The sequence below is a fragment of the Apium graveolens genome, chromosome 6 (genome assembly GCF_009905375.1).
Source record: "Apium graveolens cultivar Ventura chromosome 6, ASM990537v1, whole genome shotgun sequence".
Classification (NCBI taxonomy): Eukaryota; Viridiplantae; Streptophyta; class Magnoliopsida; order Apiales; family Apiaceae; genus Apium; species Apium graveolens.
In genome coordinates, this window is record NC_133652.1 from 8,481,852 (window position 1) to 8,553,940 (window position 72,089).

General features: G+C 33.6%; 5 protein-coding genes and 1 long non-coding RNA gene across 6 annotated transcripts in view; 3 read left to right on the forward strand and 3 right to left on the reverse strand.

Moving 5' to 3' along the window:
- The first annotated feature begins 5,524 nt into the window (after positions 1-5,524).
- LOC141664522 (uncharacterized) lies at positions 5,525-6,529 on the forward strand. Its single transcript, XM_074470479.1, has 2 exons — positions 5,525-5,821; positions 5,879-6,529. Exons 1-2 carry the CDS (start codon positions 5,525-5,527, stop codon positions 6,527-6,529), a joined length of 948 nt encoding a protein of 315 aa, XP_074326580.1.
- Positions 6,530-8,212: 1,683 nt separating this feature from the next.
- On the forward strand, positions 8,213-10,767 carry LOC141664523 (uncharacterized). Its single transcript, XM_074470480.1, has 5 exons — positions 8,213-8,506; positions 8,719-8,802; positions 8,902-9,161; positions 9,274-9,522; positions 10,557-10,767. Exons 1-5 carry the CDS (start codon positions 8,213-8,215, stop codon positions 10,765-10,767), a joined length of 1,098 nt encoding a protein of 365 aa, XP_074326581.1.
- Positions 10,768-23,088: 12,321 nt separating this feature from the next.
- LOC141664525 (uncharacterized) lies at positions 23,089-24,375 on the reverse strand. Its single transcript, XM_074470481.1, has one exon. The coding sequence runs from the start codon at positions 24,373-24,375 to the stop codon at positions 23,089-23,091; it is 1,287 nt and encodes a 428-aa protein (XP_074326582.1).
- A 2,295-nt stretch (positions 24,376-26,670) lies between these two features.
- On the reverse strand, positions 26,671-27,462 carry LOC141664161 (uncharacterized). Its single transcript, XR_012551862.1, has 3 exons — positions 27,337-27,462; positions 27,045-27,135; positions 26,671-26,805 (listed from the first exon to the last, which is right to left on the reverse strand). It is a non-coding gene; the product is annotated as an uncharacterized LOC141664161 (long non-coding RNA).
- Positions 27,463-27,634: 172 nt separating this feature from the next.
- Positions 27,635-29,593, reverse strand: LOC141664526 (aconitate hydratase, cytoplasmic-like). The gene is made up of 4 exons (XM_074470482.1): positions 29,422-29,593; positions 28,547-28,665; positions 27,927-28,048; positions 27,635-27,673 (listed from the first exon to the last, which is right to left on the reverse strand). Exons 1-4 carry the CDS (start codon positions 29,478-29,480, stop codon positions 27,635-27,637), a joined length of 339 nt encoding a protein of 112 aa, XP_074326583.1. The 5' UTR covers positions 29,481-29,593.
- Positions 29,594-71,886: 42,293 nt separating this feature from the next.
- LOC141664527 (uncharacterized) overlaps positions 71,887-72,089 on the forward strand; it is a 1,545-nt gene continuing 1,342 nt past the window's right edge. Inside the window, exon 1 of the mRNA XM_074470484.1 lies at positions 71,887-72,089. This exon is cut by the window's right edge and continues 193 nt beyond it. Within this exon, the coding sequence (XP_074326585.1) occupies positions 71,887-72,089 (203 nt within the window).

Genomic DNA, 72,089 nt, shown 5'->3' on the forward strand with positions numbered 1-72,089 from the left:
GACATTGTTGTGTATCTAATTAGGGGTTTATTAGTTCTCGTAAGAAATATTTTATACTATATTTTGGAAGATGTATTACACGTGTGACACTAGATGGATATAGTAAAAACTCACATTTAGCACCAAAAAGTTGTTCAAATTTTGAAGGTATTTGTTACCTGTTACTCTAACTAGACCCGAAATTCATGAAAGCGAGACCGATCCGAGATCCGAATTAGGAAATCCGATAATTATCTGAAAACCGATTTAAACCAATTCAAAAAATACCCGAATCAAAAATTTTACCGATCGAAATGATCCGAGATATAAGATCCGATTATAAATTGGAATCGATTAAAACCAAATAATATATTACCTGAACCAAATATGACCCTAAATAAGCAAAATTTATACTTTAAAACGATTTTATATTTATGATAACATACTTATTTAATCTTATTCTTTTGTAAAAGTATATTATATTATATTAAAAATATTAAATTAAATAAAAAAGATAATTTTTAAATCTCAAAAATTGAAAAATAAATAAGTTATGATCCGAAAATATCCGAACCGAATTTAATCCGAAGAGAATTTTGTTCGATCTTAATCCAAATTTTATCCGATTTTAATCCGAATTAGACCCTAACCAAATCACATCCGATCCGATCCAAATGGTCTTCAAATATATCATAATCCGAAAGTAGATTCGATCCGAAATTGATCCGGTCTGAAACCAAAACAGTTATTCGAATTGCCAGGTCTAACTGTAACCGATAGTTTTAAATATTGAGCTACAAATCACACTTATGTAAATGTCAATAGTGATTATTTCACATGTGGTGGTTCTGAATGGCTATGGATGATATGAAGGTCAATTGTGATGTTACTAATTTCACAGTCGGGTTGCATTATATGTCATTTTAATACTTTTTAGATTAAAAAATTTAGATATTCTACGTGTTAAGCATCTGAACCTATTTGTTTAGATTATTTTATATTTCACAATCAGATTTTAGTTGACATTTCAGAGTTTTTTCGGCTCGATTTCAATATTTTAATGACTTTTTTGCTTGTTCGCCCAAATTTTTTTAAAACTCTAAACTTTCTTTCATAAATTAAATTACATATACTAAAATTATAAAGATATAATTATTTAAGAAAGATATAAACCTACTTTTATCACATTAAATTTATTTTGTAAACAATAAGTTCACACCTTTTTATGCTAAAAGGTATTATTAAAAATTAAACTATTTTTTCTCAAAAAATTATAAATTTATCTCTTATCATGTCATGTCATTTTTTTTAATATTTAGATTGTTGTATTTCTGTATTACAAACAATTAATAATATCAAAAACAAGTATTTTTATTTTTGAATTCAAATTCATAGCTATTCAATTTTGCCAAGATATATATTTTAACATTTTTAAATCATGAGATGATTCTAGATCCAATAATTGAAGTTTAAATTATAAATATAAATAAAAACAATAGATCTAAACCTTTTTTTTACGACCCCTATGCCATTGCAACTTTCTAAATATAAATTTTATTTCTTTTTATGTTCCACATTATAGTATACACTTATTTCTCTTTCAATTTAAATTTATTGAATTTAATCTACGGACAATAAAAAGGTTTTAATTTCATAGTTTTAGTTTAGTTCTGAATTGAAGTATCATAATATATAAAGGTTTTCTCTTTTGATTTTAGCTTTATTACTTATGAGATAATTTTATTTTTCTTATTTCAATTTATTTATATTTAATTTATTATCAATCAACTACATCCTATTTTAAAGTATTTTTTTAGAATTTAGTGTGTTATATATAAATTAGAAATATTATATGACATAATAAAATTATAATTATGCAAAATAAATTTATTTTTAAGTTCACAAAAAATATACAAAAAAAATTACTCATACACCATACTTACTTATCTTATAAGTGTGACCAGTGACTCTACAATACTGATCAAAAGACTCAAATATTATTTGTTGGCCGTCTTAAATTTAAAATGATTTATTAAAACTAAAAATTATACCAATATGGTTTTATTAGAATATATTTATTTATATTTAAATATAATATTTAACTTTTTACTTAAATATTGTTGTAGATTGTGTTGGATCAGTTTCCTTTTCTGTAGCACTACTTGGCCTTTTTGCTTTGGCCTTAACTCTGTTCCCTTTAGCCCACTCTGGCTTGGGTTCTTCTTCATTCAATTTCTTCTCACTTTCTGTTGTGATAACAGGCTTCTCAATTTTCTGTTGAGCTTTTTTGGTTGCCTGTTTTTTCTTAGATTTTAACCTCAGCTTCTCTTCCTTTTTGGCTTCACCAAAGTGAGGGTGACCATTAATCACACAGATCTGTTTTTCATGTCTAAAAATTCTTGCCATCCTTCTCTTCAGTATAAAGTCCTTGATAGTCTTGAAGCTATCAATTGATCTACCCAACAACTTCATTTCATCAAGTCTAGGAGGTGAATAGGCTTGGTCCATTGGGTTTTTGCTTGAGAATTTGGAGGAATGATTTTTAGGCTTCAAAACCACAATGGACTTTTGTTGTTTTTTCATAGAAGATTGACCTATTTTACAATTTCCTAGCTTCATCTCTTCTAAAGTAATTGAATTCAACTATGTAGAATGCCTCACAGATTTTGCTTGATTAGCAGTTGAACCAAATACTTGAGCAATCATGTCATCAATCTATTTTCTCTGTTCTTTTATCTTGAGCTCAGCTGCTTGCAAGATTTATAAGATCAATGCTATCAAAGGAAGGTGTCTTTGAGATAGTAATAGCTGGCACTATCACTTTGTTGACTTGAATGTGCACATCCTTCTCCCCCTTTTTGTTAGCATCAAGTAAAGCAGGGTTTGAAGTTTTAGCAGCCACTAACTGTTGTAGGAATTGAACCTGTGTTTCTTGTCCTTCCAATATCTTGGCCACAAAATGTTCAACTTTTGAGAGTCTATCAGTGAGGGCCTCAAATTTTCTTGCCAAATCGTTTTCTTTCCTGAGCTTGAGCTGCACTTGTCTCATAGTTGACTATGGAAGCTTCTGTTCAATCTTCTCATTCAACTCTTTCTGAACTGCCTCAATTGAATTCTTCATGCCATCCACAACTTGAGTCTGTTTGAGATTTTGAATTTTGTGTAATTGGAGAGACTCATGATGGGCTTTTAGCTGAACTTTGGTGCTGGCATCTGTAGTGGCTTGAATGGCTGACTGAGTTTGTCTGATTAGTTTGAACATGTTTAATGTGAAGTAATGATAGCTGTAATACTTACTGAGCATCCATTCTGGAGTTTATGTAGAAGAACTAGGGCCTTCATCTCCCCCTAAGTTGGTGCCAGCTTCATCATCAAAATCATCTGGAAACTCAGAATCACCATAAGATCCAAAGTTTGAGTCCACATAATCAGCTGTAGGAAGTAGAGTGAACAAAGCATCCTTAGCCCTTTGCATAGATACTGTTGTGTGTAATTGATTGAGTGTCCTTTCAGTCTCCTCATTGCCCTGAACATCCAATGTTTGGTAGGCTGTAACAGGGTGAGTAAATGTCTCAGCATCTAGGAAAATAGAATCTATAACAACTTTGTATTCTTGTTAATATAGACTTTTCCTTGCAACCTCATTGACATTCATTGACTCACTTGCAATGGCTTTTAACCTTATCTCTCCTGAACCTGTCTTTCTCTCATAATCTCTTTTTTTTTATATACAGGGCTCTCCATGACTCACCACCCTCACACACTCACCTTCACTATCTAAGGCGGGACTCCGTTCATTCTCTTTAGCCATGCTGGAAGAAATAACATGCATAGGTTCACTCTTTTCCTCTCCTTTTGGTTGGGAGCAACCGAGGCTCTCACTCAATTCACTCCATTCCCTCAAGCCTAAGAGTGATTGAACAACTACTAAATCATCTGCAGTTGTAAAATATCAGTTGAAAGTGTAGTTAGAATTATCAACGGATGATTGCTGTGAAGTACATCCGTTGAAAGACAATCACTTCTCAACGGCTGATGAATATCCGTTGAGGAAGAAGAAATAATGAAAATAGGAGTTGAAACTATTGTTGAGTCTGTGGAGATTGATTTTAAGTTTTGTTGCATAGACACTTGAATAGTTTGAGAAAGAAATGGCATGTGATCCAACAAATCATCTATAAGATGATGATAACTTGCTTGCGATTTTGGCTCCTCGATGAATTTGAGAGATGGAGAATCAGGAATTAATGTTTTGATCATATCCCCAGTGGAGCCACATCAATCTGACTTTGAGAAGGTGTATTAACTGAGTCTTTGACTGCAATTGGCACTGTGTGTGCACCTTGTGACTCCCCCATTGGTTTAGCCTTATTCTTTTTAATGTAGGTTTATGTTCGATCAGTGTCCCTACCCGAGTGTCCCTACCCCTTTTGTTCTATATTCTTGGAGAAGAGCCTGTTTTAATAGTTGCACCTTTTGGGAGGATGCATAAATGAGGTTATTTCCTTTTGAACAACTACGGAGACTATAGTGTGGTTGGTTTGGGTGACACTTGCCTCACACACCTTATCCAGGAGCTTCTTTAATTTTTACCCTTGCGTCACCAAGCTCACTACCCTGTACACTCCCTTTAAGGGTTGTGGTAGTTTTAGAACTGGTGTCTTTTGAGAGACACTAGAGGTTGGTTTCTTTGTTTTGGCATGTAATCTTCTACTACTTTTTATGTTTTAGAAAGGGTGATTACTTGACATATATCTATATCATTTATTTTGTTGTACAAGTTTTGTTGTCATTTTACTTGAGTTGTTTGTGTAAAGATTGTATCTTAATTATACATATAATTTGATATATTATTTTTGTTGAATAAGTTGTGTATATGAATTTTACCTGTTGCATGAACTCATATTAAAAACTATTTAATTTTGCCAAGATATTTAAACATTTTTAAATCATGAGATGATTTTATATTCAATAATTGAAGTTCAAACTATAAATATAACAATGGGCAGGTTTAGTCACCAAAACAATTTCTGCACCTGGAGGGTTGGAATAGAGATGAAATTTACGAAAACCTATACAAGCCAACAAATTTTCAAAACATAGTAACATCAATTATTAATGGTTAACAACTTAACATCAGATTCATACATGGATATACACATATAGCACAATAAGGAAACATTACCATGTACGTCATAACCTCGAAAGTGAGGATAATGCATTGAAGGTAATAAATTATCAATGGGGCAAACACTAAAATTAGTTATTTATAAGAAAATACTCCGACAAAAACACAAAGTTTATAATGTATTTAAAAAAATATTTTGAGAGATAGTGTAGGACGTGCACCTGGGTTTTAGGTAGTAGTACGTTAGTCAGACTCTTTTAATAATTTCTGGTATGCACTGATTTCACTTTAATCCCAATAGAAGTTTTTATTCAGAAATCTCTACAGTTGTGTTCTATAATCAGTTTAGTCTCTACATTTGGTATCAGAGCACTCTATTCTTTCTTCTACCTGACTCACATCTCATTGGCATACAAGATGGCTCAGTCGAGCAAGCACAAGGAAGGACATATTGGGTTGAGTTTTCCCATGCTAACAAAGACAAATTATACTGCTAGGGCAATGAAGATGCGGATATTTATGCAAGCACATAGCGTGTGGGAAGCAATCGATCCCAAGGATCCAAAGGCTGCTGTGGAAGACAAGATCGACAAGCGAGCTTTGGCTATGATCTATCCGAGTATTCCAGATGAATTGATGTTGACGCTTGTAGAACGGAAAACCGCAAAGGACGCCTGGGAGGCAATAAAAACGGTGTCACTAGGGGCTACAAAGGTCAAATAAGCAAAGGCTCAAACACTTAAATCTGAATTTGAATCTTTAAATATGAAGGACACATATCAATTAGATGATTTCTGCATGAAATTAAATGGCCTGGTTGCGAGAATCAGGGCACTTGGAAACACTATTGGAGAAGAATATGTTGTGAAAAAATTGCTAAGGGCGGTGCCTGCCAAATTTCTGCAAATAGCGTCAACTATCGAGCAATTTGGAAATATTGAAACTATGTCGGTTGAAGAAGTAATAGGCTCGCTAAAAGCTCACGAGGAACGACTATCTAGTCAAGGTGATAGCAAAGAAGAACAACAACTCCTTTTGACCGAGGAGGAATGGTCACGGCGTGAGAACAACACTGGAAAGCTCCTGCTTACACGCGAGGAATGGTTGAGAAGGTCGAATAGAGGTGGGTCTCAGGTTGGAAATGACCACCGTGACAGAGATAATCAGGATGGTCGAAGAAGAATTGATAGAGGAAAACTAAAATATTTCAACTGTGGAGCCTATGGTCATTTTGCCATTGAATGTAGAAAACCAAGGAGGGACAAAATACAACGTGGAGAAGCCAATCTAACACAAACATATGACGAAGAACCTGCACTCTTAATGGCCATGAATAATGAAGGTGCAGACGACATGATTCTCTTGTCTGAAGGTGCAGACGACATGATTCTCTTGTCTGATGATAGCTGCAATACTTATTGAGCATCCATTCTGGAGTTTATGTAGAAGAACTAGGGCCTTCATCTCCCCCTAAGTTGGTGCCAGCTTCATCATCAAAATCATTTGCAAACTCAGAATCACCATGAGATCCAAAGTTTGAGTCCACATCATCGGCTGTAGGAAGTAGAGAGAACAAAACATCCTTAGCCCTTTGTATAGATGTTGTTGTGTGTAATTGATTGAGTGTCCTTTCAGTCTCTTCATTGCCCTGAACATCCAATATTTGGTAGGCTGTAAAGGGTGAGTAAATGTCTCAGCATCTAGGAAAATAGAATCTATAACAACTTTGTATTCTTGTTAATATAGTCTTTTCCTTTCAACCTCATTGACATTCATTGACTCACTTGCAATGGCTTTTAACCTTATCTCTCCTGAACCTGTCTTTCTCTCATAATCTCTCTTTTTTTGTATACAGGGCTCTCCATGACTCACCACCCTCACACACTCACCTTCACTATCTAAGGTGGGACTCCGTTCACTCTCTTTAGCCATGCTGGAAGAAATAACATGTATAGGTTCACTCTTTTCCTCTCCTTTTGCTTGGGAGCAACCGAGGCTCTCACTCAATTCACTCCATTCCCTCAAGCCTAAGAGTGATTGGACAACTACTAAATCATCTACACTTGTAATAGATTTAGATATACCAAGTTGTACAGTGACATTCAATGGATGTGAAATATCAGTTGAAAGTGTAGTTAGAATTATCAACGGATGACTGCTGTGAAGCACATCCGTTGAAAGAAAATCACTTCTCAACGGCTGATGAATATCCGTTAAGGAAGAAGAAATAATGAAAATAGGAGTTGAAACTATTGTTGAGTCTGTGGAGATTGATTTTAAGTTTTGTTGCACAGACACTTCAATAGTTTGAGAAAGAAATGGCATGTGATCCAACAAATCATCTATAAGATGATGATCACTTGCTTGCGATTTTGGCTCCTCCATGAATTTGAGAGATGGAGAATCAGGAATTAATATGTTGATCATATCCCCATCTAGAGAATTTGTGGGAGAATTTTGTGTGTGTGGTGTTTCAATTGTGAGAGAATTTGGTTGTGGCTCCACATTTATTGGAGCCACATCAATCTGACTTTGAGAAGGTGTATTAACTGAGTCTTTGACTGTAATTGGACTTGTGTGTGCACCTTGTGACTCCCCCATTAGTTTAGCCTTATTCTTTTTAATGTAGGTTTATGTTCGGTCAGTGTCCCTACCCTAGTGTCCCTATCCCTTTTGTTCTATACTCTTGGAGAAGAGCCTGTTTCAAGAGTTGCACCCTTTTGGGAGGATGCAAAAATTGTTGAAACTATATTTAATCTAAGCTTGTCTTTTTGTTTTATCAGGAAAATAAACAGCTGGCTAAGATGTTTGTAGCGGGCTGAACTAGTCTCTGTTTAGTTGGAGAGTTTGTAGGAGAGTCCTTTCTTATCTGGAGTAGTAGAGCATTATTAGGAAATGGTAGATTATCTATATTTCTTTTTATCGTCTGTAGCTTGGAGTCTATCTGTTTAGTTTCTAATACAGTGAGTTTATTTTTGGTCTGCACTCTCTCTAATTTCATTCACATATATCTATACATATAAGTGTCTGGTTTACATTTGGATACCACATTTGGTATCAGAGCTTCAATTTTGTATGCCAAAGTACATGCCAAAAACAAGCACGATGGAGACAGTAAAGAGAAAATATGGTTTAGTAGGATTAATCTATCCTATGTTAACCAAGAGCAACTACACGGCCTGGGCACTCAAGATGAAGGTATATATGCAGGCGCATGGCATATGGGCAGCGGTTGAACCCATCAACACAAAAGAACCGATTGAGGATAAGACGGACAAGATGGTGTTAGTTGCAATATACCAGGGTATCCCCGAGGATGTACTGTTATCTTTAGCAGACAAGAAAACTGCTAAAGAAGCTTGGGACGCAGTGAAGATGATGTGCCTAGGAGCAGACAGGGTTAAGAAAACAAGGATTCAACGTTAAAAGATGAATTCGAGTTCTTAAACATGAAAGACTCGGAGCTGATTGATGATTTCTGCATGAAGTTGAATGGTTTGGTCACTAATATAAGGGCGTTGGAAGAAACTATTGATGAAGCATATGTTGTGAAGAAACTGCTATGATCCGTTCCGTCCAGATTCTTACATATTACGGCTACTGTCGAACAGTTTGGAGATCTCGAGACAATGACAATAGAAGAAGCAGTGGGTTCTCTTAAGGCGCATGAAGAATGTCTACGGGGAAAATCCGAAGTTGGTGGAGAATAACTTTTGTTAACCAAGGAGTAGTGGAGAAAATGGGAAAAAAATGAATGATATTTTCTGTTTACACGGGAAGAATGGCTGAAAAAGACCAGCAAAGGCGATGTTGTTTCAGGTATTAAAAACTCAGGTGCTGGTGCTTCTCATGATGGAGGACGTTCAGTACAAGATAGGAGCGAGATAAAAAGTTTCAATTACAATATCTATGGCCACTATGCTGCTGAATTCCGTAGGCCAAAACGAGAGAGAAGGAGGGATGTTAAAGCTGAAGCACATCTAACACAAGCTCAGGGTGACGATGAGCCAGCATTGCTATTGGTTGAACACAAGGTTAAAGAAAGGAACCAGCTGTTGCTGAATGAACAGGATACGGTGCCAAGACTGTCACAATTCTGAGAAAAGAATTGACTCAAATGTTTGGTATTTGGATAACGGGGCATCTAACCATATGTCTGGTTTTAGATCGAAATTTAAAACATTAGATGACGGAGTAACTGGCCTGGTTCGTTTTGGTGATGGTTCGACTGTAAGTATAAAAGGAAAGGGAACAGTTGGGTTTCAGTGTAAAAATGGTGAACAACTAACGTTTCATGACGTGTATTTCATTCTGGATTTGTGTAACAATATAATCTCACTTGGTCAACTTTCAGAGAATGGGAACAAAGTAATCCAGAAGGAAGACTACTTGTGGATATACGATGGTCAAGAAAGGTTGGTCATGAAGGTACAATGATCAATAAACAGACTATACAAGATTACTCTTGAGACCGTACAAGATCCTATGTGTTTAATGAGTAAACGGGAGGAATTACCAAGGCTTTGGCACGCACGTCTTGGCCATGTAAACTACAAAGCAATGAATATGATGTCTGAAAGGGGAATGGTACGTGGTTTTCTTGAATTTACTCAACTAAAGGAGATCTGTGAGGGATGTTTAATGTCAAAACACCCAAGAAAATCTTTTCCCAAACAATCAGAGTTTCGAGAAACAAAACCTCCAGAATTGATTCACGGCAATTTGTGCGGTCCTATCACACCAGCGACTAAAGGAGGAAACATATATTTTTTCCTCTTCGTAGATGATTACACTCGCATGATATGGATATACATGTTAAAAACTAAGGATGAGGCATTATGTGTTTTCGAGAAATTTAAAGTCATGGTTGAAAATGAGTCAGAAGAAAAGATTAAAATTTTCCGGACAGATAAAGGAGTGGAATTCACCTCGAAAGTGTTTATAGAATTTTGTGAAAATGAAGGCATTATACGACACTTCACTACGCCCTACACTCCATAATTAAATGGAGTTGTAGAGCGTAGAAACAGAACTGTTGTTGAAATGTCTCGTAGTATGTTGAGAACAATGCAGGTGCCATCAGAATTTTGGGGTGAAGCTGCTCGTCATGCAGTGTATGTACTAAATCGATTACCAACTAGAGCTCTTTCAAAAAAACTCCCTATGAGGCGTGGACCAAAACAAAACCAGATATAGGACATATCAAGATATTTTGTTGTGTAGCATATATGAAGCTACTATAGGTGCACATAACAAACTTAAGTGATCGAACTAAGCCAGTAATCTATTTGGGTAAAGAACCTGGAACGAAGGGCTATCGCCTATACAATCCTGTCTCTGGAAGTATGCACGTAAGCAGGGATGTGGTTTTTGCAGAATCAAAGGCTTGGGAATGGAATAGGCAACAAGAAAATTGAGGGACAAATGCTACATTCATTCTGATAAACAGTGGCTCGAGTTGGTCAAGTCCGGAAGATTTTGAGAGCCATGAGGCACCAGATACGACACAGGCCTCAAATGTGAGTACAAGGTCTAGCCATGGGATACCTGGTATGCCACAGGTTTCAAGTGCGAGTACAGGTTCTAACACCATAGATTTTCAGCCGAGTGTAGGGTCTGGTAGTACTCAGTCTGCTACGAGGGAGAGCAACACACAATAGAGTGATGTTAGTAGTCAGTCAAGGCATTTTGGATTACTAGGTGATATATACAATGAAACAGAGGAAGTTGAAGCTGAAAGCGAGTTGTTTTTCATGGGAATTGATGAACAAAGTAGTTAAGAGATGATGGGTTCTGAGGCATAAAATGCAGTGGATAAACCTAAATAAAATAAAAAAAAATTCGAAACCCAAAAACATGATTCATGTATAATTATGGGCAGATTATGGAGATAACGAATCATACCTTTCAAGAGCTTAACTTTCACGAACTCAGCGGAGATCCTAGCTATCACTCTTTGTGTCTACCTTTCGGAGAAACACCTCTATGATATCCACACGAGCACCTCCAAGAACGTCTCACGAAGTTGGATACGGAATGGATGTACTAGGAATTATGGAGATAACGAATCATACCTTTCAAGAGCTTAACTTTCACGAACTCAACGAAGATCCTAGCTATCACGCTTTATGTCTACCTCTCGGAAAAACACATCTATGGTATCCACACGAGCACCTCCAAGAACGTCTCACGAACTTGGCTACAGAATGGATGTACTAGCCTCCTTCTTGACGATCCGAATTGCCTCTGCCTCTCTTTGCTGCTACGGTTTTCTCCAAAACGTACCCCCTCTTTCACCTATCATTATCTATTTATAATGGCTGATTAAAAAGGCCCATAAAAGCAAAGCCTAACCCTAGTAGGTATTGGATTAAATAATAAAAACGAATTTCTATTATTTAATTAATAATTAAGTCATACTTAATTATTATGGGCAAAAACATTCCTTTTAATTCGAATTTATATTATCTCAATTAAGTCTTACTTAATTATAATAAAATTCGAATAATCATCAATTAATTTAAATCCATAATTTAAATTAACTATTCCATTAAGTGCTCTATTTGTACGACCCTATAGGCTATTATTTAATTGGCAATAATTTTATTCTCTAATAAAATTATAAACAATGAGCGATATCTAGTAATACATCATTGTTACCCAATTAAACAATAATTAAATCATGATTAGATAAAACCTTTCGTGATTAATGTTTTTCGTGTAATATAATCCCTTTAACCATACATATTATAGATTAAACTCGAGGCATGTATTTAGTCATCCTCTTGAACATTTAATCCGGGTTTACTTGATCCATGAGTAGACTATCAAGACAAATCATTATTTGAGCATGACCATGCTTTTATAATCTCACTCAATCAAGAGACCAATAATATCTCTCCTAATTATAGGAGGGTTAAATCCCTTATCTATCATTCAAATTTCTCATACGACTCATGATATACCCGATGTCCACTTTTATCATCACCCGATCAAAAGTAACTTTTAATGTAGTCAAAGTATATTAATCCTCGTATAGAAATATAATGATTTCAAGTCAAAGGATCATTACACCATTATCACTGTGAGTCTTTCTTATGACTTTATTAAACATGAAGAATCTCACTGTGGGTCTGTCCAGTACCATGTACTCTCACATGTACCTATGTATTGACTTTAGTATCCCCATACTTATAACCAATAAGATGTGGTTATCTTGTCAAACAATATACTAGTCTATCTATGTATTATTATTGTCCTATATAATAATACTCGACCAGGGACCTTTAAGAATATGATATATTATATAATCTCAAGTTCAAGTCATGTACTTAAACTATACAATGTGTATCATGATTCTAAGGACATTTATTATGCTAACAAAATATCGCAGTAATTAAGGTCATAATAAATACATTTATTGAATGATCAACTGACATAAAGATTTAAAAGAATAACGTATTGCCTCTGGGGCACCTACACTAACAACAGCCACTGAACAGGGTTGGAAGAGAGCAATGTAAGACGAAATTGACTCGATAGAATGGAACAAAACATGGGAGTTGGTTGAATTGCCAACAGGATATAAGACAGTGGGACTTAAATGGGTTTTCAAGTTGAAAAGGGACACAGAAGGGAATATCATTAAGCATAAGAGCAGACATTCTTACAAAGCCAATGTCCACGGTTAAATTTGAAAGGATGTGAACGTTGGTTGGCCTGAAGGATCTGTAGTAACCAGCTTAGATTACGGGGGAGTGTTGAAACTATATTTAATCTAAGCTTGTATTTTTGTTTTATCAGGATAATAAACAGCTGGCTAACATGTTTGTAGCGGGGTGAACTAGTCTCTGTTTAGGTGGAGAGTTTGTAGGAGAGTCGTTTCTTATCTGGAGTAGTAGAGCATTATTAGGAAGTGGTAGTTTATCTCTATTTCTTTTTATCGTCTGTAGCTTGGAGTCTATGTGTTTAGTTGCTAATATAGTGAGTTTGTTTTTGCTCTGCACTCTCTCTAATTTCATTCACGTATATCTATACATAGTGTCTAGTTTACATTTGGATACTACAAAAATGAGGTTATTTCCTTTTGAACAAGTACGCAGACTATAGTGTGCTTGGTTTGGGTGACACTTGCCTCACACACCTTATCCAGCAGCTTCTTTGATTTTCACCCCTTCCGTCACCAAGCTCACTACCCTGAACTCCCCTTAAGGGTTGTGGTAGTTTTTAGAATTGGTGTCTTTTGAGAGACACTACAGGTTGGTTTTTATGTTTTAGAACGAGTGGTTATTTGACATATATCTATATCATTTATTTTGTTGTACATGTTTTTGTTGTCATTTTACTTGAATTGTTTGTGTAAAGATTGTATCTTAATTATACATATAATTTGATATATTATTTTTATTGAATAAGTTGTGTATATGAATTTTACGCATGAACTCATATTAAAAACTACTTATTTTTTTCAAGATATTTAAACATTTTTAAATCAGGCGATGATTTTATATCCAATAATTGAAGTTCAAACTGTAAATATATAAACAAAAATAATAGATCTATACATTTTTTTCCACAATTTATGACCTTTATTCGAGCTTGGTAAATATAAATTTCATTTGTTTGTCTGTTGTACATTATACATTTATTTCTCTTTCAATTTAAATTTATCGAATTTAATCTACCGACAATAACAAGGTTCTAATTTTATAGTTTTAATTCAGTTTTGAATTGAAGTATCATAATATATAAAAATTTTGTCCTTTGATTTTAGCTTTATTACTTATGAGATATTTTTATTTTTCTTATTCACTTTATTTATAGGTAATTTATTATCAATAAACTACATCCTATTTAAAGTAATACTTTTTTAGAATTTATTTTGTTAAGTAATACCTCCTCGTACCTTTAACTGGAAGTCTTACAACCCCAACAACATCTAATCCATATTCTGTCACAATCAGGAAGAGATCTTTAAAGACACCTGCAGCTCTAAAATTTCTCTCATGACAGGGTGACATTATGCACCAACAGATTTGTACCATGAAAGGAGAACATAACAAATGCAACAAGAATTTGGACCAGAATATACTAATACTAAAATAGAAGCTTAACATATAACTTCTATATAAGAGGAGGATCTTTAGAAAATAATTTTGCCATGGACGAGAAAATACTTTACAAATATAAAGTGCAACCCAACAATATTCTTGTAACTAAATACACCTTGATTCGCCTAACGATTCCTAATGACAAAATGAGCAGTCACATACTCACATACAGCACCTTAAGGGCTTTCACCCAGCTTGGAGGCCTCTAAGATACCTAGTTTCTAAGTACCTCAGTATACAAGCAAATTAATAGGCATGAAACTTTACAAATTACTACCCCTGGCTTTACATCATAACTGCAGAATTTAAAAACTTTGAGCTTACAGGAAATAAGTAGTGACAATACTCATACATGATAAGGTATTAGCCCCTCCCCCAAGACAAATTTGCAAAATATAGTAACATCAAATATTAATGGTTAACAACTTTATATCAGATTCATACATGGATATACACATATAGCAGAATAGGGAAACATTGCCATGTACGTCATAACCTCGAAAGTGAGGATAATGCATTGAAGGTAATTAATTATCAATGGGGCAAACACTAAAATTAGGTATTTAAAAGAAAATACTCTGATAAAAACACAAAGTTTATAATGTATTTAAAGCAAATATTTCGAGAGAAACCTGAGTTTACAATGTATTTAGCTAGTACAAATTTTTAGGTGAAGCACTCTTTGGAGAGTTAAAGAACACTACAAGGAAAACAGGCGTACACAACGGTTTATGCCCGTTGTCCGATACCCTATTTTCCCGTTGACTATTGAGGCGCCGTCTGTTAGTTGGATCAAACAACGGGTATAAAATGTTGTATGAGATTATACAGACAACGACTGAGGATTAATCCCGTCGTATTACATCCAGAAAAGACAACATCTTTTGCTTATTTCTGTTGTATTAAAAGATATTACTCAAGTGTTCAGAGCAACAGAGAAAACTGTTGTGTAGGCTATCACTTAAAATAAAACATTTAAACCAATCATACAATAGTTATTATCATATAAATGTTGTTCTTCACCCTTAAACGCAACATACTTGTTCCCAATTTGCTCTTGTAGTAGTATCGTACAGACAACACCTTTGTATCATAAAACTATTGTTGTGTACCGTGACACACAACAAAAATAAGCTAAGAGAACTCTCGTAATAATGGTCTATAGACGACAGTTCTATTTCCTGGATGGACGGAATAAACTTCTACAGACAACCGTTTGCTTGTCCCACATGTTGTATAAATACCTTTTATACAAGGTTTTAACATTTTATAGACAATGGTATATTGGTGTTGTATAAGTTAACTTTGCACTAAGGTTTCAATTTAAAAAGCGTTGATTTATTGTTAAATACACAATTTTTTTTGTAAACTTTATGTACCAAAAGTATTGTCTGATAGGGTTCACACACAACGGTTTTTTCAATTCCAAACTATTGTCAACCATTACAAATAATATCCCCCATATACAATAAATAAACCATTACACAAGCGATCAATATTCACCATTACAACCAACAAATATACAAGAAGTTCAGACAAAAAAAAGAAGACGTTCACAAAATACGATCATTTCCAAGTGGACATAAAGATTGTCATTAAGAATATTTATATCACATCAAGTCAACTAGTCTAAAATTCTAAATGTGAGATGGACCTAGCTAGGAATGAAATTAATCAATATCTTCATCACTATGGACATTAGCATCAGCACTACCATGTCATTATCTCTTCAAGATGAATATAAACACAAATATCTTTGGCAATAATTCTGTGAAACTTGAAGAACTTATTTGGATTAGTCCATGAAAGAGGTGCAGTTTTGTGGCCTACCCAAGTAGCCTGCATAAGAAATAAAAAAAAATGAAATGGACAGAACTTAGTACTAATACTTCTATCAAAACATCAAACAGTTAGAACTAACTAGAAAACTAAAGAAGGATAAATTTACATACCTAGTACTTACTACATATAAGTAAACGACCTACATATTGTGGCCACTTAAAAAAATTATTTATCAAAGTCAATTAAATATACTTCTAAGCATAGAAACTACGGTGTGACAAGTCTACGATTTGCAAGTTTAGCATCTTACAAGATTAACCAATTGAAAACCTAAGCAAAATTGTAAAGAGTTGCAATTAAGCCAACACTTCAATTACATAAGGTGGAAGTCTTAAGTCTTAACTAGTGTCACTATTAAAAGTTTCAAAAATAATTCAATGTTATACCAATACATGGTCTGATAAAATAAAATTCCAAGCTTCTCGTATCAAATTGAATTATAATCTACCAAGTGTTCTTTTTCTAAAAAATTTATGCAACACATAATAATTTGATTCTAGAAAAAAGGTAGCAATTTCATATTTTAATGAAAAACATAAAGCTATTTATGATGTTTAACCCTTAAATTCAGATCAAGTAAATGCTATAATGAAGAACTCAATCAAATCATGTTCAAATCTTAATTATACACTCAATGAGACATTATTTTGCTTCTCTGTTGCTTTAATTTAGTTTACCAACTCAACCATGAAAAAAGCATAAAAAGTTAAGAAATTGTAATAAAACCACAAACTCAAGAGCATTGGGAACATAAGGCCCGTCGAGAGTTTCCAAATTATTGAACTACATTATACTTCAACTAGCTAGAACGTGCAAAAAAACAAAAAAACACTTTAATATACTTAACATTTTTCTTGGTACTTAATATACTTTGATTATGATTTTGTTTATGTCCGATTCAGTACATATTTAAACCCATTAATTTACAATGTTAAGTATTATCTAAGTAAATATATGTTCGGATTTTCTTCTTGTGTTCTAGTATATTTAGTGTAAAAAAAGAGGATTGTAGGTAACTTGTCACCAATAGCAATTTGCACCGTACTAGAATCAGTATATCTGGTGGATACAACTTGGAACATTATAGAGGAATCAGCTACTCCGTAAATTACAGTAATTTGTATTCATCTATCGACCTACAAATACAAGCTAAAAGAACAGGGTGAGAGATAAAACAGAGCTCGCTAACCATAAAGGAAAAAGGAAAAATATACAACAGAAATCGGTTTTTAACTAATTAAAACACACACCAATAAAAACCCCCAAATTCAATATATAAGAATTCAATACAAGGTAAACAAAAAACAAAAAAAACAAGACAAGTAAATACCTTTCGCTTAACAAATCGAACAATGGTTTGTGTTTGAGAATCTAGCTTTTGAATAAATTAAGTTGGGGTTATTCCTTAAGAGACATGGTTTTCAATTTGAATTGAAAGAGATGAGAGTTTAGAGAAAATTTGACATGGATAAAATAGGGTTCTAATAGCAAAGACGGTGACATATTGAGGTGGAGAAAAATGGGAGATAGAGGAGTTAGGGGAGAGGCTGGGAGAGGGAAAGAGCAGCTATGAGAGAAAAAGATAGAGCGGCCCATATTTAGGGTTATGGCGGTAGTGTTTGTGAGAGATAAAAGGGGGATTTGTAATTTAAGGGGGAACTGAAATATTGACAAAGGGGGATGAAACAATACGAGGGAATTTAAAATAATTTACTAAATAAAAACTTTAAATTTAGGTGATAAAGGAAAAAAATAATAATTTTTGATTACATGTATTGTTAGAAAATTTAGTTATTTTTATTATATGTTTATGAAACAGAATTAAAATTAATTTCAAGATCTTAATATTAGGCACATTTAAGCAATCTCATTTAAAAAAATAGTGCTCCTACTAGATTTTTTTGTTGTTCAGGTGTAACGTAAAAATTTTAAAATACTTTTAAATAAATAAAATCACTACATGAGTACCATTGGAGCGTTAATCGGGGATGAGTATGGTGTTCAAAAGTACTGCTTTTACAAGATTTTTATATTCCTTTCATTCAAGATAAATTTGAAATTTTTTAATAATTTTTAATATGAATGAAATGAGTATATCTAAACATCTTGTATCATTGAAAAAATCATTTAAAAAATTTATCGTACGAGTCTCATATTCAGAAGTAGTGTTTTTACCAGATTTTTCTAATCTTGACATTCAAGATAAATTTGAAATTTTTTAATACTTTTTTATATGAATTAAATGAATTTATGTATCATTTAGCAAAAAAATAATAATTTATGTACACATCAGTACGGCTGGATCGTCGAAAAAATCATTTAAAAATTTTATTTAGTTAATCGGGGATGAGTCTCGTGTTCAGAAGTCGCGCTTTTACCAAATTTTTCTATTCCTATTTATTTATTTATATATTATAATTAAATACTTATCTTTATTTTACTTTATATTAATAGAATAATATTTATTTTAAATAATTTCACATAATTTTTTATATAAAATTATTTGAAACAAATTTGAAAAAAATTCAATTATTTTTCTATATAACTAACGTTAATATATATTAATATTATGCAAAATGATCCTAAAACCATTTTTTAAGAAAGTAATTATTTAATCAAGAAAGAGACTTATTTTTCATATGACTAAAATTGATATATCTTAACATCCGCACGGTTGGATCGTCGAAAAAATCATTTTAAAAATTAATCTTGTAAATCTGGAACGAGTCTCGTTGTCGGAAGGGTACTTTTACCCGATTTTTCTAATCCTGGCATGCAAAATGAATTTCAAATGTTTTAATAATTTTTTCTTATGACTAAAATCGATATATCTTAACATCCGTACGGTTAGATCGCCGAAAAATTATTTTAAAAAATTAATCCTGTAAATCGGGAATGAGTCTCGTTGTCGGGAGGGGTACTTTTACAAGATTTTTCTAATCCTGGCATGCAAAATGAATTTCAAATTTTTTAATAATTTTTTGTTATGACTAAAATCGATATATCTTAACATCCGTATGGTTGGATCGTCGAAAAATCATTTTAAAAAATTAATCCTGTAAATCGGGAACGAGTCTCGTTATCGGGAGGGGTACTTTTACCCGATTTTTCTAATCCTGGCATGCAAAATGAATTTCAAATTTTTTAATAATTTTTTCTTATGACTAAAATCGATATATCTTAACATCCGTACGGTTGGATCACCGAAAAATCATTTTAAAAAATTAATCCTGTAAATCGGGAACGAGTCTCGTTGTCGGGAGGGGTAATTTTACCAGATTTTTCTAATCCTGGCATGCAAAATGGATTTTAAATTTTTTAATAATTTTTTCTTATGACTAAAATCGATATATCCTAACATCCGTACGGTTGGATCGTCGAAAAATCATTTTAAAAAATTAATCCTATAAATCGGTAACGAGTCTCATTGTCGGGAGGGGTACTTTTACCAGATTTTTCTAATCCTGGCATGCAAAATGAATTTCAAATGTTTTAATAATTTATTCTTATGACTAAAATCGATATATCTTAACATCCGTACGGTTGGATCGTCGAAAAATCATTTTAAAAAATTAATCCTCTAAATCGGGAACGAGTCTCGTTGTCGGGAGGGGTACTTTTACCCGATTTTTCTAATCCTGGCATGCAAAATGAATTTCAAATTTTTTAATAATTTTTTCTTATTACTAAAATCGATATATCTTAACATCCGTACGGTTGGATCTCCGAAAAATCATTTTAAAAAATTAATCCTGTAAATCGGGAAGGAGTCTCGTTGTCGGGAGGGGTACTTTTACCAGATTTTTCTAATCCTGGCATGCAAAATGAATTTTAAATTTTTTAATAATTTTTTCTTATGACTAAAATCGATATATCCTAACATCCGTACGGTTGGATCGTCGAAAAATCATTTTAAAAAATTAATCCTGTAAATCGGGAACGAGTCTCGTTGTCGGGAGGGGTACTTTTACCAGATTTTTCTAATCCTGGCATGCAAAATGAATTTCAAATGTTTTAATAATTTATTTTTATGACTAAAATCGATATATCTTAACATCCGTACGGTTGGATCGTCGAAAAATCATTTTAAAAAATTAATCCTGTAAATCGGGAACGAGTCTTGTTGTCGGGAGGGGTACTTTTACCAGATTTTTCTAATCCTGGCATGCAAAATGAATTTCAAATTTTTTAATAATTTTTTCTTATGACTAAAATCGATATATCCTAACATCCGTACGTTTGGATCGTCGAAAAATCATTTCAAAAAAATAATCCTGTAAATCGGGAACGAGTCTCGTTGTCGGGAGGGGTACTTTTACCAGATTTTTCTAATCCTGGCATGCAAAATGAATTTCAAATTTTTTAATAATTTGTTCTTATGACTAAAATCGATATATCTTAACATCTGTACGGTTGGATCGTCGAAAAAATATTTTAAAAAATTAATCATGTAAATCGGGAACGAGTCTCATTGTTGGGAGAGGTACTTTTACCAGATTTTTCTAATCCTGACATTCGAGATGAATTTCAAATTTTTTAATAATTTTTTCTTATGACTAAAATCAATATATCCTAACATCCGTACGGTTGGATCGTCGAAAAATCATTTCAAAAAATTAATCCTGTAAATCGGGAATGAGTCTTGTTGTCGGGAGGGGTACTTTTACCAGATTTTTGTAATCCTGGCATGCGAAATGAAATTCAAATTTTTTAATAATTTGTTCTTATGACTAAAATCGATATATCTTAACATCCGTACGGTTGGATCGTCGAAAAAACATTTTAAAAAATTAATCATGTAAATCGGGAACGAGTCTCGTTGTTGGGAGTGGTACTTTTACCAGATTTTTCTAATCCTGACATTCGAGATGAATTTCAAATTTTTTAATACTTTTTTCATGTGACTAAAATGAGTAATTCTTAACATCCGTACGGTTGGATCCTCTAAAAAATCATTAAAAAAATTTATCTTTTTCATCAGGTATGAAAAAAATCTAGTACGAGGCAACACCCAACGGTTTTTTATGAAAAAGTCTTGTCTGAAATAAATTGTGACAACAGTTTTTTTGAAAAAAACCGTTGTCTTAGATGATCAACTTTTTTAAATCTTAAGCCTGATATTAAATCTACTTTTAATCAACGGCTCTAATTACACCAACTCAACAATCCAAGTGAATGTTTTTTCACCAATCACATGGTGCCACCTCATCACAAGCAACACTGGTTGGATCGTCGAGAAAATTATTTTAAAAATTAATCATGTAAATCGGGAACGAGTCTCGTTGTCGGGAGGGGTATTTTTTTTAATATTTAGGAACTACCACTTTAATTACATTTTCGGTATAATTTCAAGCAAGATATATTTGAAAATTTTAAAATATTTTTTAAGTGAATAAAAACAATATATATTAACATCAACAGTTTAAGGAATATATATTAATAAAGTCAAAAAAATATATGGCATTAAAAATTATTGTCTGAAATTTAAAATGTGTTGTCTTGACAAAAGTCATACAACAGTTTTTAATATAAAACAATTGTCGGATGTAATATCAACCAAATAAATAGTGCCAAATTCATACAACGGTTTATAACCAAAAAAGGTTATTTAAAAACAATGTCAATAACGGTTTTCAAGAAAAAAACCGTTGTTGGATCACACAATGGTATTTTTAAAAAAACCTGTTGTGCATAGTTTTATACGACAACGTCTAAGAAAGAAAACCGTTGTAAAAATGTGCCCATTTTTTAGCTTATTTATTCAAAAATATTTATTATTTAACGTTATTAACGATCTGATACACGTTATCGGTATTATGTTATTAGTAGGTTGTAATTATTAGGTATATTTGAAATCTTAATACACACAAATTAATTTAGTGTAAGTTATTGGTTACTCGTATAAATTAATTAACGGTGGCATATAAATTTTCTGAAAAAAATTTAAAACTAGTAAAAATATAGACAATGTTTTTTTCTAAAATCATGTTGTGGTAAGTTACTTTACATAAGTGTTTTTTAGGAAATGTCGTTGTTGGAATTCTACAACAGTTTTTTCTTTAAGATTGTTGTAGTATTACATATTTTACAACAGATTATAAATATCGATAACCGTTGTCTAACTATTACAAGTGTTTTATTTTAAAAATACTTGTATAAGGTAGATTAATATAACGTGCTTTTTCGAAAAACACTTGTTTGGATTGAACAATTAACAATGTAAACTTGAAGCACTTGTGATTAATTTTTTATTAATTATAAAGTAGATAATTAAACTATTTTGTAATATAAAATTTAAATATTTAATCTAGATGAAAGTGGAATTAATTAGAGTTTTTTGTTTTTAAAAAATTTAAAATGAATTGTTGGGAAATTATTTTTTCTGAAATTATTACTATTTTTATTGTAATAAACTAGACAACGATTTATTTGAATATTTTGTTGTGCAACACGTTTTTAAATTTAGTAAGAAAGACAACGGTTTTAAGAATTAGACTATTGTCTGATATAGGTGACATATAATATATGTAGAACACTTGTCTATCAAGTATCATTTAGACAACACCTAATATGTACATTGTGTGATTCGAGCTTAACTAACTAGTAGAAAAAAATACTTGTCTCATTTCCACAACCGTTAAATAAGACATTATCTCAATCATTTTCAGACAATGGATTTAAAAAATCGTTGTACGATTTTACTCATTTGCACAACATCACCTTAGAAAGGGTTGTCTGTCTCCATCAACTAGACAATGGATTTTAAAGCGTTGTAGTAATACTAAAGCCTTCCCATTCACACAACATCTTAATTTTGAAAACACTTGTCTGATTTGTTTTACTAGACAACATTTTTTTATCGCTTGTAGTAATCAACGTCAGACAACGCCAATTTTTTGGTTGCAAAAAAACTGTTGTATGAAAAATTCGGGCAACACTTTTTTGGTCGAGTGTTGTCTAATCGGTGTTGTCTGATTGCGTTTTTCTTGTAGTGGAAAGAATATGATTTCAAAAGGCATGAGTCCGAAGCTACGAGCTCCTTTTTCCATAGACAGCACCCCTCGAATGAGATCTATGATTTACCTTCTTAAAACGTGATCTGCTCCTATATCTTGTGAAAGCTCGGCCATGATCCCAATCATGGTTGTGCTCCCTGTATCGGTGCTCCCGGTCGTACCTGTCCCTGTGGTACCTCTCTCTGGTGTTCCTCTCCCTGCCACACCTCTCCCTTTGGTAACTCTCCCTATCATACCTCTTCCTCACATACCTGTCCCTTCCATGACCCCTCTCATCACGATGCCTCTTATTAGAGTTATCTGACCTGTCACGTTCAGATTCTCGATCTTTCTCACGCGAGGCACCATATGACTCTGAAAATTTGTAATGGCCCTCTCCGTATTTATACTCAGAACCCCCTTCTTTACCACCATAACTCCACTCTCTTGGTCTTTGGTAGTGTTCCTCCCCTCCCCGTATACCATCATTCCACATTCCTGAATGAGGTCCCTCCATTCGAGCACTCCCCATCATCCCCATTCTATTAGCAGACATTCCCTTGCCAAATATACAGGAATCGACATGATGAGAGACACAACGATATTCAATAGCAGGACCTGTAAAATCTCCATAACCAGGTCCTCGACCACCAGGCATACCTGTGACCCTCATAACACTTCTTCTTGCTCTGCTACCCCTAACAGTCCTGATGCTTCCTCTTCCCGCTCCACTTCTTTCTGCATTATCATTCATAGGCCTCTTCTCTGGCTCATATTCATGAGATTGAGGTTGGAATTGGATTTTCTTTTTCATATAAGAAACAGCCATCTTCCATAAAGCATCCGAGGAAGCAAATTCTACCGTGCAAGCTCTCCCTTTAAAAATATATCCGTTCATTCCTTCTTTGAACAAGGCTGCAGCAACCGAGTCATAAAACTCAACCTGACAATATCCTCTGGACTTACCATTAGCTTTCTCATCGAAGAACTTAATCTCTTTAAGCGTCCCATATTTAGATGCGACACTTTCGATTTCTGTATCAGTAGTCCACCAAAGTAACTCTCCAACAAGGAGAATAGTCGCACCATTTTCTCCAGTTGGCCTAATTGGGTTATCATTGGATATAAATTGGTGAGTCACATTTACATTATCATTTGAAATATAATGTGACATCTGTGGAATACTTGTGTTAGGATTAAGGGAAGTCACATACTGATCAACAACTTTACACAACGTATCAGAAGGGTCAATGCCAGTATTCACTGCACCATTAGCAGATGGACCTGGCGCCTTAGACAGATGAAGCTGAAGAAATCCCATATCAATATTGAGGTCACCGTAAAGTTCATCCTACATATCATCTTCGTCAATCACTTCATTATCTGCACCACTAGCAGAAGGACCTTGTGCCTCAGACAACTGAAACTTAAATCCCTCTACAATATTGAGATCATCATAGAGCTCATCATAGTGATCATCACCTTCATAGTCTAATTGCTTTTTAGACTTCGGATCCATTTTCACTGATTGAAGAGAAATAAATGTAAGAACATAGAAGGAACACCTAATTAAGCCAAGAAAAATAGAACTACAACAAAAGTAGCATGAGATGTAAGAACATAGCTAAGTTGCATTCAAACAAGGAAGCTTGATTGTGTTACATCTCAGTCGCTGCATTTATAACTATTTGTGTAATTTTTTTCATATTTCTTTCTGTTTGATTGTCAGTTCATGAAATGTTCAGGTTGGTATCATTTTTATTCTCCATGTATGTGTTACTGGTTTATTTATGTCAATATTTAATTCATACAAGTAAGGGTAAAACTAAATTAACAACAATTGAAACTAGTTTATAGGACTTTAAAATGATAGGTAAGGAACTTCAATATTTGAACTCTAAATTACGGTTAACAAATTGAAAAAAGAAATACAGTAAATTTGAATCCAAATTTAAGGTTCAACAGGTTCAAATACTGAAATTTCTTACCAATCACTTTAAAATGCTAACAAAACTAGTTTCAATCATTGTTACTTTACTTTTAGCCATGCCTATATGAGTTGTGATTACAAAAAATGACATATATAAACCGGGAACACATACATGGAGAATAATGACACAATACCATAACATTTCACAAACTGACCATCCAAAAACAAGAATTTAGCAATATATCTCTAATACAAAGAGGCCAATTCATATTTACAGCTTATTCAACAAAAGAAGAAATATTAAATTGTATTTCCAAGTAAAAATATACATTAATGTTTACATAAACAACTCAAGTAAAGAAACAAGAGAACGCATATACAACAGATCAATAAATGATACAAATATCCTCAGGGTGCATAACCGGGTGTATACAAAGATAGATACCCACATCTCGAAATTAAAAAAATCGGACAAGAACTTATCCACATCTATCACATACAAAGAGGTAAATTTCAAATACACAGCTTATTCAACAAGAATAATATCTCAAATTATATCTATGAGATACAATCTATACACAAGCAACTCAAGTAAAACAACCTATACACAAGCAAATCAAGTAAAACAACGTTAGAAGTTTGTACAACAGAATAAATGATATAGACATATGTTAAGTAAAGAGTCCCTCTAAAACATTAAGTTAGCTAGTGATAAACAGGTCAAAACTTAAAGAGAAGTTTGTACAACTAATAAATGATATAAATATATGTTAAGTAATCGGTCCTCTAAGACTCAGGTAATAGAGGACAAACAAGTGGAAACAAAGATATATGCCCATATCTTAAATTTACCGAAACTAAACAAGAATATGTTCCGATCTACATACAAAGTTGTAAATTAATATCAAGCCACAAAAATAGCCTCATACAACAAAATAAATGATATAGATCCCACTACAAGGAAAACAAGCTTCAACAACGGTTTATGTCCGTTGTCTGATACCCTATTTTTCCGTTCACTATTTAGCCGCCGTCTGTTAGTTGGATGAGACAATGGCTAAAAAACATTGTCTGAGATTATACAGACAATGATTATGGATTAAGCCCGTTGTATTACATCCAGAAAAGACAACGTTTTTTACTTGTTTTCGTCGTAACAAGTGACATTACTCAAGGGTTCTCACAAACTCAGAAAACCGTTGTGTAAGGTATAACATTAAAACCAATCCTACAACACTTATTGTTGTATAAACGTTGTTGTGTATTCAGATAGACAACAAAAATGAAATTGAGCTCGTAGAACTATTGTAATAAATTTCTACACACAACAGTTTTGGATTTTAATGTATATCATGATCAGATACATACAACTGTTTATTTGTCCAAACGTATTGCATGAATACCTTTGATACAATATCTTAATATTATATAGACAATGGTTTACTAGTGTTGTGAGAGTTAATTTTGCACCAAAGTTTTGTGTTCGAAAGCATTGTTTTAGTATTAAAGACATGATATTTTAATGAAGCTTGGTTGTTAAAAGCGTTGTCTTACGCAAAATATAACAAGTAATCAAATGAAATTAACTTTGCAAATCTAAACAAAAGTTCTAAAGTTAATCCATGATCGAAAATCACAGCAACATAGTTATACAAAAGCTAAAAGCATATTGATATCATTGCCTTCATGAGTCTAAGATTTCTACTACAAATTAAAGAAAATATAGAGTCTACAAGGATTTTCAGCTTCTCTTCACGTCTTCCGCAAGAGCTATGTTGTCCTTGCAATATCATTACAGCATGTGATAGGCAATTTCCCAATCTGGAGAAAACAATCTTCATAATAAATCGACAACATAATTACATAATTACATAATTACAACATAATTACATAGAAAATCATTTATCCTTGTCACAAACTTTTGGATGTGATTGACCTAAATGTACACTAGATACTGTTAGATATCATAAAGGGATGTACACTAGATTTTTTTAAGTAAGAAAGAGTAATTTGAGAGAGATTTAAAATCTATAAGTTTTAAGAAAAATAGAACTTGGCACCTGGTTTTTTCTGTACATGTGGATGGTAGCAACTCTGCTGGTCAGGACTATCAACAGATCACCTGCTGAATTTATCCCTTTCCCCTCTCACCTGCATTATATGACTATCAACACACTTTTTAATAAAAGATATTCAACCTAGTTAACTAGAACAAATTTTATCTTGTGTAAGCTTAGAAACATACCTAGTTTAGCATGTTAAGGACAATTTCTCAAGTGAAAACATAATATTTGTGCTGAAAATTGAACTCATATTTGCAATTTTGTGTGGACAGAAGGAAGGCAGGCATACAGGAAGAAGTGTTCATGACTACATTGGCTAGATCTGGTCGTTGTTCAAGTGCACTGACAAACTTTCGGGAAATGATATTGAGCATCTTCTTGAACTGGGATATGTATCTTCTGTATAGAGCAAAGCCTTCCATCTGGGCAAGGAAACATAACATTAAATTTGATAATACTTTAGCAATTGTATATAATGATAAGAATTTCTTGATCATAACATTAAATTTTTATATTCAATATCAGATAGCTATACAAAATGGCCTAGCTTAATATAACAAACAAGAAGAATGTACAGAAGGTATGTGTCAGCTGGACAATGTCAACAGTAAGCTCATCGCATTGAGCTGGAATCAGAAGTTTAGACAACGAAAAGGAAAGCCCTGACTAAATATAATACATAATCCCCCAGCTCCAAAAACCCCGCATAATGAAAAAGACAATAATATGGCTATTTGAAAAAATGACATAACATGGTAGCTTGAAAGCTCTTCATCTTTTAGCATAAAAAGCTTAGCAGAACCCTCCCATGCATATTATTAATCAGATTTTAGATGGGGAAAAACAAATAATATTAAAGTAAAAAGTAAGGAAGCATACTGTGTCGGCTAGTGCATAAGCCACAACTAATGGAGGCGAAGCAAGATAATTGGCTCTTGTTAGTGAGTGAACACGTCCTTCGAAGTTTCTATTTCCGGAAAGAACAGCTGCAGCTACAATGTCTGGAAAGCATACATATACAGAGTATAGGTGTACAGCGATTATTGTCTGGTCCACAAAAATGGAAGAAAAGAAGGTAAATCAAGACAGCTAACAACACACAACTGTTGCCTTCATTCAGGACAATGTATAATACTTTTTTGCCGTTTAAAAGGGTAACTTATATTTAAAATACAGGTTGTATTATCTTCTAATTCATCCATAGTAACATAATCAATCTTGATGTGAAATAAAAAATGATACTCCCTTGTAAAAAGATGATAAAATCTTAAATTCCGTATGTTTTCACAAATATAGCCTCTTGACCACAATATAAGATACAATACAAGTGATAATTTCACCATGGGGTGATATGAAAATTGTTTTAATAATCAAAATCTTAAGACCAATATACCAGTGGAACAGAGCAGTGGGAGGCAAAATATTGATGGAAAGCACCCTGACATTTCTTAATTTTAGTGGAGGCATTGAATGAAATATCAGAAAAAAGAAGACAATACCATTGTCTGTAATTACAGCAGTAACTGATTCATGAAGGTCCCCAGAGTTTCCTATGCATGTCGTACAACCATACCCAACAATGTTGAAGCCGTGCTGGTTCAAGTACTCTTGCAGGCCACTAAAACACGGAAAGGTAAACAATTCAAAGCTGGGAATTTATTATCAGTCAGAAATACACTCTTTTACAGAATAATTGTAATACCTTTGAAACAAGTACTTGCTAACAACTCCAGACCCTGGTGCAAGACTTGTTTTCACCCATGGCTTAACTTGTTTGCAGATACAATTTATATGAATATTACAAGGCAGAGTCCTACCACTCCAAAAACACTGAACAATGTATTGAGGAAATAACTATAAACTCTCTGTTTACCCAATATAAGTGAGTACAGATGAACCTTGATCAAGTATTAATCGATAAAATAATAACCTCCCTAAAAAATAATATTTTTCTCCGGAAACCAACATAATGGAAATATTGTATTTTTACGCCCAATAAAGAAATTCATTTCCTTGGTCCCGAACCTATTATTTTAAAGAGGTTACTGTAATTGACAGGTATAATATACCTCCAGTCCTAGCTCACAGGCCTTCTTTGCAACAAGACCAGCTCCAAGCATGACACTAGGATTCGATGTGTTTGTACAACTCTTAGCTGTGTAACTGTGTTAGTTCTTAGCTAATCACATATTTGTATTTCATGTAGAATGGTGGGAATCCTAAAATCATTACACAGTCCAGATGGATAATACCTTATACAGAGATGTTACGGAAACTATCATATAACATTCAAGCAAGTCATAACAGACACACCCACAAAACTCCTACTGGGAGAAGAAAAAATCACTTACATCTTAAATCACACAAAACAAACCTACACAAATCATCAAAACACTCAATTTTCTTCTTGAGCTTCAATTTTCCCCTCCACATCCCCTTTACTTACTTGTATCCACAAAATTAAAGACAAGCACCTTCCATTGAATCCACAAATAAGCCCTAAAGCCTTAGTTTTGAACACGAACTAAAACCCCAAATTGAAGTCGAATTGAAACCCAAAACGGAACCATACTCCATTAAAGAAACATACAAATCAATCAAAGGAGGCTCAAATCAAAGCAAATATTTATGTATGTATAGATTTTTCATAACAAGGAGAGTAGAGGGGGATAAAGAGAGGGAGAGAGGGAAGGGGAGAGACCATAACCTAAATCAAAACTCAATAGGACCACAAAATTCACACCACACATACAAATCCCCAAAATAACAGAAAGATTTTACAAACACATCTAAAACCCAAAATTCAAAAAAGTGAAAACACGAAAAATCATGAAACCTAACTCAATTCAAGCAGCTGAGATCCTTCGGATCGGAAATGGAAGCACAAACAGCGGACGACTATGAAGTTAATTCGTCATTCAGAGCGTAATTAGTGTTTGAAATAGAGGTGGATTGAGAGTGTTAGGAGGGAGAGAGAGAGAGATTTAGATTTGTGCACTTTGGTGTTTTATGTTTACAGAGAAGGAGATGAAATGGGGCATGGGAGGGGGAGGGGGAAGCGGGTATTGAAAAGAAAAGAAGGGGAAATGAAAAGTTGAAGGAGGGAAACAATTATAACAAGAAAACTAGATAAATAAATATTGTATATTTATAAATTTTTTATAAATAGATTTAAGAAATTATTTTTATAAAATAATATAAAATAAATTTGAATGTTTTTAATATTTTAATATGACAAAAGCTAATATATTTTTATATTCGTTGTCGAGAAGGATACTTTTACCGGATTTTTCTAATCCTGACATGAAAAATGAATTTTAAATTTTTTAATAATTTTTTCATATGACTAAAACTGATATATCCTAACATCCGTACGGTTGGATCGTCAAAAAAATCATTTTAAAAATTAATCTTGTAAATCGGGAACGAGTCTCGTTGTCAGGAGGAGTACTTTTACCAGATTTTTCTAATCCTGACATGCAAGATGAATTTTTAACATCCGTACGGTTTGATCGTCGAAAAATCATTTTAAAAAATTAATCCTGTAAATCGGGAACGAGTCTCGTTGTCGGGAGGGGTACTTTTACCAGATTTTTCTAATCCTGACATGCAAAATGATTTTCAAATTTTTTTCATAATTTGTTCTTATGACTAAAATCGATATATCTTAACATCCGTACGGTTGGATCGTCGAAAAATCATTTTAAAAAATTAATCCTGTAAATCGGGAACGAGTCTTGTTGTCGGGGAGGGGTACTTTTACCAGATTTTTCTAATCCTGACATGCAAAATGAATTTCAAATTTTTTAATAATTTTTTGTTATGACTAAAATCGATATATCTTAATATCCATACGGTTGGATCGTCGAAAAATCATTTTAAAAAAATAATCCTGTAAATCGATATATCGTGAAGGAACCTTGTTTGAGAAAGTACGCCTTCGACTACATTTTTGTTATAATTTCATGCAAGATATATTTAAAAAATTTAAATTATTTTTTTACATGAATAAAATCAATATATATCAATATCCGTACAACAATTTAATATGTATGAAACTATTTTTTATTATATGTTATTATGAGTAATATTAGTAAGTTAACGCCATTAACGTCTGTATGAAGTCTATAAAACCAATAAATAGATATTACGAGTTATATTTTTAACTTAATCTACATGTTATGTCCTCATCAATATGATAATCTAGTTGACGCTATTAATATTCGTGTAACGTCTAATCCAAATAGGTAAAAGAATTCAAAAATCTATGAAAAAGATGATTTCAAATCTTAATAAACACAAATCAATTTGGTGTAAGTTATCGGTTACTCGTATAAATTAATAAACGGTGGCATATAATTATTCCGATTTTTTTTTAAAAACTAGTAAAAGTATAGACAACGGTTTTTTCTAAAATCATGTTGTGGTAAGTTACTTTACATAAGTGTATTTTAGGAAATACCGTTGTTGGAATTCTACAACGGTTTTTTCTCTAAGATTGTTGTAGTATTATAAATTTTACAACAGATTATAAATATCGATAACGGTTGTCTGAATGTTACAAGTGTTTTATTTTAAAAATACTTGTATAAGGTAGATTAATACAACGTGCTTTTTCGAAAAACACTTGTTTGAATTGAACAATTAACAATGTAAATTTGAAGTGTAATTATTAGGTATATTTGTAGGTTAGCACACATATGATACGCCGAATAATATTATAACGAGTTATATCTGAAAAGTAGCACTATTAACATTCGTATATAATGTCAACGAAATCTGGATATCATTACTATGACTTATATCTGTAAGTTAGTATATAGATTATGTGCTGCTTTATGTTGTTATGAGTAATATTCGTAAGTTAACGCCATTAACGTCTGTATGAAGTCTACAAATACAACAAATAGATATTACGAGTTATATTTTTAACTTAATCTACATGTTATGTCCTCATCAATGTGATAATCTAGTTGACGCTATTAATATTCGTGTAACGTCTAATCCGAATAGGTAAAAGAATTCAAAAAATCTATGAAAAAGATGATTTCAAATCTTAATAAATACAAATTAATTTGGTGTAAGTTATCGGTTACTCGTATAAATTAATAAACGGTGGCATATAATTATTCCGAAATTTTTTTAAAAACTAGTAAAAGTATAGACAACGGTTTTTTCTAAAATCATGTTGTGGTAAGTTACTTTACATAAGTGTTTTTTCGGAAATACCGTTGTTGGAATTCTACAACGGTTTTTTATTTAAGATTGTTGTAGTATTATAAATTTTACAACAGATTATAAATCTCGATAACGGTTGTCTGAATGTTACAAGTGTTTTATTTTAACGAGTTATAACGAGTTATATCTGAAAAGTAGCACTATTAACATTCGTAAATAATGTTAACTAAATCCTAATATCGTTATTATGACTTATATCTGTAAATTAGTGTAATATCCGGGACATATCGTGTAATTATTTTGCTATTAAATAATTATTATGTGTGTTCAGTATCTATTCTGTGAGCTAATTGTTAAGTGTTATCTGTACTTGAATATTCAAAAATAATATTAATTGAGTATTTTAATTCTTATATGTCCAAAATAAAATATAGATAATTGTCATATCTTCCTAATTATTTTTATGTTGGTTTATGGATTTATAAGAATCATATGAAATTTCTAAAATCTTTTTCCGGGTAATTAAAATATATTTTATAAAAACGGGAACCAACTAACGTCAACCGTTGTTACGTTTTTGGAACCCAAAATTCTTTCGAGAACTCCTTCCTAACCTAATTGTAATATTCCGAGCATTTTTCATGTCTCGACTTTTTCGATCCGGCTTACGGTTTGTCCTGCGCGGGTCCCCGCGCAATATTTTCGATACAATATTCATTTCGGTAAATCAATAAAACCCGTATTTTCGATACACGGGAGCTTTTTATAAACTATCCCAATTATCACTTCGTAATACGTGTAACCAGGCGCTGAGACCAAGACCGCAGTACAAATTGTACTGATTTGGATAATTATCCCGAAAACCGATACCGTTTGGATCAGTTTTTACGAATAAACGTACCGTTTTATATTCGGAATGATCCAACGGGATACAAATTTTTCATAATTATAAATAGCCTTTTACCGTATTTTATTTCGTATCAAAATCATTTGCAGATAGTTAATTATATAATTTTCAGAGAAAAACCCTAATTACATAAACTGTTCTAAGAATCAAACAGCAAAACGAAGGCGTTACCGATCTCTGTTTTTAAAGCTTGAGTAACCAAAACGAAGGATTTGAGGTGTTCTATCAGATTCTGAGCTTTATTTCACTGCAGAAATCAAGGGTATTTTTCTAAAAATTTATTTATTTTCGAATTTATTTTATTAAAAATATGAATTTTTGTTCGGATGATTGTTTGTATGATTTGATGATTGTATGTTGTAGAGCTTGTTTTCCTGATGATTTTCATATGTCATACGTCTGATTTGGAGTTCAATAACATGTTCAAATTTGAGTTTAATTTTCGAATTTCAAAATTAGGGTTTATAACCCGTATGAATGTTTTCAATTGAAATTTGGGGGTTTTTGATTCAGGGGTTATTAGCTGTTGATTTATAGTGGGTTGTGTTCCTTATAAAATTTGCAATCGATTGATATATAGCTCGTTAACAGAGGATGCTTGAATCGAAGGGAGTTGTGTTTTAAAGATTTGCGATGTTCGCCGGAAACCGGCGATGTTCTTGGCCAATTTCCGGCCAGAATAGGGATGATTAGAATATTTTGAATGCATGAATAAGTTCCTGGTGTTGTGTAGTGTTGATCTGGAGGTGTTGGTGGGGTGAGAATGCCGGGATCGTCTTCTCCGGCCACCCCCGATTTTCCAGCGACTGAAACTGCAAAATTACAGTTTAGTCCCTGTATTTTTGAAGATGGTGAAGTTTAGTTCCTGTAGTTTGCAAAGTTTTCAAAAATAGGTTTCTTGTTTATAAAATATTTAAAAATCATATTTCCTATTTATTTTTATTATAAAAATTCATTTTTAATTTCTGAAAATTCTGAAAATTATTATTTTAATTCCGAAAATTATTTTTAATTCACAAATAAATCTGAAATAATTAGTTAATTAATTTCAGTTAATTTATAATTGATTAATTGGTCAATTAATTCGAAAATTAATTGATTAATTGATTTAATTAATTATTAATTGATTTTAATTAGTTATTTAATTAGATTTAATTATTTAAAAATGATTTAAAAATTCTGAAAAATAGTTTCGAGCTTTAAAATATTATTCTAAATTATTTCCAAGGCTCGATAATTATTCTAAAATTATTTCGGAGCCAGAATGGGCCAACCGAACCCTGTTTATTAACCCGAAATTGATCCAACGACCCGTTTTAATTCCGAAAAATGTTTTAAAAATCATTTTAAATACCCAAAAGCATATTTATGACCTGAGACTTCTTTATAGATGATATGTCATTGATTACGTGATGTATTATGTGTTATACGTGACCTGTTGTTTAATTATCGGTCTATATATTCGGTGTTTACTTGGTTATTGCATAGATTTCAATCCGTTAATCGGATTTGGGTAAAACGAAGGGTAGATAGAAGTATGTGTTGCATAGAATCCTGTGAGTTGATGATTGATAAATGCTTATGATATGTGAGCAGAAGAGGCAAGGCGTAGGAAAGGGAAACAGGTAGTTGAGGAGTAAGAAGATTGTGATTGAAAGCAAGTTCAGGATAGTAAGCTAATATCAGGCAAGTGTTCTGAACTTTCTCGAGATATTGTAATTATTGATAGTCTTGTTGACATTGCAAGTGCTTTGAAGCACGGAAACCTAAATCCTGATTTCAGTTATTATTCTTGAGCTATGAACCATATTCTTTCTAAGCCGTTGATTATTGTATACCCAAACACGAATCACAAATCTACGATACTACTCCACAAATACATACAAACTAAATACCAGACACTGAACTGAATTATTATATACTCAATCCATGATATCTTATGCTTTGAAAGACCAAATCCTTGAAACCCTGAAACGTTGTTTCCTTTGTTATCCAATTCTTTCATTACCCAGCATTCAAGCTTTGAAAGTACCTTGTTGATCCTTACAAGGATTGAAACCCTTTCATTGTTAAACATTTATTGTTGTTAATGATTTCGGTTATTGTTTATTATTGCATATTCTGTTATTATGTTAGAATTGGATTGTTTTTATAAAATTGTGGACCAGATTCGTGGTCAGACCATATAACGGTCAAGTTAGGCCAATGTGTGCCTTGGATCCAGTAGTTAGAGCAATGTTGTGTACCTTGCTCGGGGTTAGTGCGTGACTGATCAGCAGCCTAACCTTGGTTTTAAATTAAAAGTATAATATCCAATTCTAAATCATAATCCATTGTGAACTTGATATCATAACCATATTCACCTGATGATCATTATTCTCAATTTTGTCATTGTGACTTGCTGAGCTAGTTAGCTCATTTGTGCGATGTTGTTTATATTCTTTCTAGTTAAAAAGGAACCAGTTGGTAAAGAGGATCCCCAGTCCAGCGCGAGAGCTAGGGGTTCAGGTTGAGAAAGCTGAGCTAGTAGGCTTCTTTTGGAATAATTTAAGTCTGTAAAAGTTTGTAATAATGTTTAATACTCAGTTTGAGTTTGAAATAGTTGGGATTTGAACGGTTTGTAATATATTAGTGTGTGTGGCTTGTGTGCATACTTTAACCTGTTGCGGTCCGTGGTGGTTGGTAAGTAGGGTCACTGCATATATTATTATTATCTTTATTACTGTTATAAGCAGGTTATAATTAAGGTGTGTGTGTGGACCCCAAACTTCTGACTCGGGTTTGGAGGGCGCCACAGTTAGTATATAAATTATGTGCTGCTTTATGTTATTATGAGTAATATTCGTAAGTTAACGCTATTAACGTCCGTACGAAGTCCACAAAACCAACAAATATATATTATGAGTTACATTTTTAACTTAATCTACACGTTATGTCCTCATCAATGTGATTATCTATTGACGCTATTAATATTCGTCTAACGTCTAATACTAATAGGTAAAAGAATTCAAAATTCTATGAAAAAGGTGATTTCAAATCTTAATAAACACAAATTAATTTGGTGTAAGTTATTGGTTACTCGTATAAATTAATAAACGGTGGCATATAATTATTCCGAAAAAAAATAAAAACTAGTAAAAGTATAGACAACGTTTTTTCCTAAAATCTTGTTATGGTAAGTTACTTTACATAAGCGTTTTTTAGGAAATACCGTTGTTGGAATTCTACAACGATTTTTTCTTTAAGATTGTTGCAGTATTATAAATTTTACAACAGATTATAAATATCGATAACGGTTGTCTGACTATTAAAAGTGTTTTATTTTAAAAAAACTTGTATAAGGTAGACTAATACAACGTGTTTTGTCGAAAAACACTTGTTTGAATTGAACAATTAACAATATAAATTTGAAGTACTTGTGATTATTTTTTTTGTTAATTATAAAGTAGATAATTAAACTATTTCGAAATATAAAATTTAAATATTTAATCTGGATGAAAGTGGATTTAATTAGAATTTGTAGTTTTAAAAAAATTTAAAATTAATTGTTTGGAATTGTTTTTTAAATTGTTTACTATTTTTACTGTAATAAATCAGACTACGGTTTATTTGAACATTTTGTTATGCCACATGTTTTTAAATTTGGTAAGAAAGACAACTGTTTTAAGAATTTGACCATTGTCTGATATAGGTGGTATACAATATAGGTAAAACACTTATCTATGAGGTATTATTTAGACAACACCTAATTTGTACATTGTGCGATTCAAGCTTAAATTACCAATAGAAAAAACAATTGTCTCATTTCCACAACTGTTAAACTAGACGTTATCTCAATCATGTTCAGACAATGCATTCTAAAACTCGTTGTGCAAACTTTCTCATTTGCACAACATCACTTTAGAAAGGATTGTCTGTCTCCATCAACTAGACAATGGATTTTAAAGCGTTGTATTAATGGTAAAGCCTTCCCATTTGCACAACACCTTGATTTCGAAAACACTTGTCTGATTTGTTTTACTAGACAACATTTTTTAATTACGTGTAGTAATCAACGTCAGACAACACCGGTTTTTTGGTTGCAGAAAAACCGTTATATGAGAAATTCGGGCAACACTTTTTTGGTCGAGTGTTGTCTGATCGGTGTTGTCTGATTGCGTTTTTCTTGTAGTGTCCACATGATGCATAAACAAGGCAAAACAAAGATACCCCTCATAAAATCACAAAAAGAACACAACCCACAAACGCACACCAAAAAAATGAACCTAAGGGAGAGAAATTACCAAAATTAGGTGAAATGTCCAAGATTCTGTACAATTTGTCTCTGATAAATGCAAGGGGAGAGAAATGAAGGGCTGCTAGCTGTTTCTTGCTTTGAATATTGAGATACTGTTTCTTGCTTTGAATATATACTAGCCTATAACGGGTGTGATGCACGGATTGCTTTTAACATTCGATAGTTTTTAATAATATATTTTATAATATAATTTTCAATAGTTGAAAAATAAATTGAAGAATATAATAAGTTATAATAATATATATTTTATAATAATTTGAGACTTAACTGAAAATAAATAATATAATATAATATGTTGTTCGCACGACCCGAGCCCTAAAATTGTAGAAACTGTTAAAATAAAAAATAGAAAAGTTTAAATATAATAAGTTGTTGACGGGGTTCGAACCCTGAATTCATGAGAGCAGTTTAAATATTAATATAATAATATTTTATTATAGAAATTGTTAAAATAAAGAATATAAAAGTTTAAGTATAATAAGCTGTTGACGGGGGTTCGAACCCTGAATCCATGAGAGCAGTTTAAATATTAATATAATAATATTTTATTATTGCATCCAACGGTTCTCATTTTTCTGACTTTACATCTGACGGTTGTTATTTGTCGTACCAAACAACTGTACCGAGCAACCGACGAGCAACCGACTACCAAATAGAGGGTGTTCTGCTGCTTATAATAGTATAATATAGATATATAGATGATTGTATGTATGTGTATATGGTTTTGCTCATACATTGCAAGGTGGTGCAAGAGTGGCAAGAGAGTGTTTTGATAAAAATGTCTGGGAGTGGAACTGGTATATACTAGGTGAGCTAGTTAGGGTTTGGGCCATCTTTTGGGTGTAATGAGCTTGCATCACTTGTTCATATTTAAAAATGAGCGCCTGGCTTTATTTTTTATTTTTATTAAATCTAATATTCTTTAGCATCATGTATACTATAAGAATAAATTATCTTTTATTCATTTTTTTTATTTGGTAAATATTCAAGCTAAATTCATCTCTTATCTTGTAACTGTTTTTTATTTTCCAAATGACATTCTAATTTGACCGGGTTATATTGAAAATTAAAAAATATAATTACATTAAAGGAAAATACTACAATGAGATTGTTATAGATATTTTAATTTTTATTTATTTGACATATTTAACTGAGATTTTAAAGATTTTTCTGAATATTACAGATACGGTGTAATTTGATTCGTATTTAAAAAAATTCATTGTAATTTGGTGAAAATTCAATTGAATCCAAAAATATCTTATCTTTCACAATTGGGTGATGAAAGGTGTTTTTCATGAGGATTTAAAGTATTAAAATTTTGATCGTAGTTAATTTAATTTTTTTAGAAAATCATAAAAAAATTGATGGGCTTAGATACAAGTAAATTGATAATTATTCAGGTGTAGTTGGGCTTTGGCTAGGTACTTGCAAGCTCAGTACGACACACTTTTGCATCACATAAGTGACTGGTTTAAGTTTATTTTCTCTCTCATTGCAAGTGTAGGGATTTGAGAGTATGACTCTCGTTTGAAGGTTCTAGTTGACATTTATTTACTTTTCGACCATTTATCTTTTTATTTCTTCATTTTCTCATTTTCTCTTTTATATATAAGTTTTTTCTAATAAAATCAAGATCTAATTATTTTTCAATGAGAACTTGTTGAGTATCTTGTTATCAAAATTGTTAGTTGTACCCATTTTTTTGAGATATTAATGTGTTATTTTTTGACATTGTTGTGTATCTTATTACGGGTTTCATTAGTTCTCTTAAGAAATATTTTATACGATATTTTGGAAGACGTATTACACCTGGGATAGTAAATGAATATAATAAAAACTCACATTTAGCACCGTAAAGTTGTTCAAATTTTGAAGGTATTTGTTACATGTTACTGTAACTAGACCTGACAAAATGGGTCTAGATCCGAAAAACCGAATCATAATTCATGAAACCGAGTTTCGATCCGAGATTCAAATTATGAAATCCGATAATTATCCGAAAACCGATTTAAACCGATTCGAAAAATACCGGAATTGAAAGTTTAACCGAAAATGATCTGAAATACAAGATCCAATTAAATTTCAAACATTGAAAAAATAAATAAGTTATGATCCGAAAATATCCGAACCGAATTTAATCTGAGTCCGAATTTTATCCGATTTTAATCCGAATTAGACCCTAACTGAATCACATCCGATCTGATCCGAATGGTCTTCAAATATATCATAATCCGAAAGTAGATCCGATCCAAAATTGATCCGGTCCGAAACCAAATCGGTTATCTGAATTGCCAAGTCTAACTGTAACCTATAGTTTTGAATATTGAGCTACAAATCACACTTATGTAAATGTCAATTGTGATAATATCACATGTGGTGGTTCTAAATGGCTACAGATGATATGAAGGTCAATTGTGATGTTACTAATTTCACAGTTGGGTTGCATTATATGTCATTTTAATGCTTTTTAGATCAAAACATTTATATATTCTACGTGTTAAGCATCCGAACCTATTTATTTGGATTGTTTTTTATTTCACAATCAGATTTCAGTTGACATTTCAGAGTTTTGTTTTAGCTCGATTTCAATATTTTAATGACTTTTTCGCTTGTCCGTCGAATTTTTTTTAAAACTCTAAACTTTCTCTCATAAATTAAATTACATATACTAAAATTATAAAGATATAATTATTTAAGAAAGATATAAACATAATTTTATCACATTAAATGTATTTTGTAAATAATAAGTTCGCACCTTTTTATGCTAAGAGGTATTATTACAAATTAAACTATTTTTATCAAAAAATTATAAATTTATATGTTATCATGTCATGTCATTTTTATAAATATTTAGATTCTTCTATTTTTGTATTACAAATAATTAATAATATCAAACAAGTATTTTTATTTTTAAATTCAAATTCGTAACTGTTCAATTTTGCCAAGATATATATTTTAACATTTTTAAATCACGAGATGATTCTAGATCCAATAATTGAATCAGTTTCCTTTTCTGTAGCACTACTTGGACTTTTTGCTTTGGCCTTAACTCTGTTCCCTTTAGCCCACTCTGGCTTGGGTTCTTCTTCATTCAATTTCTTCTCACTTTGTTGAGCTTCTTTGGTTGCCTGATTTTTCTTAGATTTTAACCTCAGCTTCTCTTCCTTTTTGGCTTCACCAAACTAAGGGTGACCACTCGTCACACAGATCTGTTTTTCATGTCTATAACTTCTTGCCATCCTTCTCTTCAGTATAGAGTCTTTGATAGTCTTGAAGCTTTCAATTAATCTGCCCAACAACTTCATTTCATCAGGCCTAGGAGGTGAATAGGCTTGGTCCATTGGGTTTTTGCTTGAGAATTTAGAGGAATGGTTTTTAGGCTTCAAAACCACAATGGACTGTTATTGCTTTTTCATAGAAGATTGACCTATTTTACAATTTCCTAGCTTCATCTCTTCCAAAGTAATTGACTTCCTCACAACTTTTGCTTGATTAGAAGTTGAACCAAATACTTGAGCAATCATGTCATCAATCTACTTTCTCTATTCTTTTATCTTGAGCTGAGCTGCTGCAAGATTTATAAGATCAATGCTATCTAAGGATGGTGGCTTTGAGATAGTAATAGCTGGCACTATCACTTTATTGACTTGAATGTGCACATCCTTCTCCCCCCCTTTTTTTAGAATCAAGTAAAGCAGGGATTGAAGTTTTAGAAGCCACTAAGTGTTGTAGGAGTTGAGCCTGTGTTCCTTGTCCTTTCAGTATCTTGGCCACAGAATGTTCAACTTTTGAGAGTCTTTCAGTGAAGGCCTCAACTTTCCTTGCCAAATCTTTTTCTTTCCTGAGCTTGAGCTGTACTTCTCTCATAGTTGACTATGAAAGCTTCTGTTAAATATTCTCATTCAACTCTTTCTTAATTGCCTCAACTACTTTCTTCATGCCATCCACATCTTGAGTCTGTTTGAGATTTTGAATTTTGTGCAATTAGAGAGACTCAAGATGGGCTTTTAGCTGAACTTTAGTGCTGGCATCTGTAGTGGCTTGAATGGCAGACTGAGTTTGACTGATTAGTTTGAACATGGTTGATGTGAAGTGATGATAGCTGCAATCCTTACTGAGCATCCATTATGGAGTTTGTGTAGAAGAACTCGGGCATTCAACTCCCCCTAAGTTGGTGCTCGCTTCATCATCAAAATTATCTTCAAACTCAGAATCACCATGAGATCCAAAGTTTGAGTCCACATCATCAGCTGTAGGAGGCAGAGAGGATAAAGCATCCTTATCCCTTTACGTAGATGCTGTTGTGTGTACTAGATTGAGTGTCCTTGCAGTCTCCTCATTGCCCTGAACAACCAATATTTGGCAGGCTGTAACAGGGTGAGTAAATGTCTCCGCATCTAGGAAAATAGAATCTATAACGGCTTTGTATTCTTGTTAATATAGTGTTTTCCTTTCAACCTCATTGACATTCATTGACTCACTTGCATTGGCTTCTAACCTTATTTCTCCTGAACCTGTCTTTCTCTCATAATCCCTCTTTTCTTGTATACATGGCTCTCAATGACTCACTGCCCTCAAACACTCACATTCACCATCTATGGTGGGACTCCTCTCACTCTCTTTTGCCATGCTGAAAGAAATACCATGCATAGGTTCACTCTTTTCCTCTCCTTTTTCATGGGAGCAACCGAGGCTCTTACTCAATTCACTCCCTTCCCTCAAGCCTAAGAGTGATTGGACAACTACTAAATCATCTACACTTGTAATAGATTTAGATATGTCAAGTTGTGCAGTGACATTCAACGGATGTGAAATATTCGTTGAAAGTGTAGTTAGAATTATCAATGGATGACTACTGTGAAGCATATCCGTTGATAGATAATCACTTCTCAACGGATGATGAATATCCGTTGAGCAAGAAGAAATAATGAAAATAGGAGTTAAAACTATTGTTGAGTCTGTGGAGATTGATTTTAAGTTTTGTTGCATAGACACTTCAATAGTTTGAGAAAGAAATGACATGTGATCCAACAAATCATTTATAAGATGATGATCACTTGCTTAAGATTTTGGCTCCTCCATGAATTTGAGAGATGGAGAATTAGGAATTAATGTGTTGATCATATCCACATCCATAGAATTTGTGGGTGAATTTTGTGTGTGTGGTGTTTCAATTGTGAGAGAATTTGGATGTGGCTCCACATTTATTGGAGCCACATCAATCTGACTTTGAGAAGGTGTATTAACTGAGTATTTGACTGCAATTGGCACTGTGTGTGCACCTTGTGACATCCCCAGAGGTTTAGCCTTATTATTTTTAATGTAGGTTTGTGTTTGGTCAGTGTCCCTACCCCAGTATCCCCACCCTTTTGTTCTGTACTCTTGGAGAAGAGTTTGTTTCAATAGTTGCACCCTTTTGGGAGGATGCAGAAATGAGGTTATTTCCTTTTGAACAACTACAATCTTTTCACTACTAGAAATATGGGATCAGACATCAGTTCAGAACCGATGTTAAAAAAAATCTGAACCGATGTCTTCGCGTGTGCTGTTAAATGTCATCAGCCTTTGACATCGGTTAACAACCGATGTCTATTACCGTGCTATACATCAGTTTTAAAATTAAATGTGATGTCTTTGCAACAAATTTCAGCTTATATTACAGTATTTCTAGGTGAATATGGGTATATTATGAGGTATTTATCCATTAAACATGAAATCTACAAGCTCTAATCGCCATTTATTAAAATTCTTTCGAACAAAACGATGTGAAATGCTTGATCAGACATCGGTTAAGTTAGCCCCCCGATTTGAAATGATGGATAAGACATGTGTTTTCTTCATGAAATCGATGTTAAATCTTTTTGTTTAACATGAGCCAATTTCTCTGACCGATGTTATTTGAATTAAAATATATTGTGTTTCTTTTCAGAATCGATGTCAAATGACTATTTCACATCGGTTTTTTTAGTTCTTTTTCGTTTAATATTATTTTACATGATGTCTTTTGTACATTTTTTTAATCGGTTTACATTTACCATTATGATGTTAATGTTCTGTAAATTGCATGCCATCCTTGTACTATTTATAGCCATAGGGAACCAAAATAATGAAGCATCCCAATAAAAAAATATCCAATCATAAACATAAAGGTATTCATCCAAATTACAAGTCTAATGCCAAAATATTACTCATATTATACTATACATACATTTCAAATAAAGTATAAGCGTTCCATTAGCCAACTTATACTATACTAATTTTTAAGTACCCTATTCTTAAATTCCGACAACTCCATCCAATTTAGCAAATCAACCCAATTCCGATAAACTAAAGAAGAGTCTGACTTCTGCATAATCAAACCAAAGAGCAGCAAATCAACCATGCAGGCCGATAATATGTACGTCTCGTTCTAATGGTGCCGATGATTTAGACTGTAATAAAAATAAACAATATCAATCATTACTGCAGAATATTTGATATATAAACTAGAATTAATAAAAAGTTTATGTAAGATGATAATATCATTTCATAAAAAAAAGAAATAGAGATATAAAACAATCTTATTACCGTGTGAACAAATTTTATTATTTGATTATTTGAGAATACAATATCACTAATACCTGTACCAAATTCAAATATGTTATCCTCTGTATAGCAGAATCCTCCTCTAGCCTTATAGCAAAACGTGATACAAAAAAATTAACAGAGTAAAAAGTTTGAAATTAGGTTCCAATATAACTGAAGAAAACTCAAAGAGGATTTAATGTCTACCGATAAATATAAGGGGTGTGTTTGGAGAATTATATTTAAAAAAGCAAACATCAAATAAGCAGTAGCTAGAGCTCCCAAATTGTATTTATCTTAGATATATTGAACAATCTAAACAGACAATCACAGTGAGTGTCAAACACCAACAATAATGTCCAGTCATCAAGAAACCACATTCATAAAGCATTTCTTATAAACTAATCAGGTCGAGGGAGACCAACTGTGTTCTTAATAGAATCCGTAATAAAACCAGTTATCAGTACAACGGATAAGAGGCCTGTATAATTAGTATTTATCATTAGCCCATCATCAGTGTACAAGATTTTTAGTAGGATATTGACTAGGTGATGAAAGAGGAGTTTATCTTTAACTGCTGAGATTATATAATCAATATATACCCACCTAAAATACTATTGTGCAGGTCATAGACACTTCTTCTCCGGATATAGAAGAGGTTGAATACAACAATCGGCAGCAAAACTGCATACATCTGTACAATACATGAACATGCTATCTCTATAGTCCGGACAAATCAATTGGTCGTTACACAGTGAGAGCATAAGAAAATAGAGAATGTACTCATATATTAAATAGGGCTATATACATCTTCTCAAAATGAGCATAACACTGTAACTAGTACCCACAACTAATCTAGGTATCCTTGTCACAGTTAAGCAATACTTACAGAACCAACATCTCAAGTGACAAAAGCATCCAGGATGCACATAGAGACATTGATTGCAAAATGATACAAGTACAAGCTCTAGATAATTAACTGGATACATATTAGAGTTCTTGAACCAGAAACAACATTAATTTATGTCGTTGAAAGAATAAATTTAATAGTGAGACAGATTCGTTCATTTGGTTCATAATGATTCAAGCTTTTCATAATTGCATTTGTTGTCCATATAATCCACAGGACTACCATTTTCTTTGCTAAGCAAAATATGTTGTAAATTGAGGTCTGTATGTTAGTTCAAATAGAGGGAAAGGCAGTTGGATAAATGCTGCAGTAATTTTTTAAAGAGAGTTAAAAACACAACCCTAACATTTCATCCCTGATTCATGTGAACAAAAAGTAGTAAATCACATAGACCCTTCAACATATGAAAGACTGGTGTTGAAAGCCTTTCAAGTATACTAAGTGGAGTAAATTAGAAAGATTTATAGTTTCATACTACATATTCACCAGCAAGTCAAGCCTAAAGTAAATACATATACTAAATCTCAAGCAAGTTGTAAAAGATAATATGCAAAAAGGCTAGCTTTTACCAATAATTGGTGATATATTAGAAAGGGTTATTACAGCTTTTGTACACATGAATAAGAAATTAGTGGCAAAGATCAGATACATTTACCTTTGCAAATTTATACAATCAAACATAATGTTCTTACGTAGTGATTAAAGGATCAGAACTTGCGATCACATAATCAGCAAACCTGTCCAATTATGGATAAAAACTAAATTTAGCAGACAATATATTTTACAACATAGATACTGGATAATGTCAGTAGTTTCAAATGCTGAAGGTGATGGTACAAAAAATAATATCTTTAATAATGAGCAGGTGGAAGGAGGGTAATACATATGTAAGACCAAATACATACTCTTTGCAGGACCGCGAATCAGTTTCAATACGTCCAACAGATTTCAGTTCTTCCTGAGAAATATAGGTCAAAAAATTAGTATATCGACGTGAAAATATTCATCTTTATAATCACAAGGTGAAACAAGAAGAAGAAAGAGTGACTGGAAAATATACATGTACCCTGTTATACACAGAAATAAGGTTTGATTATTAACATATTACATGTACCATTAGAATATATATTATCACTTATCACTTAACAAAGAAAAATGAGATGGTGTATCATCTGAATTACTAAAAATAGTAAAGGATTATTAAGTGTCTGTTTAATCATTTAAAATAACACAGAATATATAGATATTATAAAAGAATATTACTGGATGTTGCTAGTTATCTACTTTTCTTATTAAAGACGTCAACAACAGAATGAGACCTGTTAGTTGGTCCATTTGAAAAAAATTCTACTTATGCCAAATGTGCACCCAGAGTTCCTACTCTTGTACATTTAATATTTACATACAGACCCTCTAAGAAAGACATAAGAGGCGATATATAACTCGTCAGTCTGGTACAGATCTTGAGAAAAATTAGTCCTAGAGCTCAATCCTGATACAGAAGGAATGCATGACTTGCATCTACTGGTACCAGCATTGGCACAATTAATAAAAGTTCAAAGAGCAATCCAATCAAAACTGGGATGACAAAAATCTGGGGAGAGAAATCAATGTCAGAGTTGATAAAATAAACTAGAGAAGTTGTAATCAAAGACCAGATGGAGAGATAAAGATGGAGATGGAGAGAGAGAGATAGATATGTATGGGTGTGTGAGTAAAGGGAGAAGGGGGAAATAATTTTTTAACTTTTTTGTTACGAGGGAAAATTTGGGTACTTAGCGGGGGAACTGAAACATTTATTTAGTCATTTTTTATCAGTGGTTATAGACAACGGTTAACATAAATTAAAGCACTAAAACACAATATACACACACACACCTGTTTGTATTTAGAGTTGGAAGGAGATAAAACTTCTTGAATTAAAATAGATCAACGTACAAGAATAAATATGCAAGTACAAAGCAAGCTAAAAACTAGGGATGTAGCTAAACAAACTCCTATCACTAACCCACTTTCTTTATTCAGTTCCTACTAATATGCAAACACCAAATGACCAAGTCTAATACTAAAATGCACTCTCAACAGCTATATTTTATTTAAATAAAACATGTTAGATTAATTTAAATCCAACATATTCCCCCTTAAGCTAAACATTTTTCTCCAGACTAGATACTCAGTGGTCTGCAGCAAGGTTCTCGACTCCAATCAACACCTTCATCTCTTCGAACTTAACTTTTCCCAGTGCTTTAGTTAAAATATCCACCCTCTGTTCTTGAGTTCCCACATAATTTATAACCAGCTCTCCACGCTCTATGCATTCACGAATGAAGTGAAAGCAAACGTCTATATGTTTGCTCCTTCCATGTAGCAAAAGATTCTTCATCAACTCTATTGCAGACTTATTTTCTAGATGCAAAACTACAGCCCCAATTTCTTGCCCAGAGATTTCCCTTAGCAGACCTCGAAGCCAAATACTCTGGCATGCTGATGTTGTTGCAGCCATATATTCCGCTTCACACGGAGACAGTGCAATGACCCTCTGTTTCTGCGATGCCCATGAAATTAAGCTTCCATTTAGATAAAAACACATCCCACCAGTGCTCCTTTGATCAACCACATCATCTGCTAAGTCACTATCTGTATAGCCTGTTATAGTTTTCTTGTCTTCACTTCTAGCATATACTAAACCATGATTCACAGTAGCTTTCACATATCGTAGTATACGCTTCACAGCTTGGTGATGTTTGACAGTAAGTGCCTCCATAAATTGACTAACAACCTCGACTGCATACGTGATGTCAGGTCACGTATAAGTGAGATATCTCAGACTGCCAACTAAACTCCTGTACTCAGTTGCATCCACTTTCTGACCACCCTCATCCTTATCTAACACCAGTTTTTGTTCCATAGGACACCTTGCCAAGTTACAACTCAACATCCCAGCCTTTTCCAATATCGTTTTAGCATACCCAGCCTATTTTATCATTGTACACTCCCTTCCTTGATGAACTTCAATCCCCAGATAGTACGATAATACACCCAGATCACTCATTTCAAATTGCATATTCATTTGCTTCTTAAATGCTTTGATTTCTTCCTCACTCGAACTAGCAACCAACAGGTCGTCAACATATACACCAACGATCAGAACACTCCCATTTCTGCACCTCGTATAAACGGCTTGCTCGTGTTGGCATTTTTCAAAACCCAACTCCTTTAAACATTTATCCAGCTTGGCGTTCCAAGCTCTTGGTGTTTGACGCAACCCATACAATGCTTTCACCAGCCTATACACTTTGTTCTCCTCCCCTTTCTTCTCGAAACCTTCCGGTTGTATGACATAACCTTCCTCAAGTAAATCCCCATTTAAAAACGCTGATTTTATGTCTAGGTGATGTACTACCCATCCTTCTTTTGCAGCCATTGCCAACAACAACCGTATAGTTTCTACTCGTGCTACAGGGGTAAATACTTCGTTGTAGTCAATTCCTCGTCGTTGTACGTAGCCCTTTGCGATGAGGCGAGCTTTATGTTTCACGATATTTCCCTCTGAGTCCTTCTTAAGTTTAAAAACCCACTTCAATCCTATTGGCTTATGTCCCGGTGGAAGTTCTGTAAGAACCCAAGTGTCATTCCTTTCAATGGTGTCCATATCGACATTTATAGCACTCATTTATTCTTTTTCTTTGCTTGCTTCTCGAAAATGCACAGGTTCTTCCACCTTTAATAGCATAAGCTCGTCCAGCAATTCAATCACCTCAGTCTCACTATACAATTCATCAAGAGTTCTGTACCTGTGAGGTCCACTTTCAGTTTCTGATTCCAAATTTCCAGAGGACATTTCAACTTTTGAGAGTCTGTCAGTGAAGGCCTCAACTTTCCTTGCCAAATCTTTTTCTTTCCTGAGCTTGAGCTATACTTCTCTCATAGTTGACTATAAAAGCTTCTGTTAAATATTCTGATTCAACTCTTTCTTAATTGCCTCAACTACATTCTTCATGCCATCCACATCTTGAGTCTGTTTGAGATTTTGAATTTTGTGCAATTAGAGAGACTCAAGATGGGCTTTTAGCTGAACTTTGGTGCTGGCATCTGTAGTGGCTTGAATGGCTGACTGAGTTTGACTGATTAGTTTGAATATGGTTGATGTGAAGTGATGATAGCTGCAATCCTTACTGAACATCCATTCTGGAGTTTGTGTAGAAGAACTAGGGCCTTCATCTCCCCCTAAGTTGGTGCCCGCTTCATCATCAAAATTATCTTCAAACTCAGAATCACCATGAGATCCGAAGTTCAAGTTTACATCATCAGCTGTAGGAGGTAGAGAGGATAAAGCATCCTTATCCCTTTATGTAGATGATGTTATGTGTACTATATTGAGTTTCCTTCAGTCTCCTCATTGCCTTGAACAACCAATATTTGGTAGGCTGTAACGGGGTGAGTAAATGTCTCAGCATCTAGGAAAATAGAATCTATAACGGCTTTGTATTCTTGTTAATATAGTCTTTTCCTTTTAACCTCATTGACATTCATTGACTCACTTGCATTGGCTTCTAACCTTAACTCTCCTGAACCTGTCTTTCTCTCATAATCTCTCTTTTCTTGTATACATGGCTCTCCATAACTCACCACCCTCACACACTTACATTCACCATCTAAGGTGGGACTCTTCTCACTCTCTTTTTCCATGTTGGAAGAAATAACATGCATAGGTTCACTCTTTTCCTCTCCTTTTTTCTTGGGAGCAACCTAGGCTCTCACTCAATTCACTCCCTTCCCTCAAGCCTAAGAGTGATTGGGCAATTACTAAATCATATGCACTTGTAATAGATTTAGATATATCAAGTTGTATAGTGACATTCAACGGATGTGAAATATCCGTTGAAAGTGTAGTTAGAATTATCAACGGATGACTATTGTGAAGCATATCCGTTGAAAGACAATCACTTCTCAACGGATGATGAATATCCGTTGAGGAAGAAGAAATAATGAAAATAGGAGTTAAAACTATTGTTGAGTTTGTGGAGATTGATTTTAAGTTTTGTTGCACAGACACTTCAATAATTTGAGAAAAAAATGACATGTGATCCAACAAATCATTTATATGATGATGATCACTTGCTTGAGATTTTGGCTCCTCCATGAATTTGAGAGATGGAGAATCAGGAATTAATGTGTTGATCATATCCACATCCAGAGAATTTCTGGGTGAATTTTGTGTGTGTGGTGTTTCAATTATGTGAGAATTTGGACGTGACTCCGCATTTATTGGGGCCACATCAATCTGACTTTGAGAAGGTGTATTAACTGAGTTTTTGACTGCAATTGGCACTATGTGTGCACCTTGTGACATCCCCATAGGTTTAGCCTTATTCCTTTTAATGTAGGTTTGTGTTTGGTCAGTGTCGCTACCCTAGTGTCCCCACCCCTTTTGTTCTGTACTCTTGGAGAAGAGCTTGTTTCAATAGTTGCACCCTTTTGAGAGGATGCAGAAATGAAGTTATTTCCCTTTGAACAACTACAATCTTTTGACTACTAGAAATATGGGATCAGACATCGCATCTGAACCGATGTTAAAAAAAATCTGAACCGATGTCTTAGCGTGTACTGTTAAATGTCATCAGCCTTTGACATTGGTTAACAACCGATGTCTATTACAGTGATATACATCAGTTTTAAGATTAAATGTGATGTCTTTGCAACAAATTTCAGCTTATATTACAGTATTTCTAGGTGAATATGGGTATATTATGAGGTATTTATCCATTAAAATATGAAATCTATAAGCTCTAAACGCCATTTATTAAAACTCTTTCGAACAAACTGATGTGAAATGCTAGATCAGACATCGGTTAGATTAGTTGCCCGATGTGAAATGTTTGATCAGACATCGGTTAAGTTAGCCCCCCGATTTGAAATGATGGATAAGACATGGGTTTTCTTCATGAAACTGATGTTAAATCTTTTTGTTTAACATCAGCCAATTTCTCTAATCGATGTTATTTGAATTAAAATATATTGTGTTTCTTTTCAAAACCGATGTCAAATGACTATTTCACGTCGATTTTTTTAGTTCTTTTTCGTTTAATATTATTTTACATGATGTCTTTTGTACATTTTTTTACATCAGTTTACATGTACCATTGTGATGTTAATGTTCTGTAAATTGCATGCCATCCTGGTATTATTTACAGCCATAGGGAACCAAAACAATGTAACATCCCAACAAAAAAACATCCAAACAGAAACATAAAGGTATTCATCCAAATTACAAGTCTAATGCCAAAATATTACTCATATCATACTATACATACATTTCAAATAAAATACAAGCATTCCATTAGCCAACTTATACTATACTAATTTTAAAGTACCTTATTCTTAAATTCCAACAACTCCATCCAATTTAGCCAATCAACCCAATTCCGACAAACTAAAGAAGTGTCTAACTTCTGCATGATCAAACCAAAGAACAACAAATCAACCCTGCAGGCCGATAATGTGTATGTCTGGTTCTAATGGTGCCGATGATTTAGATTGTAATAAAAATAAACAATATCAATCATTAATACAGAACATTTGATATATAAACTAGAATTAATAAAAAGTTTATGTTAGATGATAATATAATTTCATAAAAAAAAGAAATAGAGATATAAAACAATCTTATTACCGTGTGAACAAATTTTATTATTTGATTATTTAAGAATATAATATCACTAATACCTGTACCAAATTCAAATATGTTATCCTCTGTATAGCAGAATCCTCCTCTAGCCATATAACAAAACCTGATACAGAAAAATTAACAGAGTGAAAAGTTTGAAATTAGGTTCCAATAAAACTGAAGAAAACACAAGGAGGATTTAATGTCTACCGATAAATATAAGGGGTGTGTTGGCATAATTGTATTTAAAAAAGCAAACATCAAACAAGCAGCAACTAGAGTGTAACAGCCCGCACTTCCGGACCATTAATTTTAAATAAAAAACTAATACAAAATACAATTTAATAATCCAAAATTTATTACAAAGGTGACTATTACAAAAGCGCAGCTAACGGAAGCGGTCCAAAAGTCATTCTACTCCAATACTAAGATCCTCGAACTCCAATGCTATCCAACTCGAATTCTTAGGCAAAACCTGAAATTGTAAGAATGAGCTATACAGTCCAACAAGACAACAATCGATCCAACTAGTAGGCCAAGTAACATGAACACATATTACAAAATACGATAATCTATACGATACGATGTACAATATATGAAATAAACACTTTCGGTACACTTTCATATTCTTATTCGATACACATAGCACATAAATAACAATAATTCAAAATCCATAATCCATGCCACGACCATTACAACCCGATGATAACGGTCCTAAATTTTCTGAAAACTGTCACTACAATCCGGTGACTGCGGTCCTAAGTTCTTATTCGATATTTTCACAAACCATCGCACAAATCAAAGATCTCAAATTATCATCAAGACACCACACATACACCTCCATACATATTATATAACACATAATACTTTCAAATATATCATCACTTAGCCCAAGTTTTGATAATCAAATCTACATGTATAACACACAAGTTTGAAAACACTAGCAAGATCGATCGAAAACTTACTTCAAAACCTGACCAGATCTAAATATAGCCTTTTTGACCCTCTAAACGACGTTTACTTGGGAAACAAAAAGCACGAAAGTTATAGAGAATGAAAAGATCTTTCCCAAAAGTCCAGAGTCACTGAATTCCGACTCACGATGAATTTACTACGAATTTTACAAGATTGCTGATTTATGTTGAGAAAAGCCCTATGAATTTTGATATTAAAAACGAGAAAGATGAATAGAATGTATTTATAACGATACAAAACCCTATATCTTAACCTACAAGTTATCCATATAAAAATCTGATCCAAATTTTTTAGGCCCAATAGTCTAACCTAATTTTAAATCCTATTCCTTATCTAATTTTAATCCTTTTTAGTCTATTATTTTTTTATTAATCGAATTCTAAAAAATTACGGGATATTACATACTACCCTCCTTAAAAAGAATTTGGTCCCCAAATTCACAACAAACCTATACGTCTATTCTCGCTAATCTCCTATAGGGCAAACTTAAACTATGATCCACAAGATCGAATCCTAGGGAATGTACTAGTCCCATAACTAACACACTCCGAAGAACAGCATGCTCTTATACCAACTGTAACAGCCCGCACTTCCGGACCATTAATTCTAAATAAAAAACTAATACAAAATACAATTTACTAATCCAAAATCTCTTACAAAGGTGACTATTACAAAAGCGCAGCTAACGGAAGCGGTCCAAAAGTCATTCTACTCCAATACTAAGATCCTCGAACTCCAATGCTATCCAACTCGAACTCTTAGGCGAAACCTGAAATTGTAAGAATGAGCTATACAGCCCAGCAAGAAAACAATCGATCCAACTAGTAGGCCAAGTAACATGAACACATATAACAAAATACTATAATCTATACGATACGATGTACAATATACGAAACAAACACTTTCATTACACTTTTATATTCTTATTCGATACACATAGCACATAAACAACAATAATTCAAAATCCATAATCCATGCCACAACCACTACAACCCGGTGATAACGGTCCTAAATTTTCTGAAAACTGTCACTACAATCCGGTGACTGCGATCCTAAGTTCTTATTCGATATTTTCACAAATCATGGCACAAATCAAAGATTTCAAATTATTGTCTAGACACCAGACATACACCTCGATACATATTATATAACACATAATACTTTCAAATATATCATCACTTAGCCCATGTTTTGATAATCAAATCTACATGTATGACACACAAGTTTGAAAACACTAGTAAGATCGATCGAAAACTTACTTCAAAACCTGACCAGATCTGAATATAACCTTTTTGACCCTCTAAATGACGTTTTCTTGGAAAACACAAAGCACGGAAGTTGTAGAGAACGAAACGATCTTTCCGAAAAGTCCAGAATTACTGAATTCCGACTCACAATGAATTTACTCCGAATTTTACAAAACTGCTGATTTATGTTGAGAAGAGCCCTACGAATTTTGATATTAAAAATGAGAAAGACGAATCAAATGTATTTATAACGATACAAAACCCTATATCTTAATGTGGCGCCCTCCAAACCCGGGTCAGAAGTTTGGGGTCCACACACACACACATCTTATTTATAACCTGCTTATAACAATAATAAAGATAATAATAATATGCAGTGACCCTATTTACCAACTACCACGGATCGCAACAGGTTAAAGTATGCACAAAAGCCACACATCTACTTATATTACATATCGTTCAAATCCCAACAATTCAAACTCAAATTGAGTATTAAACTTTATTACAAACTTTTACAGACTTAAATTATTCCAAAAGAAGCCTACTAGCTCAGCTTTCTCAACCTGAACCCCTAGCTCTCGCGCTGGACTGGGGATCATCGTTATCAACTGGTTCCTTTTTTAGCTGGAAAGAATATAAACAACATCGCACAAATGAGCTAACTAGCTCAGCAAGTCATAATGACAAAACTGAGAATAATGATCATCAGGTGAACACTTGCCTGGTACTAGCTTACTATTCTGCGCTCACTTCCAATCACAATCGTCTTACTCCTCAATTACCTGTTTCCCTTTCCTACGCCTTGCCTCTTCTGCTCACATATCATAAAAATCTATCAATAATCGACTCATAGAGTTCTATTCAACACATACTTCTATCTACCCTTTATTTTACCCAAATCCGATTAACAGATTGAAAGTTATGCAATAATCAAGTAAACATCGAATATATAGACTGATAGTCAATCAATAAGTCACATATAGCACATAATACATCACATAATCAATGATATATTATTTATAAAGAAGTCTCGGGTCATAAATAGGCTTTCTGATATTTAAAATGATTTTTAAAACATTTTTCGGAATTAAAACGGGTCGTTGGATCAATTTCGGAATAATAAACAGGGTTCGGTTGGCCAATTCTGGCTCCGAAACAATTTTATACTAATTATTGAGCATTGGAAATAATTTGGAATAATATTTTAAAGCTCGAAACTATTTTTTGAAATTCGAAAATTAAACCCACTTTTGAGCATGTTATTGAACTCCAAATAGAACGTATGACATATGAAAATCATCAAGAAAACAAGCTCTACAACATGCAATCATCAAATCATACAAACAATCATCCGAACAAAAATTCATATTTTTAATAAAATAAATTTGAAAATAAATAAATTTTCAAAAAATAAACCTTTGATTCTGCAGTGAAACAAAGCTCAGAATCTGATAGAACACTTCAAATCCTTCGTTTTGGTTACTCAAGCTTTGAAAACAGAGATTGGTAACGCCTTCGTTTTGCTGTTTGATTCTTAGAACAGTTTATGTAATTAGGGTTTTTCTCTGAAAATTATAAAATTAACTATCTGCAAATGATTTTGATAAGAAATAAAATACGGAAAAAGGCTATTTATAATTACGGAAAATTAGTATCCCGTTGGATCATTCCGGATATAAAACGGTACATTTATTTATAAAAACTGATCCAAACGGTATCGGTTTTCTGGATAATTATCCAAATCAGTACAATTTGTACTGCGGTCTTGGTCTCAGCGCCTGGTTACACGTACTACGAAGTGATAATGGGGATAGCTTAATAAAAAGCTCTTGTTTATCGAAAATACGGATTTTATTGATTTACCGAAATGAATATTGTTTCGAAAATATTGCGTCGGGACCCACGCAGAATAAACCATACGCCGGATCGAAAAAGTCGAAACATGGAATATGCTCGGAATATTACAATTCGGTTAGGAAGGAGTTCTCGGAAGAGTTTCGGGTTCCAAAAATGTAACAACGGTTGACGTCAGTTGGTTCCCGTTTTTTATAAAATAGATTTTAAATACTCGGAAAAAGATTTTATATATTTCATATGATCCTTATAAATCCATAAATCAACATAAAAATAATTAGGAAAATATGACAATTATCTATGTTTTATTTTGGACATATAAAAATTAAAATACTCAATTAATATTATTTTTGAATATCCAAGTACAGATAACATTTAACAATTAACTCACAGAGTAGATACTGAACACACATAATAATTATTTAATAGCAAAATAATTACACGATATATCCCGGATATTACATTCTTTCCCCCTTAAAAGGATTCTGTCCTCAGAATCTCCTAAGAAAACAAATGAGGATACTTTCCTCTCATATCACTTTCTAATTCTCAGGTTGACTCTTCAACCTTTGGGTTTCTCCATAATACTCTTATTAACTTTACCACTTTATTTCTCAATACTTTCTCTCTCTCCTCTAAAATCTCTATCGGACTCTCTACATAAGACAAATCTGCCTGAAACTCTATTGACTCATATTCTATTACATGCCTGGAGTCTGGATTATATTTCTTGAGCATCGATACGTGAAAAATATTATGAATGTGCTCCATGTGCGGTGGTAATGCTAACTCGTAAGCTACTTTTCTAACACACTTTAGGATCTCAAAAGGTCCGACATATCTTGGACTCATCTTTCCTTTCTTTCCAAACCTCGTTAGTCCTTTTCACGGTGATACTTTCAGTAATACCAAGCTTCCTTCTTCAAATTCCATATCTTTCCTTGACTGACCTGCATATTTCCTCTGACGATCTTGTGCGGCTATCAATCTCTTTTGGATAATTTCAACAATTTCCTTTGTCTGCTACACCAATTCAGGTCCGAGTATTTTGTGTTCTCCTACTTCGTCCCAATATACTGGAGATCTACATTTGCGTCCATAAAGGGCTTCACAGGGTGGCATCCCAATGCTGGCGTGATAGTTGTTGTTATAAGCAAACTCTACCAGGGGTAAATGCTTGTCCTAACTTCCTTTGAAATCAATAGCACAAACACGTAACATGTCCTCGATTGTCTGGATCGTTCTTTCACTTTGGCAGTCCGTCTGCGGGTGATAGGTCGTACTCATATTCAATTTTGTTCCTAAACATTCTTGAAAACTATTCCAAAATCTTGAATTAAATCTTGGATCTCGATCAGATACAATAGATACTGGAACTCCGTGATGAACTACAATTTCCTTTAGGTACATATGGACTAACTTTTCGAGCGAAAACCTTTCATTTATAGGCAGAAAATGAGCTGACTTGGTAAGTCTATCCACTATAACCCAAATGGCATCATGATTAGCCCTTGTCCTTGGTAATCCAAATATGAAATCCATAGTAATATGTTCCCACTTCCACTCTGGAATCTCCAATGGCTGTAGCAATCCGCTTGGTCTCTAATGCTCTGCTTTAACTCTCTGACAGGTATAACATTTGCTAACCCATTCTGTAATTTACCTCTTCATGTCTGGCCACCAATAGTTCTTCTTTAAATCTCTATACATCTTGGTACTTCCTGGATGGATGGAATACCTTGAATTATGTGCCTCCTGTAGAATTGCATTCTTCAACTCCGTCACCGGTGGAATCCAAATTCTTGATGAAAACCTCAGAATACCTTTGTTATCCTTTTGTGTGCATAATTCTTCACCTACCAAACGATTTAAATCTTGATCCATTACATCTTCCTGACATTTCTTTATTTTCTCCAATAATTCTGGTTGGAAACTCATACTGTATACTTTCGCTTCCTCAGGCTTGCAAACTCTAATCTCCAATTCCAATTTCTGAAATTCTTTATATATGTCTTCAGGTACTGATAACACATTCAACCTTTCCTTCCGACTCAATGTGTCTGCTACCACGTTCGCTTTACCAGGATGATAATTAATCGAGCAATCATAATCCTTGATCAACTCTAACCATCTCCTTTGCCTCATATTAAGTTCCTTCTGGGCAAATATATACTTTAAGCTTTTGTGATCCGTGAAAATCTCGCACTTTTCTCCATACAAATAATGTGTCCAAATCTTCAAAGTGAAAACTATGGCTGCTAGCTCCAAATCATGAGTAGGATACTTCTGTTCATGTGGTTTCAATTGTCTTGACGCATACACAATCACCTTTTCGTGCTGCATTAAAACACATCCTAATCCTTTATGAGAAGCATCACTATAAATTACGAAATTCCCTTGATCTTCTGGAAGTGATAAAACAGGTGATGTGATCAATCGTCGCTTCAACTCCTGAAAACTTTCCTCGCATTTGTCGTTCCATATAAACTTCTCATTCTTTCGTGTAAGCTTTGTTAATGGTGTGGCAATCCTCGAGAAATTTTGAACAAATTGACGATAATATCCCGCCAATCCTAAGAAACTTCTTACCTCAGTGGGTGTTTTCAGTCTCTCCCAATTCGTAATTGCCTTGATCTTTGCCGACTCCACTTTGATCCCTTTATTACTAACTATGTGCCCTAAGAACTGAACTTCCTGTAGCCAAAACTCACACTTCGAGAATTTAGCATATAACTTCTTTTTCCTTAACATCTCCAAAGCCGTTCTCACATATTCTGCATGATCCTCTTCTGTCTTTGAATAGATTAAAATATCATCTATAAACACAATAACAAACTTATCCAAATACTCCTTGAAGATTCTGTTCATCAGGTCCATAAACGCTGCCGGGGCATTGGTCAATCCAAAAGATAGCACTAAAAACTCATAATGTCCATACCTTATTCTGAAAGCTGTCTTTGGTATATCTTCTGGCTTGATCTTTAGTTGATGATATCCTGATCTTAAATCAATTTTGGAGAAATACTTGGTTCCCTTCAACTGGTCGAACAGATCGTCAATTCTGGGTAACGGATACTTGTTCTTGATCGTAAGCTTGTTGAGCTCCCTGTAGTCAATACACAGTCTCATGCTTCCATCTTTCTTCTTAACAAATAATACCGGGGCTCCCCACGGGGACACACTGGGTCTGATTACTCCTTTCTGTAACAGCTCTTGCAATTGCTTCACTAACTCTTTCATTTCAACGGGCGCCATTCTATATGGGGCCTTGGATACTGGTTCTATTCCAGGTGCTAAGTCAATCGCAAATTCAATTTCTCTATCTAGAGGAAGTCCTGGTAACTCGTTAGGAAATACATCTGGAAATTCATTCACAACTGGAATATCTTCAAGTTTTGTTGGTTCTTGACTTCTGTCAATCACATATGCCATGAAATGTTCACATCCTTGTCGTAGTAACTTCTTGGCTTGAATCATCGTTAAGAACTTCTTTACTTGTTTTTGACCCTTGAACGTTACTATCCTTTTGTCTGGCATTTTCACCATTACCTTCTTATTTCGACAATCTATCTGGGCATCGTGCCTAGATAACCAAACCATCCCTAATATAACGTCAAATTCTCCTAACTTAAATAGTATCAAATCTACACAAAACTTACTACCAGAAATCTCAACCTCACAATTCCCACAAACTTGATTCATAGTTACACGCTCTTGGTTTGCTAATTCCACAGTCATTATTTCATTTAGATACTCTACTGGACAAGTTAACTTGCTAACAAAATCTGGTGAAACAAATGATCGAGTTGCTCCCGAATCTATTAACACTTTGGCACATAAAGAATTCACATTGAGCGTACCTGCCACAACATTTGTATCCTGGATAGCATCCTTCACTGATATGTCGAAAACTCTAGCCCTTGGAGTCTCATTCACTGTTGGGGTAGATCCCATAATCCTCAATATATTACTGACTGGGGCTGGTGTCTTGCAATCCCTGGCCATATGTCCTGGCTTTCCATATTTGAAGCACATAAATCCAATGGCTGGAACCTTCACTGCTGGATTCCGGATAGGTTGATCCTTATTTGATTGCTCTCTTGCTGGCTGATTTCGGCACTCCCTCGAATAGTGCCCTTTCTGATTACATTTGAAACATACCACATTCAACTTGTTACAAACTCCCCCATGCTTCTTTCCACAAACTTGACAATCTGGAAAAGTTAATCTCAACTGATTCGGCTGATTCACATTAGCTGGACGGTTGCCCTGGCCTCCGTCTCCTGCATTTTGTCTTCTGAAATTAATTTTTCTCCCTGGCTGAAACTTGCCCTTCTTAAAATTTGGAAACTTCCCTGGTTGTGACTGACCCTCACTTCCCTCAACTTTCCTTTTCTTGCTTTCCTTTTCCTTCTGGAACATCTCACTCTCTGTCTCTGTGATCATAGCCTTCTGTACTACTCCTGCATAGGTATCCAATTCAAAAATGGCTACCTTCCCTCTGATCCATGGTTTCAATCCTTGCTGAAATCTTTTAGCTTTCTTCCTGTCAGTATCCACATACGACGGTACATACCTTGACAATTCCTCAAACTTACCCTCATAATCTGTTACCGACATGTTCCCTTACTTTAATTCTAAAAACTTCAGCTCCATTTGATCCTGAACAAATTGAGGAAAATATTTTTCTAAAAACAATTCCTTAAACATTTCCCAAGTAATAACATCTGTACCTTCCAATGTCTTCACCATTTCCCACCAATAGGTGGCTTCATTCTTCAGATAGTAACTTGCAAACTCAACCTTCTATTCCTCCTTTACTTTCACTAAAGTAAATGCCTTCTCTATTTCCTTTAACCACACACTTACTTCAATTGGCTCTAGGGAACCCTTGAATTCTGGTGGGTTTACTGCTTGAAAAGTTTTAAAAGTTACCTGGGGGTTGGTCTGTCTTTGTTGTTGTTGTGCCAGGTGAACTGTTTGTTGGGCTAAGATTTGAAGAATCTGGGCTATTGCTGGGTCTATGGGTCCTGGGTTCAGATTTGGGTTCGTATCATCTTGGTTGTTATTGTTGCTGGTTTCTTCATTCTGGGTGTTGGTGCGGGTATTTCTTCTGGGAAGCATTTTCTGTAAAGAATCAAACAACTTATTCAGCTTTTGAATCAAATTTTTGTATAAAAGAAAAGTTTTGTAAAACAGAGGTATCTCTTTTCGAAAATAGTTGTAACTAAGTAAATTGTATGCTTCTTTACAGAATATAAACAGTCATGGAAAACAGGGTACATGGTTTCACAGGGTATAACTGGTGCAATAAATAAGGTAGAGTAAAATAGGTGTGATAAAGTAAATGACAGTGCTGGAAAGGAAAAAGATACTGATATATATAGATCAAAAGTTTTAGGTAGTATAAGCGTAAAGATGCTTCGAAAGTAAAAGCAAAAAGGGTACAACAACCTACTCACTAGTTAGCATAGCTAGTCTATAAATATAGTTCAAAAGTCTACTGATACATACTACACACTACTGTACATACTACATAACCACAACAACACTGCTCAGCATCTCCCTCTCTGAATCTCTGACTCAGCTCCAAGGAAACTCTGGTCCTGCCAGCCTCTCAAAGTCCTCCATCACCTCAGTAGCCCAACCCATCAGTGCATCATGGCCTCTGCCAGGTAGTGTAGCTCCATGTAGCCTAGCCTCAAGAACCCGCCGTGTTACATGAATCTCCTCTCGAAGCTCCCTCACACCACTATCAACATCTATAGTCCTAATAATATGTTGTAGCTCTCTGATCTGGGCCAACAAGGAATCACGCTCCAATAGAAGAGCCTCATACCGGTAATAAGGAACTGGGGGAAATGTAGACTAGAATGGGGCACTCGCAACTGAATACCCAGTGGAATCCGAATCAGCTGGTGGGGGTCCTCTGATAGGTGGCCTCGTGCCTGGAGGTGGAATACCCTGCAGTGGTACGGGCTGCAATACAGGTGGAGGTAGAATTGCCCACAGTGGTGGAACAACAGGATGTGGATCCGAAGACGGCACTCCAACTGAAGGCTCTGAATGATCAACTGATACAGGAATAAAAGAGTCGGCCATCGCTGCTATCTGAAATTATATCGTAATATAAGAATCTCGAATCACGACACGAATTATACTACTACGGGTTATACCGTAACACTCAACCTCTCAACGTTCTATCAATCTATTCCTTACTTCTAATCCTAACCCTCTACCCATTCCCGTCAACCTAGGCTTGTGTCAGTGACTTATAACCTATAGCTCTGATACCAAACCTGTGGCGCCCTCCAAACCTGGGTCAGAAGTTTGGGGTCCACACATACACACACATCTTATTTATAACCTGCTTATAACAATAATAAAGATAACAATAATATGCAGTGACCCTATTTACCAACTACGACGGATCGCAACAGGTTAAAGTATGCACACAAGCCACACATCTACTTATATTACATATCGTTCAAATCCCAACCATTCAAACTCAAACTGAGTATTAAACTTTATTACAAACTTTTACAGAATTAAATTATTCCAAAAGAAGCCTACTAGCTCAGCTTTCTCAACCTAAACCCCTAGCTCTCGCGCTGGACTAGGGATCCTCGTTACCAACTGGTTCCTTTTTTAGCTGGAAAGAATATAAACAACATCGCACAAATGAGCTAACTAGCTCAGCAAGTCATAATGACAAAACTGAGAATAATGATCATTAGGTGAACATGATTATGATATCAATTGAACAATGGATTATGATTTAGAATTGGATATTATACTTTTAATTTAAAAACCAAGGTTAGGCTGTTGATCAATCACGCACTAACCCCGAGCAAGGCACACAACATTGCTCTAACTACTGGATCCAAGGCACACATTGGCCTAACTTGACCATTATATGGTCTGACCACGAATCTGGTCCACAATTTTATAAAAACAATCCAATTCTAACATAATAACAGAATAAGCAATAATAACCAATAATCAGAATCATTAAGAATAATGAGTGTTTAACAATGAAAGGGTTTCAATCCTTGTAAGGATCAATAAGATAATTTTAAAGCTTGGATGCTGGTATTGAAAGAATTGGATAACAAAGGAATCAATATTTTAGGGTTTCAAAGATTTGGGCTTTCAAAGCATAGGATACAATATTTCAGTATATAATTAATTCAGTTTAGTGTTTGGAATTTTGTTTGCATGTATTTGTGGAGTAGTATCGTATACTTGAGGTTCATGTTTGGGTATACAACAATCAATGGTCTAGAAAGAATAAGGTTCATGGCTCAAAATCAATAACTGGAATCAGGGTTTAGGTTTCTGTGCTTCAAAGCACTTGCAATATCACAGGATTATCAAGTACTACAATATCTCGAGAAAGTGCAAAACACTTGCCTGGTACTAGCTTACTATTCTGCACTCACTTCCAATCACAATCGTCTTACTCCTCAACTACCTGTTTCCCTTTCCTACTCCTTGCTTCTTCTGCTCACATATCATAAACATCTATCAATAATCGACTCATAGAGTTCTATTCAACACATACTTCTGTCTACCCTTTGTTTTACCCAAATCCGATTAACAGATTGAAAGGTATGCAATAATCAAGTAAACACCGAATATATAGACTGATAGTCAATCAACAAGTCACATATAGCACATAATACATCACATAATCGATGATATATTATTTATAAAAAAGTCTCGGATCATAAATAGGCTTTCTGATATTTAAAATGATTTTTAAAACATTTTTCGGAATTAAAACGGGTCGTTAGATCAATTTCAGAATAATAAACAGGGTTCGGTTGGCCAATTCTGGCTCCGAAACAATTTTATACTAATTATCGAGCCTTGGAAATAATTTAGAATAATATTTTAAAGCTCGAAACTATTTTTCAAAATTTTTAAATCATTTTTAAGTAATTATATCTAATTAAATAATTAATTAAAATCAATTAATAATTAATTAAATCAATTAATCAATTAATTTCAAAATTAATTGACCAATTAATCGATTAAAATTAACCGAAATTAATTAACTAATTAATTCAGATTTATTTTTGAATTAAAAATAATTTTCGGAATTAAAATAATAATTTTCAGAATTTTAAGAAATTAAAAATGAATTTTTATAATAAAAATAAATAGGAAATATGATTTTTAAACATTTTATAAACAGGAATCCTATTTTTGAAAACTTTGCAAACTACAGGGACTAAACTTCACCATCTTCAAAAATACATGGACTAAACTGCAATTTTACAGTTTCAGTCCCCGGAAAATCGGGGGTGGCCGGAGAAGACGATCCCGGCGTCCTCACCCCACCAACACATCCAGATCAACAGTACACAACACCAGGAACTTGTTCATGCATTCAAAACATTCTAATCATCCCTGTTCTGGCCGGAAATTGGCCAAGAACATCGCCGGTTTCCGGCGAACTTCGTAAATCTTTAAAACATAACTCCCTTCGATTCAAGCATCCTCTGTTAACGAGCTATATATCAATCGATTGCAAATTTTATAAGGAACACAACCCACTATAACTCCCTTCGAAGACGGCCTTCAGTTGGAGTGTCGTCTTAGTGGTGGAACAACAGGATGTGGATCCGAAGACGGCACTCCAACTGAAGGCTCTGAATGATCAGCTGATACAGGAATAAAAGAGTCGGCCATCGCTACTATCTGAAATTATATCGTAATATAAGAATCTCGAACCACGACACGAATTATACTACTACGGGTTATACCGTAACACTCAACCTCTCAACGTTCTATCAATCTATTCCTTACTTCTAATCCTAACCCTCTACCCATTCCCGTCAACCTAGGCTTGTGTTAGTGACTTATAACCTATAGCTCTGATACCAAACCTGTGGCGCCCTCCAAACCTGGGTCAGAAGTTTGGGGTCCACACACACACACATCTTATTTATAACCTGCTTATAACAATAATAAAGATAACAATAATATGCAGTGACCCTATTTACCAACTACCACGGATCGCAACAGGTTAAAGTATGCACACAAGCCACACATCTACTTATATTACATATCGTTCAAATCCCAACCATTCAAACTCAAACTGAGTATTAAACTTTATTACAAACTTTTACAGAATTAAATTATTCCAAAAGAAGCCTACTAGCTCAGCTTTCTCAACCTAAACCCCTAGCTCTCGCGTTGGACTAGGGATCCTCGTTACCAACTGGTTCCTTTTTTAGCTGGAAAGAATATAAACAACATCGCACAAATGAGCTAACTAGCTCAGCAAGTCATAATGACAAAACTGAGAATAATGATCATCAGGTGAACATGATTATGATATCAATTGAACAATGGATTATGATTTAGAATTGGATATTATACTTTTAATTTAAAAACCAAGGTTAGGCTGTTGATCAGTCACGCACTAACCCCGAGCAAGGCACACAACATTGCTCTAACTACTGGATCCAAGGCACACATTGGCCTAACTTGACCATTATATGGTCTGACCACGAATCTGGTCCACAATTTTATAAAAAAAATCCAATTCTAACATAATAACAGAATAAGCAATAATAACCAATAATCAGAATCATTAAGAATAATGAGTGTTTAACAATGAAAGGGTTTCAATCCTTGTAAGGATCAATAAGATAATTTTAATGCTTGGATGCTGGTATTGAAAGAATTGGATAACAAAGGAATCAATATTTTAGGGTTTCAAAGATTTGGGCTTTCAAAGCATAGGATACAATGTTTCAGTATATAATCAATTCAGTTTAGTGTTTGGAATTTTGTTTGCATGTATTTGTGGAGTAGTATCGTATACTTGAGGTTCATGTTTGGGTATACAACAATCAATGGTCTAGAAAGAATAAGGTTTATGGCTCAAGATCAATAACTGGAATCAGGGTTTAGGTTTCTGTGCTTCAAAGCACTTGCAATATCACAGGATTATCAAGTACTACAATATCTTAAGAAAGTGCAAAACACTTGCCTGGTACTAGCTTACTATTCTGCACTCACTTCCAATCACAATCGTCTTACTCCTCAACTACCTGTTTCCCTTTCCTACTCCTTGCTTCTTCTGCTCACATATCATAAACATCTATCAATAATCGACTCATAGAGTTCTATTCAACACATACTTCTGTCTACCCTTTGTTTTACCCAAATCCGATTAACAGATTGAAAGGTATGCAATAATCAAGTAAACACCGAATATATAGACTGATAGTCAATCAACAAGTCACATATAGCACATAATACATCACGTAATCGATGATATATTATTTATAAAAAAGTCTCGGATCATAAATAGGCTTTCTGATATTTAAAATGATTTTTAAAACATTTTTCGGAATTAAAACGGGTCGTTAGATCAATTTCAGAATAATAAACAGGGTTCGGTTGGCCAATTCTGGCTCCGAAACAATTTTATACTAATTATCGAGCCTTGGAAATAATTTAGAATAATATTTTAAAGCTCGAAACTATTTTTCAAAATTTTTAAATCATTTTTAAGTAATTATATCTAATTAAATAATTAATTAAAATTAATTGACCAATTAATCGATTAAAATTAACCGAAATTAATTAACTAATTAATTCAGATTTATTTTTGAATTAAAAATAATTTTCGGAATTAAAATAATAATTTTCAGAATTTTAAGAAATTAAAAATGAATTTTTATAATAAAAATAAATAGGAAATATGATTTTTAAACATTTTATAAACAGGAATCCTATTTTTGAAAACTTTGCAAACTACAGGGACTAAACTTCACCATCTTCAAAAATACATGGACTAAACTGCAATTTTGCAGTTTCAGTCCCCGGAAAATCGGGGGTGGCCGGAGAAGACGATCCCGGCGTCCTCACCCCACCAACACATCCAGATCAACAGTACACAACACCAGGAACTTGTTCATGCATTCAAAACATTCTAATCATCCCTGTTCTGGCCGGAAATTGGCCAAGAACATCGCCGGTTTCCGGCGAACTTCGTAAATCTTTAAAACATAACTCCCTTCGATTCAAGCATCCTCTGTTAACGAGCTATATATCAATCGATTGCAAATTTTATAAGGAACACAACCCACTATAAATCAACAGCTAATAACCCCTGAATCAAAAACCCCCAAATTTTAATTGAAAACATTCATACGGGTTATAAACCATAATTTTGAAATTCGAAAATTAAACCCACTTTTGAGCATGTTATTGAACTTCAAATCAGACGTATGACATATGAAAATCATCAGGAAAACAAGCTCTACAACATGCAATCATCAAATCATACAAACAATCATCCGAACAAAAAATCATATTTTTAATAAAATAAATTCAAAAATAAATAAATTTTCAGAAAATAAACCTTTGATTCTGCAGTGAAACAAAGCTCAGAATCTGATAGAACACTTCAAATTCTTCATTTTGGTTACTCAAGCTTTGAAAACAGAGATTGGTAACGCCTTCATTTTGCTGTTTGATTCTTAGAACAGTTTATGTAATTAGGGTTTTTCTCTGAAAATTATAAAATTAAATATCTGCAAATGATTTTAATACAAAATAAAATACGGAAAAAGGCTATTTATAATTACGGAAAATTAGTATCCCGGTGGATCATTCCGGATATAAAACGGTACGTTTATTTATAAAAACTGATCCAAACGGTATCGGTTTTCGGGATAATTATCCAAATCAGTACAATTTGTACTACGGTCTTGGTCTCAGCGCCTGGTTACACGTACTACGAAGTGATAATTGGGATAATTTAATAAAAAGCTCCCGTTTATCGAAAATACGGGTTTTATTGATTTACGGAAACGAATATTGTATCGAAAATATTACGCCGGGATCCGCGCAGAATAAACCGTACGCCGGATCGAAAAAGTCGAAACATGGAATAAGCTCGGAATATTACAATCAGGTTAAGAAGGAGTTCTCGGAAGAGTTTCGGGTTCCAAAAATGTAACAACGGTTAACGTCAATTGGTTCCCGTTTTTTATAAAATAGATTTTAAATACTCGGAAAAAGATTTTATAAATTTCATATGATCCTTATAAATCCATAAATCAACATAAAAATAATTAGGAAAATATGACAATTATCTATGTTTTATTTTGGACATATAAAAATTAAAATACTCAATTAATATTATTTTTGAATATCCAAGTACAGATAACATTTAACAATTGACTCACAGAGTAGATACTGAACACACATAATAATTATTTAATAGCAAAATAATTACACGATATATCCCAGATATTACACTTAACCTACAAGTTATCCATATTAAAATCTGATCCAAATTTTTTAGGCCCAATAGTCTAACCAATTTTAAATCCTCGTCCTTATCTAATTTTAATCCTTTTTATTATATTATTCTTTTATTAATCGAATTCTAAAAAATTACGGGATATTACATAGAGCTCCCAAATTGTATTTATCTTAATTATATATTGAACAATCTAAACAGACAATCACAGTGAGTGTCAAACACCAACATTAATGTCCAGTCATCAATAAACCACATTCATAAAGCATTTCCTATAAACTAATCAGGTCGAGGGAGACCAACTGTGTTCTTAATAGAATCCGTAATATAAACCAGTTATCAGTACAGCAGATAAGAGGCCTTCATAATGAATATTTATCATTAGCTCATCATCATTGTACAAAATTCTTAGTAGGATATTGACTAGGTGATGAAATAGCTGTTTATCTTTAACTGCTGAGATTATATAATCAATATGTACCCACTTAAAATACTATGGTGCAGGTCATAGACACTTCTTCTCCGGATATAGAAGAGGTTGAATACAACAATCGGCAGCAAAACTGCATACATCTGTACAATACATGAACATGCTATCAGCAATGCTATCTCTATAGTCCGGACAAATCAATTGGTCTTTACACAGTGAGAGCATAAGAAAATAGAGAATGTACTCATATATTAGATAGGGCTGTATACATCTTCTCAAAATGAGCGTAACACTGTAACTAGTACCCTCAACTAATCCAGGTATCCTTGTCACAGTTAAGCAATACTTACAGAACCAACATCTCAAGTGACAAAAGCAGCCAGGATGCACAGAGAGACATTGATTGCAGAATGATACAAGTACAAGCTCTGGATAGTTAACTGGATACATATTAGAGTTCTTGAACCAGAAATAACATTAATTTATGTCATTGAAAGAATAAATTCAATAGTGAGACAGATTCGTTCATTTGGTACACAATGATTCAATCTTTTCATAATTGCAGTTGTTGTCCATACAATCCACAGGACTACCATTTTCTTTTCTAAGCAAAATATGTTGTAAATTGAGGTCTGTATGTTAGTTCAAATAGAGGGAAGGGCAGTTAGATAAATGCTGCAGTAATTTTATAAAGAGAGTTAAAAACACAACCCTAACATTTCATCCCTGATTCATGTGAACAAAAAGTAGTAAATCATATAGACCCCTTAACATATGCAAGAATGGTGGTGAAAGCCTTTCAAGTATACCAAGTGGAGTAAATTAGAAAGATTTATAGTTTCATACTACATATTCACCAGCAAGTCAAGCCTAAAGTAAATACATATACTAAATCTCAAGTAAGTTGTAAAAGATAATATGCAAAAAGGCTAGCTTTTACCAATAATTGGTGATATATTAGAAAGGGTTATTACAGCTTTTGCACACATGAATAAGAAATTAGTGGCAAAGATTAGATACATTTACCTTTGCAAATTTATACAATCAAACATAATGTTCTTACGTAGTGATTAAAGGATCAGAACTTGCGATCACATAATCAGCAAACCTGTCCAATTATGGATAAAAACTAAATTTAGCAAACAGTATATTTTACAACATAGATACTGGATAATGTCAGTAGTTTCAAATGCTGAAGGTGATGGTACAAAAAATAATATCTTTAATAATGAGCAGGTGGAAGGAGGGTAATACATATGTAAGACCAAATACATACTCTTTGCAGGACCGCGAAGCAGTTTCAATACGTCCAACAGATTTCAGTTCTTCCTGAGAAATATAGGTCAAAAAATTAGTATATCGACGTGAAAATATTCATCTTTATAATCACAAGGTGAAACAAGAAGAAGAACGAGTGACCGGAAAATATACAGGTACCATGTTATACACAGAAATAAGGTTTAATTATTAACAAATTACAGGTACCATTAGAATATATATCATCACTTATCACTTAACAAAGAAAAATGAGACGGTGTATCATCTGAATTACTAAAAACAGTAAAGGATTATTAAGTGTCTATTTAATCATTTAAAATAACACAGAACATATAGATATCATAAAAGAATATTACTGGATGTTGCTAGTTATCTACTTTACTTATTAAAGACGTCAACAACAGAATGAGACCTGTTAGTTGGTCCATTTAAGAAAAATTCTACTTATGCCAAATGTGCACCCAGAGTTCCTACTCTTGTACATTTAAGATTTACATACAGACCCTCTAAGAAAGACATAAGAGGCGATATATAACTCGCCAGTCTGGTACATATCTTGAGAAAAATTAGTCCTAGAGCCCAATACTGATACAAAAGGAATGTATGACTTTCATCTACTGGTACCAGCATTGGCATAATTACCAAAAGTTCAAAGAGCAATCCAATCAAAACTGGGATGACAAAAATCCGGGGAGAGAAATCAATGTCAGAGTTGATAAAATAAACTTGAGAAGTTGTAATCAAAGACCAGATTCTTACCCATATCGACAATAATACAGAGCTCTTTAGAACAATGCCACACCAATTCCATATATGCTTCAAAAGAACTGCACCTACAACAGTCCAAATGATATAGCTCTCAATGACAAAAGCATAAAGGTCTAATATAAAATATCTAGAGCTAAATGTGTTAATAACACCTAAACTTAATTGCAGAACATAATAGAATAAACAAAACTGAATATACAAATATAAATATACACCGACATATCTATATAAATACACAATGGATGTAATTAAAGCTAAAAGAGAGAGATATATGTTACCGATTGAAGGTTGGTTTCAAGCTCTAAAGCTTCAGACCTATAATAAAAGCTTCATTAAAATCAAAACATAACATTTTGAAATAAATTTAAAATTTACAGACATAATCAAACCAAACATTTGCTTTCTCGGCTCGATTCTAGCCCGATTTGTAACGGAAAACTCCTTCCCTTTTTCAAACCATCGTCAATCGCTTTTACCATGGCCAGAATCTTCCACCAAGATCTAGATAGGGAGACGGAAGAGAGAGGAGAAAGAGATGGTAATAGAGAATACAATAGTATAGTGGAGAAAGAGAGAGCAAATCTCAACTCAGTGATTTTGTATTAGGTTTAAATTGAGTTTTACAAGAAAAGAGCGGTAAGAAAGGAGACAGAGAGAGACAGAAAGACAGAGAGAGAGAGAGATGAAGGAGATGAAGTTTAATATTTGAGAGAGATAATCAGAGTTTTTGAGATAGAGCGGAGGTTTGAGAGATAATTGCAATCGTGGTCTGAGAGAGAGACAACAAAGAGAGAGATCCACAAATTGGAGAGAGAGAGAGCCCTGATGTGTGAGTCAAGGTTTGGGGGAGAGAGGGAGAGAGATAAAGATGGAGATGGAGAGAGAGATAGAGATGTATGGGTGTGTGAGTAAAGGGGGAAGGGGGAAATAATTTTTTAACTTTTTTGTTACGAGGGAAAATTTGGGTACTTAGCGGGGGAAATGAAACATTTATTTATTCATTTTTTAATGGTTATAGACAACGGTTAGCATAAATAACCGATGTTAAAGTGAAAAACATAAATTTGTTATTATTTTAAAATTGAACATAGACAATGGCTACTATGTAAAACTGATGTTAAACATATTAGATTTTTAATCTAAACATTGTCTGCATATTTATTTATCTACGTGTCAAGTTAGTTTTGTATTTAGCAGCAGTTTGATATGGTCAATGTGCACGTAGAGTGTTTTCAGGAGAGTAACAAATAAGTGGTAGAAGTGGAGAGAAATTAGGAATTAGTTTTCTATTTTGTTTTGCCAGAGTAGTAGTTATATTTTATCTTCTGTGTAATTCACGTACAGTTGCTACTTAGAGAAATAAACAGCTGTTCTTTTTCTTTCATTACTTTATTATCACTTGTATATTTCCTACATTTGGTATCAGAGCTTCTATTTGGCGTATGCCCAAGTATATGCCAAAAGGCACGACGATGGAGGGACTCAAGAACAAGGATGGTACAGTGGCACTGAGCAACCCTATGTTAAGCAAGAGCAATTATACAGTGTGGGCTATGAAGATGAGAGCTGTTATGATGGCACACGGAATCTGGGAGGCAATCGAACCCACAAATACAAAGGCTCTGGTCGATGTTAAGGTAGACATATTTGCAGTTGTTGTTATATATCAAGCCAT

What these genes read in the sequence shown, in the direction of transcription:
- LOC141664525 (XM_074470481.1), bottom strand. Translation starts at nt 24,375, where the DNA reads ATGGGATTTCTTCAGCTTCATCTGTCTAAGGCGCCAGGTCCATCTGCT.
- LOC141664523 (XM_074470480.1), top strand. Translation starts at nt 8,213, where the DNA reads ATGGAGACAGTAAAGAGAAAATATGGTTTAGTAGGATTAATCTATCCT. An exon ending in TGTGCCTAGGAGCAGACAGG is followed by an intron (nt 8,507 to 8,718) that starts GTTAAGAAAACA and finishes ACTGTCGAACAG; the next exon opens with TTTGGAGATCTCGAGACAAT. An exon ending in GTCTACGGGGAAAATCCGAA is followed by an intron (nt 8,803 to 8,901) that starts GTTGGTGGAGAA and finishes TGGCTGAAAAAG; the next exon opens with ACCAGCAAAGGCGATGTTGT.
- LOC141664522 (XM_074470479.1), top strand. Translation starts at nt 5,525, where the DNA reads ATGGCTCAGTCGAGCAAGCACAAGGAAGGACATATTGGGTTGAGTTTT. An exon ending in TGTCACTAGGGGCTACAAAG is followed by an intron (nt 5,822 to 5,878) that starts GTCAAATAAGCA and finishes TTAAATATGAAG; the next exon opens with GACACATATCAATTAGATGA.
- LOC141664526 (XM_074470482.1), bottom strand. Translation starts at nt 29,480, where the DNA reads ATGTGGAGGGGAAAATTGAAGCTCAAGAAGAAAATTGAGTGTTTTGAT. An exon ending in TGTTTTGATGATTTGTGTAG is followed by an intron (nt 28,666 to 29,421) that starts GTTTGTTTTGTG and finishes TCCGTGTTTTAG; the next exon opens with TGGCCTGCAAGAGTACTTGA. An exon ending in CTTATGCACTAGCCGACACA is followed by an intron (nt 27,674 to 27,926) that starts GTATGCTTCCTT and finishes TTCTGATTCCAG; the next exon opens with CTCAATGCGATGAGCTTACT.